The sequence below is a fragment of the Egretta garzetta genome, unplaced genomic scaffold (assembly GCF_000687185.1).
Source record: "Egretta garzetta isolate BGI_Z169 unplaced genomic scaffold, ASM68718v1 scaffold759, whole genome shotgun sequence".
Lineage (NCBI taxonomy): Eukaryota > Metazoa > Chordata > Aves > Pelecaniformes > Ardeidae > Egretta > Egretta garzetta.
In genome coordinates this window covers 265965-338053 of record NW_009260944.1, presented here as the reverse complement: position 1 = coordinate 338053, position 72089 = coordinate 265965, and the positions used below count along the sequence as shown (strand labels likewise).

Here is a 72089-nt window from a genome sequence, read left to right as displayed (position 1 = left end):
CCTTATGGTAGGCAGGAACAGGATTAGGCTGAGATGGCAGCACAAGAGGTGCTGAAGGAAGCACAGGAGAGCCATGCTGGGGGGGAAAAGGGTGGCAGACAAGCAGGGTGCAGCTGTGACAACGTCTTGGTGAAGTGGCAGGTTTGGTGGTAGCGTGGATGACAGGGCCACATGCAGGGGGAGCTGCTGGTGTCCTGCACTGGCACGTTGCTAGTTATGCAATGCAGGTGTTTGCTGGAAGGTGGGGTGGGTGCCCAAACCTGGGCTAGCAGGAGCAGCACTGCCCTGCTGCCTTCAGCAGAATCACCCTGGCCTTTGGCAGTGGAAAATTCTTCCCTGGATCCCTTGTACTGAAATCCAAGCTCTAATTTGGAGCCTGACCCGTCATACTCTGTTTTATTGTAACATTAAATAGCCTACTAAAAGAGCATAATCAATGGTAATTACTGAATTGCTTTACACACTCTGGCATAGAGGATACATTGCTGATCCAACATTATGTGCCCAGGTAATGCCAAAGGGTTAGCACATTAGCTTCTGTTATTGCATATTGTCAAGGTGGTGGTGGTTTTTTTTCTCCCTGTAATATGACTTCAGTCATTATAGCAAAGCAGCATTCTCAGAGACATGGAACAGAGCTTTTAAAGAAAAAGCCTGCTGTGTTATTCAGGACCAGATTAAGTCCAAGGTGCAGTATAAAAACCAGTGTAGGAAAAGACCCATAATTACAGTACAATGGGATGCAGCAGCTAGCACTGAGAGGAAAAAAGAGGGTGACAGGTTAATGGAATTACTGGCCTCAGATTGCAAAGAGGTTTCAAGAAAGGGTTTAAATCTTCTGCATCCTCATAATACTAATTTTAATCCCATTTTAGTCATTAGTCTGTGTGGCACCTATCTCAGGGATGTTCAGAGCAAGCGAGAGGAGGCAAGGAAAGGCCGCAGCAGCTGGAGATGCCATGGTCTGACTGTCTCAAACTGTTGCTGCAGTTCCCGAGACCTCCCATGGAACAGAGGCATGTTTCAGAAGCGATTGAAATATTTTGTATGGTTACTAAGGCAACATCCTAGCCAAATTTAGTTAGTGTCCAGGTCTTGCTGCTAATACATTAAACATTTTAGAGACCTGAAAAATGAAGAAAAAGAAAACCAAATTTTCTGTGTCTCCCCGTCTCTCAAGCTGTCCCTCTGTCCATGTCCAAACCTGGAAAATGGCGTTATGTGTCTGATATGGAGGGAGAACCTAGGCTGAATATGTGATCGGTGTCTTGTTTAGGAATTACAGCTAACACTTGTCCTTGACTGCAGAAGGAGCAAAGGTGGACCAGCCCCGAGCAGGACTGCTGATCCTTCCCTTGAACCAAAATACCATGGTCATCGCATGATCTGAACCACCACGTGACCTGCTTGGGCCAGTTGCTTCTACTGAGCAGTTCTTGGAAAACAGCCAGGTTCAGTTTCAAACCAGTTCAAGAAAGATGAGGAACTCCTAGAAAGAGTCCAGAGGAGAGCAGGAAGGATGATAAAGGGGCTGGATCATCTCCCTTATGAGGAAAGGCTGAGAGAGTTAGGCTTGTTCAGACTGAAGAACCGAAGACTGAGAGGGGACCTCATCAATACATAGAAATATCTTAAGGGTGGAAGTCACGAGGACGGAGCCAGACTCTTCTCGGTGGTGCCCAGCAACAGGACAAGGAGCAATCGGTACAAACTGAAACATAAGATGTTTCAGCTGAGTGTGAGGAAAAACTTCTTCACTTTGAGGGTGACAGAGCACTGGAACAGGCTACCCAGGGGGGTTGTGGAGTCTCCTTCTCTGGAGATATTCAAAGCCCACCTGGACAAAGTCCTGTGTCCCCTGCTCTGGGTGATCCTGCTTTAGCAGGAGGGTTGGACTAGATGATCTCCCAAGGTCCCTTCTAACCCCTGCCATTCTGTGATTCTGTGACTACGGGGGGCTTTCTGATCTGGAAAAGCCCGGGATGGGGAGATTATTTTGTTATCCCCAGAGTGAAATTACAACATAAATGAGGTCAGATGCCACTAACCAAAAACCTTTTTTTGTCACTTATCCGAATAAGGCACCTCGTTAGCATCATAAGAAAGCAGCGATAGGAAATGGAAAGAGAATAGAAAAGAAGGAAATCTGGCGAAGAGCCGGGATAGAGGCTGCATCCAGCACAGCCCCGTTGGTCCTTGGCCTTCGGCTCTTCGATGGCAGGCGCGCCTTTATTCGTCACACCCTGGGTCCAGCCACTTCCTGTGGCGGACGCGTGCCACAGCCGGTCCTCGCTGTCTTTTACAGAGCACAGTGCGGCGCATGCGCACGCGCTCCGCGCGCTTTGATGTTGGCGGGCTCTGTTCGCACGTGGAGTTGCTGCCGGGCGGGTCGTTGTTCACGCTGCCGGTGGCGGTAAATAGCGCACGCCTTGGTGGCCAGGCGGCCCTGCCTGGGTGCCCGGTAAGCAAAAGAGTGGTGGGCTGCTTCAGCGAGGCTGCGAGTTACTGTGCCTGCGGCGGTGTTGATCTCACCAGATAAGCACACAAACGAGCAAGCTTTGAGACAATTAGTGGGCTGTTCTGTCTCTCACAGGAGGGCAGGAGTTAACCTGCAGGGTTCCTGCAAGTTGGGGAGAACGCTAAGGAGAGCCTCCAGGTAAAGTGATTTCTGGAACAGATGGCAAATGTAGAGAAGTTGTCAGGGTCACCGAAAGAAACAGCGGCCTTGGGCTATGAGCCTTCCTCTGGATTAAATCCAAACAATTAACATGAAGATGATTGGAATGAAATCAAAGGGTTCCCTTCTCCCACAGAATGGGAGGCTGGGATGGGTGTCAGGGTCTGCTAGAGAGAGAACTCTAGTGAGAGAAGCTCACAACAGTAATAAATCCTGCACAAGGTTATTTACCATCCAGAGCCTGGGTCTGCCCCATCCAGCTCTGAGGTTTCAGCATGGTTACTGCCCCTCCTCAAAGGACGAAGGACCGTCACAGTAGCCTGGCACGTAAGGATACACAGTGCCATGGTGGAAGGGGCAGAATATAGTGAGTCAAACAAACTGTCCCCTCTGAGGGTAGCCATGGAGGCAGGAAGCTGTCCTTGAGAAGCTTTTGGAAAGTTGGTTTGCTGTTGATATTTTTTTGGGGAGGTGGAAATCAGTCAAAACTTGCTATGACATTGATGCACTCGTCTGTGTTACCAAGGATCCTGGTGTCTGATAGATTCCTGCACATCAGCCAAGCTGTGATCAACATCCAAAGGCAGAAGGAGGGTCACATCTTAAAAAATAAAATACACCTTCTGTTAAGAGAGCTGTTACATGCTGCCCCTCACCAATCTATCCACTGATCGCTACGTCTCAAGTTTCTCAAGTTTCCTCCCCCTGGTAATCCCAGCTCTCCTGCAGACTTTTGTTCCGCCAGTTCCGCACACTAAGCCAGGTGAAAACAATTAACAGTTTTCACCTTATTTTTTTGCTACCGCATGCTAAGCCAACTTTCTGCTAACTAGTTAAATTGCTGTAGGCTGCCATGGCAATGCTGCTCGAGGCCACGGTTCCACTGATATTTCTTTTGGCAACTGAGATAGCTGGGGTCCCTCTGCTTGAGCTCACCAGGCAGCGGGTGCACCGCTGTCCTCTGATGAAGAGGAAATGGGTTGGGAGGAAGCCACCTTTTCCCACATGTTGGACAGGAAATATTAACCCTTACTTAGTCATTTAGTGTAGTTTAGGTGATGTGCAGTAACTTGTTACCTGCAAGCCCACCATTTTTTTCCTAGACCTCCCAATAATAAATGCCAAATGAATTGTGGTGAAAAACAAAATAAAGGCTTTCTGTGATTTAGTAAAATCATCAATCCTGGGTATGTATTTCAGCACCAAAAAAAGAAAACATCCTGTTTGGATAACAATTGCTTTTCAAAAATCTGTGATCCACTCACTGCCTTGAGAGTGGAAAATACAGAGGAATCAAGCACAAGTAAATCCTTTCAAATGGATCGCATATCATAAAGAATTTGACTACCTGAGCTGGTCAAATAAGCCATTGATTTTATCTGTGCTCCCGACTAGAGTGATCCTAACTTCAATGTTACACATTGCAGTCAGGCTTGCAGAATCCAGTGGGTAAGTCAGTCTCCTTTGCAGAAGAAATGGGGCAGCTCTCTGGTGTCCATATGCTCCTGGTTCTCCTAGACACTCTTGTGGAGGTGCACCCGTACCTGTGTGTGCATACTCACACACATTTGTATGAGGGATGTGATTTTTCTTTTTTTTTGGTTGGCTGCATTGCCGAAGGGAAGGAGAAATACTCTGTGGGAAAATGTGTTTCTGTAAAGGAGGATTAATTAATGTTAGTAAGAAGGTTATATTATTTAGATCAAGGCAATTTGTGTTGTCTTAAGGAAAGTGAAAAGAAATATGCATCTTTTTAAAAACCAGAAAAATCCACCCCTAAATCCTCATCCTCTGACAGAAGACAGAATATTTTGCCTTATTAAATCCTGTTGAGTTTCAAAAACTAGTGTTTGGGAAATTCAACTTTGGGGAAGTGAGGTTCAAAAACCATTGCCAAAGTTTACTTTCTTCAGAGAAGAGCAGCGTGTAGATACAGCTTTACTTCAGAAGATTAATTAATTAATGACTTGAAACCTAGAGATGCGGATGATAATCTAGTATAAATGGGGTCCCCTTTGTAATGAGCATTAATTAGGCTATGACATTACAGGAATTATGTCAGTTTGTCCTAGACAGATTTAGGAACTGTATTGTCTTCTCACTGAGAAGGGGTGTGAGTCCTGCACAAACAGAGAAAAAAAGTGATCTGCCAGCACCTGAGAAGCCATGTGTCTGTAATTTACCCTCGCGCCACCTGAAGCTGCCTGCGGAGATCTGTCCCAGCCCAGGAGGGAGTAGCAGGGATGAGATCTGCATCACCAAGGAGGAAGCAATGTGGCCGCAGGTGCAGGGTAGACCTTCGAAGTCTTCACGACACTTTTCATCAACAACATAATTGCAACTCGTAGTGGCTGCTGTTTTGATTAAATCAGAGCAGCCTTCGGGGTCCTCTGACTCTGAGATCAGTCCTGCACGGCTTCACGGCACAGAGCTGCATGTCACCCACAGGCACCTGCTTTTTGTGGTGCCAGTGTTAGCTGCACCTTTGTATGAAACAAGAGAAAAAAAAAAAAAAAGAAAAAAACAAGCAACAAAAACACCCATCAAGGCAGACATAAGGTAAAAATCAAAACCTAACAAATTGATTAAGTGATATTGTGTGGCACAAGTCAAGCCTTCTGAATTTTTCTGAAAGAATGGATCTTTTAACATGAACTCTAGAATATAGGAGAGGTAAAAAAAAAACCCAAAACATTTATGTGATGTAGAAACTAACAGCCTGATGTGACTAAATGAACAGTCACCAGGACTTCAAGGTCAAGAGCATTTTACAGATCTGAACTTTTGCCTTGAGCAAAGAGTTGGCCTGGTTAAGTTATAAATATGCAGATAGATTGACTGGGTTACTCCCTCTGGCAGCAATAAGAGGTGGATATAGTTCTCCGTTCTACTCATTTGGGGAGTTATTAGCGACCTCTAAACTGTAGAATGTTCCTAAGCACCCAGTGAAGATAGTAAACAAAAAATTTAAATAAACTATTTGTCTTGGTGTTTACTCTGGGGGAAATCAGGAGATTCCCATGCAGGGAAATAATCTGGAAAAAAGAAGGTCTAAAATTGAAGTGTCAGTGGAAGAGAAAGTTATGTATACCTTAGCTCACTGAAGAAGTCAGGGCACGTATTTAAAAGGATGCCTTAGGCTGATAAAATATGCTTGGATTTTCACAATGTTCTGTGAAGGTAAAACAAAGTTACTGGGGTAAAAAAAAAAGGTGCAAATAATCATATATGGGTAAAGCATAAAGTCATTGTGAGATAAGATAGAAAATTCTTATAAACTAATACCTGGTTATTAAAAGTCATCATTTTACAATCACCACTGCTAAAAGTGGTCACAACACAATGCAGAAGAGTGAAAGATAGCATGGAACTGGAGCTGATCAAGATATTCATGAATGATCTGGGAAAAGCAGGGAGTAGTGAAGTGACAGAATTTGCATTAACACAAACGTATTTAGATTTGACAATCCTGAAGTTGATAGTGCAGATAAATATTTGCGGATGGATGAAACGGAGAGGCTGAGTAATAAAACAGTAAATGAAATTCAGTGTTGCTAGGTGCAAAGTAATGCACAACAAGAAAAATACGTCCAGCTATCTATACCGTATAGGGTTTAAATTAGTCATTGCAGATTTCCCTGAAAACACTACCCCTGTGCTTGGCAGGGGTCAAAAAGATCAGTCAGATCAAGGTACAGAAATGTCAGTCAAATCAGAAAACCAAAAACGTCTGTCAGAAATTGTGAGGAAAGTAATAAGACAAGGGCAAAAAACACCATTAATGCCATCTCCAGATGTGGGCTATGCCCATGTCTCCAATACGACTTGAGCATAGGGATGACAGGGTTGGGATATGTCGACAGGAACAGGATCGGTGTGTTCGAGTGCTGTGCTGGAACCAGAGACTTCCGTGGGACACAGCTGAAAGATGACCTCAGGAAGGACAGGAAAGAGGCATCAGCAAGGACAGTCCTCTCCCAAGACCTATTTGAGACCGTAGAGGACTGTGAATGCTATGAGATGCTTCTGGTCCTCACCACTCTCTGCTGACCCCTAATAGACGCAGAAGGCTGGGGCGCAGTCACCTTTGGTCCTGTACGGTGGGGAGGTTTGTTTCTTCCCATATTTCTAGCTGCTTTGCTTGCATAGCAGATTTCTGTTATTTAGCTTTGGTAAATTCTTGACTTTGTAATATTCAGATTACCCAGCCAGCTGCATTATAGACTATTAGGCCAAAGCTACTTCTCACTTGCTGTAGTTCTGCTATAATAAATATTCATAGCTTCATTACAGGCTATGGTTTCCCGACCTATGTACTAAAGGATTATTTGGGGGTTTTGCTTTAATGATGCACAAAAACTGTAATAGTCCTTTCAGAGCCTTATGCAACAATATGTTTTGCTTCTTCTAAAAGCTAAATAACTCTTGTTTTGAATGATTTAGTAGCAAACTCACTTAGTCGTTGTGCTGTGGTTCAATGGTCTGCAAAATTTTCTTTTTAGAAATACAAACCCATTATGTAAATACTAAAGAGCATCTTCAGGAAAAATAACTTCAATTTGTTTTTGTCCTTTTTTTTTTGTTTGTTTCAAACTTTGTAAGCTTGAGATCACTCACACAACCTTTTTTTCTTCAAATATGCAAAATAAAATTGCTTTCTGACTAAAAGCATCGATATAAGTTTTAGGCCAGAAGCAATGCTCCAACTGAGTTTTATGCCTCCTGAAAATTGAGGATAGATGAAGAGGGATTTGCAGAGCACATCCCTTAGAAAGGATGTTTATTTGGTTAGGAACTCTGTTTTCAAAACCTGGTCAGCCTCTATTATTTGGTTCCTCCATCTTCTTGCTCTTGAGTTTGCCAATTCTGAATGGCTCCTTTGCAGAGTGGAGTGGCAGAACAGCCCCAAAATCATAGAATCATAGAATGTTTTGGGTTGGAAGGGACCCTAGAGGTCATCTAGTCCAACCCTAATGCTGCCATCTGCAGAAGATAGGGGTCTAAACTTAGTATTTGTTCAAAGCTGTGGGAACAGGTTTTCCTATATGTCCAGCTTCTTCCACACAGACATCTTGATTCTCTCCAGGGGGTTTTTCTACTTGTGGAATACAGTTCTTGGTACACAATTTTTAATGCCAAAAAAAAAAAAATTATCATGTCAAGGATCCTCACAGTTAAAGGCTATAAATGCTTATTTTGAGTGTATTCTGAGACTTAATTCCGTCACTAGGAGGACTCTGCTTGGAGAAAGGTTTTGACCTTACAGACATGAACAGAGGAGGTATCTTCTAGCATGTACTAAGTCCAGGACTTGTATTTCCAGAAAACAAAGCCCTAAATGCCAACAAAACATTTTGTAAACAGTTGGGGTGAGATTGAGAAACTAACTGAACCTATTTGTCACACAGTGGTGTTTATTGAGCCATTAAGTCTATGTTATGAAAAGGCAGGTCATTAGCAGAGCGGGTGCCGTGCTGATAAAAAGAAAATGTGTGAGAGGTGGCAATGGCTGGGGAGGAAAGTCACATTTTCATTTATTTTTCCTTTTTTAAACAGCACAGAAATAAAGTGTTTAATTAATTGTTTGCTCTGCATTTAACAACTTTCCATTAGTTCATTTGCTTAAGTGCAGCAGCAATCAAGAACACATTAGCTAATGTCGCAGCTCAGCAAGGGAGGAGGCTGGAGGCAGGTGCTGGGGTCAGTGTGTGCAGAACCAAGGGACCATCAGTCTCCTCCTGCTTTAATTTGTCTGCAGGAGCTTCCCAGAGTCACAGCAGCACAGTTGGAGTCACCAGCCATTTCCAGCTGGAGCTTTGAGGGTTTTTATGAGGAGATCCATCTGGAAAAGGTCTGTAGTCAAAGAAGTGTATACTGATGACTGACACATTGCACTGCCCTTCTGTGAGCCTCTATTAATTCTGCTGTGTGCTTCATCCCCTGCCAAGAAGGATGGTAAAGAAATGATGGCACTGAGCAGGAGCCATGGAGACTTGAATTCAATTACTTCTCCTCCCCAAACTCCCTTGAACAAATCATTCATGGCAAGATTTGAAAAGGAAAATGAAGGTATCATTTCAAATTTTCAAAGGAAGTCTTAAAAGAAGTTGTTGAATTATTTTAGTTTGGTTTCCCTTGGACCAAGATTCACAGTCTCACACAGTTTTCAGATGAATAATATGAGACATTGAAACTCAACTCAGGTCTACCAGATGCATCGAAAACTAAGTTTACAAGAACTCTACAGGAAGAAACCTTTAGTAGGGGACTGGGAAACCTTATTTGTCAAGTGATTTTTCTCAGAGATTTTCTTTTTATTTATTTTGCTTTCATCAGAATATTGACGAAGATTTTGGATTTCTTGGACAACACCTATTCCAGATACATCTACCCCAGAGAGGCCAGCTGGGGAGACACTGACATCTGCCCAAGGCTTTTGTCCTGTCATCCAGACCATGAGCTATGGCGAAAATTCAAACTCCTGTTCAAGAGCAATGAGACGTGACTGAATAACAAGGAATTAATGTGTTACCACCCACCAGCCGAACAGCAGTAACCAGCCACATAGATACTTTTAGTTCATTGTGAATATAAGGTAAAGTGCCATGGCTTGAGCCACCTCAGTAGGGCTGTACATCACATTTGCTGTGTACTGGAAGTAGGCAACTAGTCAATGTAGTAACACTAGGATGAAGTTACCAGTGTGCATTTTCATCCAGCTCACTGTCATGGAGCTTCATGCCAAATAATACCAATTCATTCTGACATTTTATAGCTGTCCATTTACTGATTAATTTGTGCTCTTTTTTTGCATTAAAAGTAACCCAAAGCAGTATCCCAAGTCTGTGGCTGGGAATCCGTGGGAAGAGACCCAGGAAAAGAGTCCTAGACTAAACTATTGAGACACAGGAGCTGAATGATACAGCGCACTGCATTTCCATACATAAAACAGACCTCACAGGCAGAAATGCCTTTTTTTTTCCCTGTCCCTCCTGGGTAGTTGTTATATTTCTGTAAAAGCATGTTTAATCTTGGCCAATTAAACTTGCTAGCACTCAGCACTTAACAGGTCTTTTCTTTTTCTTTTTTTTTTTTTTTTTAAGAAGGGCATTTGTTGCTGATAATAGCCTTCTCAACCAAAGAAGCTCTTTTTGAATTAAAACAGATGATGGAAGGACTCATTAAGAACGACTATGATTTTGATTTTTGATTTTCAGATATTTTAACCTTAATTGATTTACTTCTATTCCCTGGTGTGTTTTAAATGAAGTTGCTATAAGTATCTGCTTTTTTCACCTGATCACAGTGGCAAGAACAAGGAACTCTACATGAAAAAAACAACATGAAACATAGCTGTCTGGTGATGCAGGAGAAAAAAAAGATTATATATATATATACACACACATATATATATATATCTATAGTATCTTCACAATACCCCTCCTTTTAAAGAATAGTGAAAGTCCAGGAACACTTATTGAATGCAAACCATGCAAAATGACCTCTTGCTCCTACAGGCTCAGCAGAGCTGGTGGGACATTTGCAATCACCTAGTCTGTTCCCTTACCTCACCTCAGGATTCTCTATTCCTGAAAAATAGGCTCTTGCCAGTTTTGGCAGGAGTACTGTCGGGTTAAACCTGTTTATTGCAGGTTGCTGTATACCCAGGGGCTGTAACAGAGGTCCTTAGAGGAAGCCTTTGTCAAAGCTTTGGCACACCAGGCTGCTGTTGTCATCTCTGGGGAAGAGGAAGGAGCACCTGGAGACACACTGATGGCCAGTTCACCACCTCAGTCCCACCCATTGCAGCTCCCGTCCCCACTCTGTCCCCTCATCCCCTTTCCCTTTCTGCAGCAGAAATGGTCTGGCCCTACTCATCTCCTGGATGATGATACTCAGCTTTGCCTGCATTTCAGAGAAGTGGCCTTGCCCAGAGTAGCTCCCTGCTCTTAGCAAAGAGCCGGATGGAAAAGTCTCATTAGCGGCAACGACCCCTCCGGGTTGCCTGATTGTCCCACTGCCTGGCTGAGCTCTCTCATGGCAAAGCAGGCGGGGCACCCGGGCTGCTATCCAGCTGCATACAAATCTACCATTTGAAAAATCTATTTGGGGAGCCAGAGCTCAAGATATAAGTCTTCTGCCCATTATTTATTTAAAAAAGGCCTTCTGGAATCTTTTAAAGCATATAAACACCTGCCATTCTCAAACTGAGAGATAAAAAAAGCACAGTTATTTATTAACTGTACCACTGCAGAGGTGAGTTTTGCAAAAGCCTGTAGACTGGGCAGTTGTGGTTTCAGAGGAAGAAAAAGCTATACAGAGCTTCACTGCTTAGTTGTATTGTTGATATGCTCCTGTGTCTGGAAGCTTGCATATTTTTTCTAGTTTGTCACAAAACCCCCTGCACCTGGCTATCATAAATGACTGGGAGAGGGGAGCCAGGGGTGTGGTCCTGTCCACAATGGTGCCAACAGGAGACTCCAATATAGGGTGCAACCACACACACAGACAGACGATGCTATCCCAACCTTTATTTAGCACGCCCATTAACATTCTTCTTATTTTTCCATTAATTATCCAAATCCCTTTTCAAACCCATGCCAACAATTAAAGTCACTGGCTAGGAAAAAATCGGAGCCAAAACTGCATACAGCAGGGCTGCCTAGTGTCATTTTCTTGTTTTAAGTTTTCCTTATTCCTTTGTTTGTTATAGATCAATAAAGTCATAAGATGAAATGCAGTAGAGCTATTCAAAAGCTGGTGGGAATCTGCTGGGAGGTGCAGGTTGTCATCCCTCCTTCCAGTGCTGCTGCTGGGAGAAAACCACAGCTTTCCCCAAAACGACACTGGTAAAACAGGGTCAATAAATGCTGTGCTTACCAGCCTGGAGGGAATCTCCTGCTCACTGGCCTATAATGCACATTAAAAGCTTTAACAGGTTTTGTGTAAAGCTTAGTCCTCAGGTAAAATGCGTGAGTTGGGCTCTGGTTTATCCTTTCACATGTGAGTTGGCATACGGTGGGTAAATAGCCAAAGAGGAGATATATCTCTGAAAGGACTGTACAGCCCCATTCCTGATTCAGTCCCGTGTTTAAATCACTGTGATCCCAGCTCAGGCATTCTGTGCTGCCTGGGAGTAACCAGGGGTTCATCAGATCGTCAGAAATTACCTTACTTGTCTCCCAGCTGGCAAGAACCTGTGTTTATGGCAACACTCAGGATAGCAAACTAACAACAAGGACAGCATTTTTACAGTGAAGTTTAGAGCCTCAGTCAAAAATAATGGACCATAATACGCCAAACTGCCCATTGGTTCAAACAGAGGGGTGGCAGTAAAAATGCTTCACTGTGTCCTGTGTACATCAGACCTATACGGTAATAACCCCGTAAAAAAAAAACATTTAATACTGAACATTCGTAAAGCAGTTGAATAAAGGCCTTATCCAGCGCCCGTGGAAGTCAGTGGAAAAACTCCCCGCAGTACCAGCGAGCTCTGAATCTTCAGCTCTGTCCCATGGTAGCACGAGGACAGCACATGGTCCTTGATCCCAGAGGCAGATGTGGTTTTCAGTAAGGGTAACAATCAGTTTTCTATTGCCTCAAAGGTGCTGGGCCATAAAAATAAACAGCTTGCACCAAAGCTGTAACGTGGCTTAAAGTGAAAGGACTCCTCTGTTTCTATTTTGGTACATGGGTGGGTTACCTACTGCTGAAGAGGAGGGTGTGAAAAATGAGGTCTCCCAGCTTCCTTCCCTAACCGTGCCTCAGTATCGTTTCACAGCTCAGAGGGCATCAGTTTTCCTTTTTGCTCCAGGTCATGCAAGGTTTAATGTTATGAGCCAGGCCTGGGACAGATGAAGTCAACAAATACACTGTTTTAATGGTGTCTCTCAGGGATTCCTTCTGAGACATCCTGTGTCTGCTCCCTATGGGAAATTCCTTACCTAGATTTTATTCTGCCAAAGCCTACGGTGAAGAACTAACTCTGCTGCAGTGCTTTCTGCTCTATCTCCTCGCTTTGTGTTACAAACTTAATAAACTTCCAAAGCTGGAGCATTTGTTCTCATCTTGCAGGGAACTGAGATAACTCTGAGTAACTGCTGTGTCATGACAACAGCAGCTGTATTCTTAATTAACACATAAGTGTCAGGGGCTTTGACCGAGCACACACACAGCATAATGCCTGAGATCTGTAGGTCTGATACAGCACATTGCTGCTTTTGGTAGTGAATGAGCTGCTTAATGTAGCACTCTGCAGCAGGTCCCAAGAAGTGCATCAGAAAATCTTTCCAGTGTAGCTATTGAAGACAGCATTGTGCACCTACAATCTCTCTCTTCAGCAAGAGCTGAACCTTTCATTTCATCCATCAGCAGAAGTGAGAAGCAAGTCACTTCACAGCACTGCAACTTTCTGCTCTTTAAGTAAAGCTTTGGAAGCTCCTGGGGGCAGGGATTGCCTTCAGAGCATGTGACCAGAGTTAGCCTTAGCTATCCAGACTTTCCAGTTGAGGACAGCAAAGAAATCCACAGTGGAGCCAATCATTTTCATAATGGAGTTCACAGAAGATGGCAGCCAGTCCAACCCATAATGAGGGGTTATTGCGATGTCCATCAGTATGGCAGTTGGCTCCTGAATGGGCTTCTGAACATTATTATAATATAGATCACTCATGGAAAGAGGAGGAATCCCACATGGGAGTGTTCAGGCTGTGGATCAAAGCAGAGGGCTGAATCAGCATAGATGGTCTTTGCCCACATTGCTCGTGTGACACTGCCTGCCCAGGTTGAGGAAAAATCTTGCCAGTGGTTTGACATGATCATCTGCTAGGTCTAGCTCTAAGTGACCTTCTAAGGACACTGGAAAACCCAGCATGTCCCATACTCCATTGGGCAGCTGCTGGCCCTACCCAAGCCTATGGTCAAAAGTTTTGCTACCCAAGCTGGTGGTGAGTCTCATCTTGAAGATGGTCCTCATGTGCCCTCAGTGGACAGACTAGGTAAGTGACAGTAACACAATGACGCTGGCTCCCAGTGCAGCATCAGAGGTTAGGGCTGGTCCAGTGACAATGAAGGACATGAATTACAGCCACCAAAAATGCTTATCATTACTCATTGAGTGGTGCACATAAGCTTTATTCAGTGTTTGCTGCCATTTTGTTGTACAAGCCAAATCCTCTTCTATGCCTTTCTGGTCTGGAGGGTGTAAACCTCACATGTAGCACAAGCTTCCTAATATTTGTGGTGTCATCTGAGGATGAATTGTGCAGGCTAACTGCAACGGTATTTTTATTGTTGTAGTGAGAACATTGCTTGGATGACATAATGCTGGTAAAGATGGTTAAATCTGCCTCCCTCAATCCTGCAAAAGCTATTTCTTTTTTCTTTATTTTTTATTTTTTTTTTTTATTATTTGGCTTTGAAACACCCAAATGAATTTTATTCAGTGCTTCATAGAGAACAGGAGCTCTCTAGGGAGGAAAACCCTAGCATGCTTGGTGTATATTTCAGACATAGATGGCAGCTTTATAGCAGAGAGTTTGTGTGTAAAAATATTGAAGAGACAATCAAAACATCCCATGAACTCAAACACACTTAAAGAAAACCAGATGAAAATCAAAGCAACAATTTCTTGGGAATGTGCAGGATACTAATCAATATTATAGATCAAAGAGCTAAGGGTATAGTCTCCCTGTGTTTGACAGAGTTTGCCTGCCAGACTTACAGGCCCTATTCATGGCAGCTGAGGGAGTACTCCAAAGAAATAGCAGCACAATTTTCAGAGTCCCCAATACTGACTTACGCCCATATATCGCAGCTATTGGGGGCTAAGCAGTGCCAAATTACTAAAATTTTCAGTTTCAGCCAGATTTATCCAATTCTAATACCAAGCAAATAATGAAGGCTAAAAATAGCCTGCAAAATCCCTGTGCCTGCAGAGATGTGTACCACGGGGGTGGCATGGGGTGCTACCAGAGTGCAGTGTTGGAGATGAAATCATGTTATGACACCCTGCACAGCGTGAGAAGGTGGAGCATGACACACAAGAACTGTTATCCTCCACAAGCACCACAATTTTCATGGAAACCTTTTTTTTTTATGGAAAAGGACAACACTGGCATTTGGGATATTTAGTTTTGTTTAAGTCAAAAAGCCAATTTTATATTTAAGCAAACACATTAATTTACTTCTGAAAGATTTTTGAATTGAATGTTTTCCCCATATGAGTCACCCCAGATGAAAGAATCAAAATGAGTCTCCCCTTTCCTAAGCCCGCACTCTTTGACTTTTAGTAAAGCTTTAAGTCTGAAAGCCAGAGAGCAGAGACCAGCTCAGTGCATGCTCATTCTGGGGCTCACCTAAAAAAAGCTTAGGGAGCTATTTAGAGAACACCAAGGGTTAGGAAATAGTAATTCACATGACAGGTTAGGGTAAGATAGGATAGCATCACCCTCTGCTAAACTAGGAGAGTGTCTTCAGATACCTGTTTTTGGACAGGATGGGGAGAGGCCTGCCATCTCTCTCTGCTAGGTTTCACTTTGTTAGAACTTCACCCTCTCCCAACATCTCTGTTTTTGTCTGTTTTCTGGGAAGGATAATTAGCCCTCAAATGATAACAACCCCATTACAGAAACAGCAAGACTTCTTAGGGGAGGCAAGAACAACTTGAGCCCTGCCAGGCAGGGAAGAGCAAATCTCAGGGTTTCTTTCCAGATTTCTCCCCTCACCCTGGGGCATCCTGCTGCTACCTGCAGCTTTATCCTCTGCCTTTCCCTCAAGAGGTTCAATTGCTTTCATCTTTGTGTTTATGGATCTTGCAATGACCTGTCACAACATGAGCTCCCAGCAGCAATAGGAAAGATGCCGATTTAGGCTGAGGGTGGCTGAAAACTCACTCCTTTTATTCTTCTTTCCAAATCCTATTGAAAAGAAGGACTAAGGAGGTTCAGGGGGGGAGGAAGACCTCCTGGTCCTTCCCAAAATCCAGCTGTTTGTAGGTGCCTACTGCAGAGCAGTTCATGTGTATTTTACCAAGCATCCCATGATTGCAAGTGCTTTATGGCTAATAAATGGAAGCAATACTGCTGTCCTTGACCAAATCTTATGATCAAATATCAGATAATTGTATGTAATTCCCTTGCAACTATGTATGCTTCAAATGCAGCTGTCCCCGAGGTTTGCAAGTCTAAAATCTGATTATGTTGATATGCTCCTATCACCCTTCAGTCATCCAGACTCTTAGTCCAATGTTCACAAAGCCATACCGAGATAAATAGAAATTTCTTTATGCCAGGTGGGGAGGGTGGCTGCAAAAATTACCCCAGGGTCCATGTCCTTCTGTTTGCACTCACACGGAACCAAAGCCCCTCTAGAGCTACCCAGGGGAGGTACAGAAATCCCTTCTTCTTCATTTATCTATACTGTAGATATATCTATACTCTAGATCTTGCAAATGAAACGTGCCTGAGCTTTTGGCATGTACTGCCCATTGGGCTGGGTCCATAGGCCATCAAACACTAAATTTAGGGTTGCAAAATGCTTAGAGTGCTTTGTGTCCAAGGCATGGTGCATATTTAGAACGGAGTTACCAGTGCTGCAGTGAGCACTTCATTCAAGAAAAAGGCAGGGATCGATTGCAATATTCCTCTAAGCAACATTGATCTAGGATGTATAAGAAAGCTTCTTGGCTCAAGGATTTAAAAATGCAGCAGCCTGCATGGACACAAACAAAATAACAGAAGGTGTCAGCGATGAGCTGTTAACATGAAGGGTGAAAACCCAGTTCTCCTAACCCCTAGAAGCTGGGCAGAAGGTGGGGAGGAAGGGATAATCTTGTCATATTTTCAGTGCACAAATCAGGTGAGATGTGCAAAATCTGGAAATGCATTAATAGAAACAATTATGATAAGAAATTGGTGTGAGAAAAAAAGTCACTGTGATAATTTCAAAGCATTAGTAGTGAGCTCAGTTTTATGTATTTCGCTAAAAAATAATTTCACATAGAACTTTGATGGAGTGGAAACTATAGCTTTTTGTCAGGCACATCAAAATAGTTCATGTCAACAATTTTTTTTTTTTTTTTTTTTAACTGAAAATGCTTTTCATAGAGGAGATTCATTTAGATGGACTCATTCCTGCCTATATTTTTGTTTCCAAAGAAGGCAGCATTTCTTTTGGAAGGGAAAAATGTTTGGTTAATAGAATTTCCATCTGCCTTTAAAACACCAAAAAGCTTAAGGAGATGATCATCACAGTGGTGGTGTTAGAGGTGAAATGCAAGAATGGAGGTAATGCACATGAAAAGGGTTATCCTGTCTGGCCCGTCGCAACTACTTATGCTGGGTCCCCTGAGAAGTGCTGTGAGTTAATCTTTGGAAAAATGTTGAAATGTCAGTAAAACCCCGCAGTACATGCCACATTCTGAGTTCCTGGGCTTCAGCTCTCTAGACTTTGCAGGACACACGTTCATTTCCATCAAACCACTTCTGAATTCTTCACTATTGTACCTTGAACTACTTGGCATGAAGAAACACTTCTAAAGAACAACGTGTGCAATATGCCTATTTACTTCCTGTCTACTCCAAAGATTACTGAAACTAATGGCAGGTTTTCTGTTGACTTCAGTGGGCTCTGGAGCTGGCCTGTAGAGTGGTGGCATACTTACAAACAGTGCTGTTAGAAAGCCTGGCAGAAGAAAAACAAATTTGCTAGAGGTATGCAAGATGGGAGGTAATTTCAATGTGAAACTGGGTTATGAGGCAGCAATAGAGAGGTCTTGCTGATTTATAAATTGTAAATCTATGTACTTTGCTGTGGGGACCCAGTCTTCTGCTGCCTATTAACTCACATCGTTCGATTTGCAAATAGGCAGGCAGACATGGAAGTTATTTTGGGCATGCTGCTATCCAATTTGCATAGCAAATAGAGCCTGAGATGTGCATGAAAAATTCCCTGGACAACTGTATTCAAGTTTTTTAAAAACTTTGGCTCTGCCTTGAGACATGCAGGTGGCTGAGTGTCATCTCAAGGAACAGATGAGATTTACAACATTCATTTTAGAGGTGTTTGCTCAGAAAACAATATCATAAGGTTGCTTTGGAGCTTACAAATCACTTCCTCACCTTAAAGAATTTATGACACAAAATGTGTGAGTTCAGTGCAAATTTGGGGAAGAACTTCATGTCCAACACTGTAGAAATTTTATTCCTCTTTCCACAGAGACTACACAGCCCTCTGCTTGCAAAGAATAATTTCCTTAGCATCCTAGACCATATTCTTCTGGCTTTACACTTTTCAGATGACCACACTATATGAATAAATGCAATCTGGAGGGAAGGACATACTTCCATAGAGGTGCTGTCATTTCCATAAGGACATTTTAAGAGATGTTCATCCAGGTTTCCCTTCACTCACTTAATTAGTGACTCCCTATCTCCCTGACAAGACCCCCTCATTACATTCTAATTGGCTAATTCCTTTGCCGTGGTTGCAGTTGGATGGAAGGTCCTAGATTTCCAGAGTGTGGACCACGTCTTGAGGGAGAGGAACCACCCTTTGATGCACTCTGAGCTGGGCTGCCTTCTCTCCTGCTGTCAATCCACTACTGTCCCTGTGACAACCCACATGGCTACTCAACTGGAAAAGAAACACTGGGAAAATATTTATTCTTTTGATGTCTTAAAGCAAAATTACCTACCTGAAAACAAGCAGAACAAGTCACCCTTTCAGAATGAATTCTCCTTGGAAGATCATAGGCCTCGTTTTGGTAACCTGTGCTATCTATGCTGATGTATGGCAAACTGCCGCTGGAAGAACTTCCAGCCTTCAGCCATGGGGAAGCCAAATGTTATTCCTGGAATCAAGCAGGCTATGGTAAAAATTCATGTGGTTCCTAGCAAATGGATCTTGCTTGCATATCAGAGAGACAGCACAAGTAGGATGTGCTGCAGATGAAAGAACTAGACTGCCAACAATGATTACAGAACTTGGAGAAAGATGAAACAAATTTCATAACCCTGTGTCACCTCTTCCAAATATTTCACTGGGATTATTCTCTTCATTCTTCAGCTGTGAAACGAGGCCCATACTGCTTCCTTTTAGTGATTCTACTACTTAGCACAGTATCTCACTGTCAGCAAATTTTCATTAAGACTGCCTAAATTTTCCTTTGCTCAGCTTGGTTTTAATAACCTTCTCTGTCAATTCCCTCTACAACAGTTAGGTCTGCACTTCCCAGTTTTTCTAATAGTTTCTTACAGATGCTTAGAATAATAATAATGCTCCTTTGAACATTTTTTTTCCCATTTAGATATATTTACTGCCTGGAAATCTTATCTAGAGAGAGTTTGAGGATGAGAGACGTGTGTCCAGAATTTCTAGCTGTTCCAGACATAGGCTTGTGCACAAATGGTCCAAACCAGCCCGTGTTTCACAATTCCCTACTGATTTTATCTATTTATAGACTAGAAATCTCATCTTGAAATTTGGGAGTCCCGTTCATCAGGCATAATCTTCCATATGGAGTCTGCCATTGCGCGGAACCTCCTACTTGAGTAAGCAGCAGAATTTCTCAGCTGTGGGGAGGACCTCAAGGGTAAGATTTAGAGGTCCTTAAGGCAGGGCTCTAGAAGAAGGAAACATGACCATTTACAGGGAGGAAAAGTGGATGCAAGTTACAGACCTAATTTGGAGGGGGGAACTGTGAAGTATAGTATCTAGGAGAGACTGAGGCAAGTACTATTCACATCAGCCTCTACATCTCTGCTTTTGGTGAAATCTGATCAATAGGACTATTTACTAATTCATCGCTTTCATCACCCTATTCGTCATTCTCATTTTCCTTCTCTATTGACTTGATTCAAGCAAACAGCAGCATCTAAAGCATGTGGGGAGAAATTACAGCATCCATCTTTAAAGTGACCTGTTTTTCTTTTTAAGCAACTTCTATGCCCTACCCAGGCTTTGGAGGTTCTCTGCTGGATAATGTAAAATGACACTAACTGGGCTATTTATATCACTGCAAAGTGACTACATGATGGGATAATTAGCAGTGCTATATCTGCTGGAGTGAGCGATAACACTGTAACACATTTTTTTGTTAAGCAACACAAACAACAGTGCCTGCAGGTTAAACAGTACCTGAGCAGCTGATAGGCCTCCTGCACTGTTATTTCCAGGAGGCAATAGCTACTGGCTTCATTCAGGCGTGAGGCACAGTTGTAATACTGGTTTTATTACCTCTTGCAGTACTTGCCCTCTATGCAGGTAAATGAATTTTGCAAGCAAGCTTGCTTTGGGCAAGTATAGGTATTCAAGACACTTTGCAAACAAGTAAGATTGTGTAGATTTGTAGATCTGCTAACTAAGACGTGACCCTTAGATAAAAAAGTCCAAGTGCTTGGCCAGTCAGTCTCACGCTGGTACTCCTGGATGGAGTCCAATAGCTTGTGCTGTGTTTTGGCTTACGTATTACTTCAGAAAACACAACCAGTCTTGATCTGAAGAAGTAAAAGTGTGAGTGTGATCCATTTAGCCCACATCTAGGTAGAAAGACTCTAGCTTTGCTGATGAGAGCTTTGGCTTCTTTTAAGTATTAGCACAGACACAGCTGCAGAGAACAAGAACCTGTTATGCTCAGTGAATTTCAATGGTTAATCACACTCATTAAAAAATGTTTAATATGAATTTGCTCAATTTCAGTTTCCATAAATTGTCTGTTATGCCTTTCTCTGCAAGATTAAAGGGCCATTTTGTATATGCTATTTTCTCCCCAGGAAGGTTACTAATGCACTAATCATGGCTGTCTCGAGTCTTCTTTGTGATAAGATCAAATTCACTCCCCGTAAATATTTTTCTCCATCCCTTGAGCTATGTTTGTGTCTCCTCCCTGCACACCCTGTAGTTTTTCAACATCCTCTTTAAAATGTCAACACCAGAACTGGACATGCCATCCCAGTATGCAGGAAACACGCCAGCATCAGGTGAGCAGTGCCAGACAGGGAACTCAAATCATCACAGTGCTTGCCTGCTGATACATCCAAGGAATGAGTTTTTCGCTGATTATATCACCCTTGCAAAGTATGTTGGGCTGTTTCTTTGTTATGAGCTATAAATATGACTCACTGGTTACTAGGGTTCAGTTCCTTACTTCTGATCTTTAGATCAGTAATACTGCATTTCACTTAGCTAAAATGGACCAAACTTTCAAAACAAAATCTGTAACTGCCTTTATTGACCTTAATTCATCATTTCACCCTTTCTGATGAGGGTCAATTCTATATTTTCCTCCAGCTCACCTATGGGATACCCCACAGGAAGGTGGACTAGGAACTCTACAGCTTAGGCTTGTAATTCCCTGGTTCTAATGAAGAGCTGTTTTGTGTTTCAGGAACAGACAAGAGAAGTCCTATTTAACCTTGGTAAAGAATAGCATTATGATTGGGAAAAAAAACCTGGAAAGTGACGTGTAGGTGAAACATTCTGGTAATGTTCCTGTGCTGCCAGCTAGTGTGAAATATGCCGCCTCCATGAGTAGAATTTATCCTGGCTCCAGTCTGAAGCTTCTTTGTGTTAGCAGAGATTCCTACCACCAATTTATCTGGACTCCATAAGCTAGTCCATCCAAGATAAGACAAACTTTGGACTCAAGTCTGTTAGGTATCCATCAGGACGTTGCCATGCATATTATCCTAGCTCAGTCCAATGAGTTCTGACACAACAGTTCATTATCTGAGGAGGAGAACAACTTTTCACAAAGTGGAAGCCAAACATCTATTTTTTTTAATATCAAGGCTACACATGAAGACAGTCCTGAAAACCCTCTAGTGCTCTATAATAACATGGTTAAAATGCTGTCTGTTACATAGAAGCCACAGACTGTAGAGTGTTATATTCTTGAATAAAGCTGCTGCCAGTGTCTTGCTGACCGTAGCATGCAGAGAATAGGTGTCGAGCTTTAAAAGAGTCATTTAACAGAATTTGAGAACAATAAGAAATATATCTAAAGAATACAGCTTTCTAGGTTATTTACTCTCACATTATTTGAAAGTGCTGCTGTTGTTTCCCTCATACAGGACAGGTCATGTTACTGTAGCTGTCTTAAGTAATGACTCAGAAGGTGGACAGGCCATCCAAGTGACATGAGGACCACCGAGGAAGTAAATGCAAATAACTATTGGTTATTTGTTCTGATGCAAAGACTATCAGGGCTGTGCTGAGAAACCATCAGGGGCAGGTTCAGAACAAAGAAAAGGAGGTTCTGCTTTATTAAATGCACTGTTGAGCTGCATAGCTTCTTGCTTCAGCATGTCTGAAACACAAAAAGAATTATGTGCATTCAAAACATTAACCTATAAGTTAATGGAAGAAAAATCCTTACAATCTGAGAACACAACGACCCTCCTCTGACATAGGAAGTCTCTAAATCATAAATGTTTGGAGTATATTCTAGAGATATTGCACCATAAGCTTCCTTTGTCCTTGTATTCTTCCCTTATGTATCTGCAATTCACAAAGAATTGGAGATGAGGTACAAGATTACACAGGACTTTCTTCTGACCCAGTAAAGCTCTTTTATGTTACGCTTACCTTCTTACAGAGCTACACACATTCCCTATGACACCAGTGTCAGTCTCTAACTGCTTCTGCAGTTTACTGGGATATCGGTAGGAGGAAGGTGAGAGAGATTTGTTGCCCTGAGTCAACTATAGGCAAAATAAGCTGAAAGAAAAGCTTTCTTTCAGAAAAGGGAGCCAGACTTAGTATTCACTGCTCTGGTAGCAAATAAGGGCTGGATGCAGTCAAGAGGTTGGTAGCAAGGTGGCAAGAGGAGAGCTGGGTAGAGGGGTGCTGCCCAGCAGTGTGCTCCCTTGTCCCTATGACAGAGCAGAGCATGCGAGCTGTGCTGGGCGTAGCTCGTGTCTCAGTGGGAATGGTGCAATTCTGAGATCTGACTGAGAACCCCACACCGCACTGGCTAAGGTGTGCAGGGAGAGAGAAGACGGGTGCCCCCCCTCAAAGTATCCTGCTTTGCCAGAAAATCAGCCTTACGTGGAAAAGCCATGTAGAATTATACAGAAATAGAGACCTGCTCTTCTAATTAGGACTATCCTGTTCTCCAAGAAGAGCTATTGTTAGGTGCTCTTCACCAAACATCACTGCATTTTCACACTGCATTTTTCCTCCCTCAACCTTTTCTCCATACTTCATCTTTGGCTACAAATGCATTCTGAAACCCAAACAAAAAGCACTCTATTTTGCACCCCTCTAGCCAAATCAGGGGACTGACTGAAAAACTTCCTTACAAAAGCTTTTCCCCAGCTGTGGCTATTTACTAAATAGGAAAGGATTAGCTTCTTAGTGGAAGCCAGCACAGAAAGTTAACTACACCTAGTTGCTGTGTTAGATTGCAAACCCTAGGTGACTGGTAGCATTCAGGATTCTTGGATAATAGCAGTATTTTGGCGAATGAAATCCATGTGTGCAGAGATTGAGTCAGTGTCAAGAAGCAAGGTATGCTGGGAGTTTAGAGTCATTGATAAAAATCTTCTGGTCGTTGAAGCCTAAAATAGCTTTGGTAGAATATAGGTTTAGGCTGAAATGAGTTTGAGGCACTTAATGGCGACGTTATTGTCAGTCTTAGTAGCAATGCATAAATAAAGTCTTTGTTATTGACCCTACTATGCAGTAAATATAGGCTTTCTGAGATACCTCAAATGCATAGGTCTACCTCTCAAAGACATCTCTGTTCAATTTTCTGCTAGGTCTAAAGGATCCGACTGTGTATCTCTATTTCTTACTATGAAGCAGTTACTGATAGGAAGGCTGCTTCTGAAGATAGGGTTCAACTCTGACTTAAAAACTCTAATCAAACCAGGGGTCTTCAGGCAGATTCTGTTCTCAGTTATCTCTGTGGAAATTGAGGAGCTTTATCAAAACCAGCTGATAGTATAAGAGCAGAGCGGTGGGCAGCATTTGCTCTATGTAACTTTGTCTTCTAAATAACCTTCCTGTACTGCTACTAAATCACCATATTCCTTTTCAAAGAGTATCTGAAATCACTTCCCTGCAGAACCGAAGGAACAGCAACAGTATTCTTCTGTTTTCTCTCTCACTCAGTCCTGCACTTAATTAAAAACAAATGGGAAAAATAACCTAAATATTAAAAAATGAATTAAATTAATATTGTGAATATTGAACTTTCACTCACAGTTCGCAGACTGAAAGGGTGGGAGAAGAAAGTTGTTATTCCTCTTGTTCTACACTTTAAATTTAAGGGTAATGTCTTTACTTCGCAAAATGCTTGGGTTATGGATGATGGTAGAACAAACTCGTATTTTTTTTCCCTAATATTCTTGTCTTTGCCTAACTCCAAATTTTGCCCTCCTTACCTGCCTGTGATAATTTCTGGCTGCCATATGAACAAGATTGCCCATTCTAACCATTGTAGATGCAACAGTCAATTCCCAGTTCTCTAGGAATACTGAGTCAGTGAACTGTATTGTATGTGGCTTTTTAACATTAGTAGGCAACTTAAATTTTGTTGGGCTTTTAACAGACATCTTTAAAAAATCAATAACTTTCCAGGAATTTTGACCCAAAGTAATTACACTTATTGAATCTATTTTTTTTTCTCCCCTGTTTCAATTTCTTGCCATTATCTTTAGCTTGTTGCTGTCTGCAGAAAACGTGAGCAAAACTCTGTCTTCTTAAGAGAGAATCTCCAGCTTATACCCAATGCAAGATCTTGTGCAAGAGGTGAAAATCAATTAAAAGTTATTTTTTTTAGTCCTCTAAGACATTATATAGTTGCAATATAGAACTTGCAAACTTTTCCCTTGATCTGAATATTCCTGTGAAGTAACTAAGTTTGGACAGGCCCGTAATAGTAAAACATTGTCAGTAAGTCTTCCTTTTCAAATGAGCATAAAACTTGTTTAAAGCACCTTCCATCTTTGAAAGCATTTTCTCCTTCATAAACCTTGAAGTGCTACAGCAAAGCTGGAGCTGTCTGCATACAGAAGCCTGCCTGTCATTTATGGAAAACTCAAATTTCATATATCAAGGGCTTGTGTGAAAATTGCTTTGAGTGTTAATTGCCCAAATGATTCAGCTTTATAAGAGCCTCTCTTATGTACTCAAGTATGTCTCATAGCATGCTGAGTGCCAAGCTCCAATAGAGAGCCAGCTGTGCTCTGCTCCCAGATGTTTGAAGAAGATAATTCTTGCCCATCATTTCAGTCCCCCTCCCAAAATCCTGAGAAATTTGTTTAATGAAGTCATTAATGCACAATAGCATATTTCTTCTTTTTTTTTTTTTTTTTTCTGTAAAAAGAATACTCTCCCTAGAATATATGCAAGTTTGCCTTGGCTTATAATTACAGTAGCACATTGTCAGATTAACTGTGCTGAGGAGATAAAACAAAAGCCATCAGTTCTGCAAAATTGAGACTCTTCCAATTTAGAAAGGATCAGATCCCTCTGCTGTCAAAGATGCTGTTTGTTTGCTGTGTTTGAGGTCATTTTAATTCTCCAATTTACCTGTTGCAACATACATTGCTGTTGAAAACCTAACAAAAAATATACTCGGTCTTAAGTCTTGGATTCAAGCCCTTTCACAACTATTCTTCACCCAGACCTCAATTGTCAACATGTTCATGTATTAGATCCTTGACCAATTTACATTGCTTAGCTTTTTTTAAGTTGAAGTAGCAACACTGAAGTCAAGGGATCTGTGTTAATTTATACCAGTTGCCTGTGGGCTGAGCTGAAACCCTGGATCCAAACGACAGAAAAACAGCCTTTTAGAGGGAGATCTTGCCTGGACTTTGCCTATCAGTGTGCAGGTGCAGAGAATGTCAAGGAGAGGTTTTCTGTGCGATATGGAGATAAAATATTTGTGAGATCCACAGCTTGATCTTCATAGTAAGTGACTACCATCAATTCCTACTCCTACCTGACTCAGCTGTCAGAAGAGATTTCTCTCAGACCGTGTTGTAACTGAGTTTGAACAACCACAGATAGGTGCTGGGTTAATTCAGCCTGTCTTTGTGGCCAGGCTGCTCTTGCATCACAAGTATACAGCTGTATTTGCACAGGGCAGGTGCTAGGCGATATGGATCCACTTTCCACAGTTCCCAAGGTACCACGGTAGAGCTCATCTGTCTTCCCAGGCCCACGTGTCTGTGTGTGCACCCACCAAGACAGCGCTTCTAGCCCACACATTGCTCTGGTTTTACAGCATCTGATCCAGCTGCTGTTGCGAGTTATGGACTCTGCCCAGCATCTGTAGCCCCTTTCAGCCGTTAAAGTTATTGCGAAGTCCATTTTTGCTGGTTCAATCAGAGGTGATAAGACCCTCTGGAAAGCATTTTGTCTGTAGCTGATAGCCCTCACAAGCTGGCGGCAGATGTTGATGTGGAGGTTATTGAGGTTGCACGCAGATCCAAGAAACACGAGGCAGCAGAGCTCCTTGTGGTAACAGCGGGATGAAGCAGCTGCTCTGAAACAGAGCCACAGCCACAAAAAGCTGTGCAAGTCTGGGGCGGCCAGAGCAACTCCAGACACTTCTCTTTATGAAGCTAAAAGCGAGCCGTTTGCTTGTATCAATATCAAATGATCCATCCGAAGTTAGGACATACACACCTGGGGATAGAAATCATTCGCTTATTTTGTTCCCACTGGTGTTAATGGGTACAGTGGTGCAAAGCTTAATGTTCTCTATACGGGCTTAGCAAAAGACCTTAAGAAGTAGGGTTTGTACGGCTATCTTGTCCTCTTAGCTGGAATATGAAATTCTGTAGTTTGCAAGGTCAGTTCAGCGAGGTGCTGTGCAGCCAGGGTATGTTGTTCGGAGTAAACGTGTGAGATGTGTTGCTGTTTCGCTCACCAACTGCAAGAACCCAGACAACACAGGCAGAAACATAGAGGCAGAGACTGGATGCCTCCCGAGGTATGGAGATCTTTTTATTTCTGCTTTTTTACATTCTGGTGTTGCCTGTTGGTAGAAATGATATTTGGAGTAGACTAGCTTAGCAGCCAGAGCAGCCACCGACATGGCACCTGAATGGGCATGTAAATATTCTGCATCCCAGCAGAACAGAAGGCTACGTATCTTTGGAGGGATTATTTTATTTTACTCCTATCATGAATTTTACCAGCTAAGCTATACTGCTGTTGAAAAAAAAAAAAAAACCAAAACATCCTGCTTTCCCAGTTCATTGCAGACTCAGTTGCCTTTTTGGCTGGGAATGCCCGCTTGGGCAAGTCACCCTGGATATCTCACCTCACAGACTGGCTGATTGCTTTTGTCTTTGATTTCTTTACAGACTTTCCCCATTCCAGTGTTGCTAACTGGAAGTAGATGGGAAATCACAATAATCCCAATTTGCCTGAAAGTCAGTAGATCTTACGGCCCCAATTGTTTACCAGCTGATACCTTCAGAAAGTTGTACACCTTGACAACATGCCTTATCTCCTGAGTCAACTGCTTTTAACTAATAGCGGATTTTTCATATGGGAAATACTTTCAATAGGAATGCTGGCTCCTTGTTACTCCAAAAGCCACTAGAAAAATAAGCCAGCACTTAACTACTTCATCGTTAATTTGCTGCAAATGGCTATTCCAAATACTCATTCCGTTCTTTATAATTCTCCGGAAATGCATAATTTTTTTTCTGATGGCCTATGCTAAGCAAATAAGCTGTAATGGGCAGATGTAATTGCTCTTCTGGGGAAGTAATTTTTCTGTTCTTTAACTCATAGAAGGCTTGTGGTGCCCCTATATTGTCTGTAAGATAGTGTACAGCCAAAGGGAGCCTCCTAAAAATTGTTTTCTAGCTGCAAGAGGACAAAATATTCACACCAATTTGTTGTTGGGGTAGAGAGAACCAAAATTTGTGTTTTATTGAGAAGGGATACTGGCTGAGTGTATATCACGATCTAGAGGAACAAGACGTGCAGGTAGTCATTTGTATTTTTTATAAGCTATCCCACTGCATGCTTGTACCAATACACCTCTTGTGTATTAAGTGTTCCTGACCAACCAAGGATGCAAGAGAGGCACAAGTCTCATTTGGAATCTTTTAATTGCTTGGCTAAATGCGGAGAAGCTTCTGCTTTCAGCTGTAACAGTCACAGTTTCAGTTCTCATTATGACCAATGGCTTTTAAGGTACCAGCATGTGTAACTGCAGAAGTCTTCACCTTTGGGGAGGAGAATAAAGCACCAAACTGGTTAGTGTTAGGAATCATTGAGCTTTACCTGAGATGCAGGAGATTTTTGGTTTACTTGCAGAATCCAAAGGGTTTTCTGGCTTTCTTCAGAACCAACTTTAGCTAGAAAACCAAAGTCAGCTTTGATGATGCCAACTAAAATGAAATGAATATTCCACAAAACTGCTACTAGCAACAGAACGTACTGTGGCCCAACTGCATCCATATGCAGCCTTGCACTGATAGATGATGATGTAATTTTCTCAGGCTTTCTAGAAAATATTGGCTGAGAGTTGACTGAAGTAATGCAGTCTCAAACTTGCACTCACAGCAACAAGGTGGAGAAGACAATGTTGGAAAATGTTGGAAGATTGTTACCAAATAAAAACCAAGGATATGTTCGTACAGTTACTCAGGGTAGTGACTACAGAGATCCATATGTTAAATACACAATTTTAAGAAACTGCATAGCATTTTCTTAGGGCTTTAATTTTCCATAAAAATACCAATAAAACAAAATGGAGCCCTTGGAAGGTGTGAACTCCTGCATGGACTCAGAGCTAGGCAATGAATGATTATATATATTTTCCCAGCTCCGTCTTAACCCAACACACATAGAGAGAGAGGGCAAGACCTGGGAAGACACTGCACAAGAAAAATGACTATTAGATAAAATGACACAAATATATTCCATGAATGCTACTGCAGAGGGAAGGTGAAACAAAACATTTACTCTGCCTTTGTACAATATTAACAAATTTTACTATACAGCACAGAACTCTTGGAAAATAAATAGTTTTAGTGAATAGTGACGTCTTATTCACCTGTTTGATTAAGAGCACTTTTCCATCATACTGATTATTTATTTACTCTGTTGCAGAAAGGAGACAATTATGAGGAGTTACGAGGTGATTTTTTTCAAAAACAAATCAACTTTGGCCAAGGAATTGGTTTTATAGAAAAGGTATTGTTTGGTCCATGTCAGAACAATATTCTGGTAATGCTTGCTTTCAAATATTCAATGTCCCCCTGCTTTGTGTAGGGAGGCTGACCTTCTTTGTGAATACGACCTTCATTTACTACTATGCCATTAGCTTCTTTACCAAAATGCCACTGTTTGGGGGGCTTTAACAAAACTGTTTTGTCAAGTTACAAGTTTTTTTGTGTGGAACAACCGCCACCTCCCAACCAAACCAACAATGATCCTCTCCCTCCCCTGAAGATTGGATCTATGAAAAGGTCAGCCAGAACTAGTAAGAAACTTCCTGATCCTGCAGCAGAAGAGGACTGGAGGGCTGGGGCAAAATGAAAATATTGGGACAGGCTTTCAAAATCCATGTAACTTAAAAGTCCAAGTGGGACAGTGCATAAGCTGACTTGGCAGGTCAGATAAGGTTTAAAGTAATCTGATCCTGAGATATTTGCTCTTCTCCTTGGGCCTGCAATGCATTTTTCATTGCAGCCAGCAAAGCTGCAAAGATGAGAGATCTGTTTAAACTTAAACACAGCTGCCAGATGTTTTTTGGGGGGCATAAGGGGAGAGAGGTATTGAATGTGGAGGCTGAGAAAAATAATTCTTTGGGGGCTGGGCAAAAGTCTCTATGACTAATTCTTGTGGTTTAACTTTTGGCAAGTGTTCAGCACCTTGCTGTTCAGAGGAATCAGCTTGTTCCTGATTCTGTGCTGTGCCTTTCATTTTTCATTCTGCTTTCTTATGTCCTGGTGTCAGAAGCATCATTCATGTCATGCAGGAAAGACTGAGAGAGTCCTGAGCTCCCTTCATGGAACAACGGTCTTTATCCCTTTACCAGAAGACTGAGAGATGTAATAATCTCTCTGGTTCTTCCACTTCTGTTCTGGGAGGTAAGTTGTGCTGCTGCTGAACAGAAGGGGATGGTGATATTTCAGCTCTATAGAAGAATTTCTGAGCACAAGGCTGTATTTATGCATAACATTACGGGAATATTAGAAAAGGTATGGAGAGCCCTGAGGGTCACACATGCATTCGTGAAACAAAAATTTATGAATGGAGAGGAAAGTAGAAATTGACAGTAAAGAACGGCAGAAAGTGTAATTTAATTGAAATACAATATAAAATCTTATTTGAGTTAAATATGACTTACAGTGGGCTTTATTAAAATGCTATTGATCACTCCATTAGGTGTTAGAATGAATAAAGATGATTGTTCCCAGTAACCAAGAATGTGGTTGCATTTTATCAGCATACCCATATGTCACATTGAGAAGGGCTTTCAAGTGAATCTGCTAGCAATCCCTCTGGGAGATTAAATACGTTCATTCCAAGATACTGAAAACTGAGTGACCACTTAGGTCTTCCTGGTCATTGGCCAAACATCAGAAATTAACAAACCTCTATATGTGCAGCCCTAGCAAGGCTGGCTGCAAAAGGTTTAGGTGTTACACCTTTTTTTTTTTTTTTTTTTTTTTTTTTGTTAAGCTGAAATAGAACTGTTAATCAAAATCTTTGCTGGGAGGCAAGTTCATTACTGCAAGGTCTGGACTCTTTTCTTTCTCAGTGCAGTCAGAATATCCTGTATGGAGGCTTTAGGTCCAGCACCAATGATACAAGAAGTGTGAAGCGAATCATATGTATGTGTATGATGTTGATAAGTGATGGCACATATTGCTGAAAGCTCTTATTTTCATGTACTTCCTTTTTTTTAGTATTTTTTTCCTTTTTTCCTGTCTGTTTCTGCTGTAAGCTTGTCAACTACTGTTCATCAGTAAAGGATGAATTTGGTCCCAACAGAATTTCATTATTTCTTGGCAAACAGCCTATGGCCAATCTCCATGGAATTACATGCCATGCATTGCCACTGGTAACAGTACAAGCCAGCACAGATTGGGGCTGCTGAAGCACCTCTGATAACAATGAATCCCATTGTCAGATGTGGTATGAAGTCAAGGTCAAATTTCCATAATGTGCTAGCTAATAATGGAGGATCCAGTGCCTAGACTTCAGTAGTCTTACCTCTGCTTGTCATCCCAGCAAAAACATTGCTAAAGATCCATTTGGCTATTGCTGGCTTCTTGACAGCCCTACACATCAAAGACCTATGGCACATGGAGGCCCATTGGAAGAGCTGTTCTTACCACAACTTCTTCACTTATCGATATTAAAACTTAGATGACCTACTGTCCTTCTGGTACCCTTCAGGCTTTCACCATTTTGAGGCATCATTTTGATCCAATAACATATCATGTAAAGACCTACTTTTTTTTTTTTTCCACTCATAGAAATGATCTTTGTAAAAAGAAGTGGTAGAGGCAAGATTACAATGTGTATTATAACTAGGCATAACCTCCGATTATTCTTTAACTAGGGATATATTGAGATAAAAGAGAAATTGTATGGAAAGCATGAGGAACAAAGCAGAAGTATTCACATTTGGTAGCAACTGGGTGGAAGGCAGGTGATCCATCAGTAAACACCCATTAGATGGTTATAAGCCTGCCCAGAATTTTTAAGAATACCGTGCGTTAGATAATGGACCAGTGTAGAGGTCTACACTGGCATCCACAGGGTAATGTTCCTTCAAAGAGAATTATTGTTTGATTTCTTATTTGAAGTTTGACTCCTCCTTAGATCTCTCAAAAGTTTCTCTTGCTTTTTTAATGCAAACACCAGCAGTACATCTTTTCGGGTTGCATGTTCTATAAAGAAAAATTCTAGCCTACTATTCATTTTTGATCTATGTTCTTATGAAAACAACATAATTGGCAATTCTCAAAGTTCATGGTATTTTAAAAGAGAACAAAAATATGAAAGCAGTCTCTTAAATGCTGAAAATGACAACTTTAATTATAAAGTTATTTGTTTCTTCATATTTTAGCTTTTTTTTTTTTTCCAATTCAAAATATAGTAGATTTACACTGGCAGTGTATTAATAGCTTTGGTAAATACAAACATTATAGTCAGCTTTAACATACAATCAGCAGTAAGCTTTGAATGCTCTGTATTCTCTATTCTTGTCACAGCAATGCTGCAATTCAAATAGACTTTAATACAACATATCAGATACTTTCCATCATACATACAGCTTGAAACATCAGAAAAATGGTGTGAAAACATGAGGTTATGCTGAAAGATCAGTCTGTATAAATATTTGTATTTTAATTTAGTGTGTTTCTTTCTGACATGGGTGGGAATACATTTTTTTTTGCAGAAAGGAGAAGTAACAGCGAAATTCTTGTCCCGCTGAATTCAGTGAGATTTTATCCCACCACACAGGGACCAGTCATGTAGAATAAGGATTCCTTATTTCGAGTCACTGACAATATCACCTTCGTGAACTGGAGAAGGACCTCTACTACTACAAATGCTTCATTTCTCTGTAATATGGTTGAAATTTTTACTCAACTTATACATTTTTCTTTGCTATCGTTAGCCTCCTTTATTAACTACCTGAATTTCCAGACATTAGATACGTGTCCATTGCTTGTTCAGGGGTTCTTTAGTTTTCTGTCTTATATGAACTGCTGCTGTGAAGCTTCTGCATCTTCTAAACATACAAAGCTTTCTTATGTGAAGAACTGAGAAATTTTAGAAAATGCAGTGAACAGCTCTTAATACATTTAATGTGAGGTCTCTTTTGGGGTGTATTTACCAGAATTTTTTGATTGGACTGGCACATGCAACGAATTCAAACACCTCATATAATTCAAATAATTTGTTGTCTGCAGTTATCTTCAGCAAATACACTTTGATTTCTCCAAATGGCAATATCTATTTTGTTTGATGAAAAACTGCTCTCCAGCTCTATTGGCATCTAATTACCTTCTCTCCCTCTGTATCTTTTTACTGATTTACATCTTAGCTCAGTGTTTCCTAGATTCTGTGAGGAACGTTTGCAGGCTGTAGCTAGTGGTGCCTAGCTACTTATCCTGCAGCTATAAATGTTTCAGCACCTTGTCTGCATTCCTTGCTGAAAGGGAACAGTCTTTTTTATTTTCCTGTCCTGGTGTTCCCCCAGTGATCCCTAGATTTGCTTTGAGAGAAAAATCGCTGTTGATATTCTGAGAGATCCTATGGTACTATTTTTAATAGCCCCCCAAAGTGAATTGGTCCTGTTGTTCTAAAAAGAAAAAAAAATATTCAAAATTATCTAGACTAGCGGCTGATTAAATACTCCTTGGGACTGCATTAATGTGCAATGGCACACAGGACCTCAGAAAAACCTGGAATGGTAGAGGCCAAGCCCCAGAAAAAAAATGCGTACCAAGTCCAGTAATGGGTGGCCAGATGCACATTTGGAACTGACTGCTTTGGACAGAATTACTCTGCTGAGCTGTAATGCTGCTACAGGGGCTGGCAATGGCAAACAGTCATTTTTGTGCAGGGAAAGACTGTACAGGTATCCTCCAAAAAATTAGAAGAAACTGAGTTCCAGTTGTTAAGGCAGAATGGTATAATGGTTGAATCTGTGAAGCCTGTTTTGAGAGTTTGACAAGAAGAGACGGTTTAAAAAGATTTGTTTCCTTTTGCAAACAATGATTTTTTTTTTTCAGGGAGAAAATTTGAAAGCTTTCTGGACCCACTCTTGAAGCTCACCAATATAATCAGAATCATTATGTTTAACTCTTGTCATTTCCATGTCTGCTTAAAAAATGCACTCCTACAGGATCATATTTATCCTCTCTTCCAACTCCAGCAAATATTGGTCATTTTGATGCACAGCTTTCCTGTACATCACTGAAAATGATTTATGCTTCTAAACATGGGCCAGTGGCTTTCTGTGCAAAGAGGCATTCAACAAGCTTTCCCAGGGCATTAATTCATCAGGACAAAACTGAGTTGCCTGAGGGATCGTCCTTCTGCTCCCTTGTTTAGCACTAAATTTAACTAACTAGAGAGTTTGCAATACTTTTTTTAGACTTGTTTTCTGTGAAAATGTGGCATATGTGATCACTCTGTAAATCAGTCTCAGCTCAGGTTGGTCAGGTTGGATCAAATTTGACACAGGATTGGAAGTCCAAAGCTAAAACCTTTGTGAAAATTAGTTCTTGGCTGGCAGAGAGGGACAGAGTATCTTCACTGATAGAAATAAATAAATACTTAAGTAAATGGCCAGTCCTTTGCCATAGGGTAGGCAGTAGGGATCCAGATGGGAGCCTGGGGGACTGCAAGCAGGAATTAGGCACCAGTGAGCTGCAGGACAACAGGCCACAGCAGCGGAGAGACCTGCGATAAAAGTATGGGGGGGGAAAAGAAACTGTTTCCTTAATTCTCCTATTCAGGAAGCAAATTGTAAAAATCATTTAATCATCAGTGATGAAAAGCTATGACTGCCAGACGAGACGTCTCAGTGTTGTACATAATGTTTGTTTTAGCACAGCATGTTGCTTGCAGAAGGATGTTTTGCTAATTAGTCCTAAAAGTTATAGGAAGTTTGTAATGCACTCTTTTTACAACTAAATTGAATGACTCAAGACAGTAGAGTTATTGTATGAGTAAAAAATAGCAGGATCAGGCTGTGAGAGCCTGCCAGTCATCAGATGTCATGAGCTTTCTTCATTACAAAGCAAAATTTGTCCTAAAAAAACCAACCAAACAGAAAATCTCCACAAACCATCTCTTCTCTCTGTTCAGTGTGCTTGAGTCATTTCTAAATACACAAAGCCCTGGAACCAAAAAGGACACTGTAAAAAAATAAACTAACTGAAAGCATAGCTCTTGCCAGAGTCACTGCTCTGCAAATATTCGAAGTGGCTCATTACCGATAGGGAAGCTGTTGCTGTACACTTCGACTGTCAGTTTAGATGAACAGGGAAAATGGGATAAAGAGATTTAATTAAGCTACTAAGAAGGGATATAGTGGATGACCAGTAGTGGCATTCAGTTCAGATTTAGGGGAAGCAATGACACAAAGTCTGGAGTTGACTGAACTGACAAGAGTTGTCTGAGCTCCACTGAACTCATGTTGTACCACCAGCAAGTCTGGCCTCTATAGTTCCAATGTGGACAGTTATTCTGTCTCAGTCCACCACATAATTAAAAAACTCACACACCCCCCAAAAGAGACACTAATTCAGGCTCTCCTGTGCATCAGATATGACACAGTTGTCTACTTATAATCATCAGGCTCAAGTTGCAAAAACCAGAATTTCATGACTGGGGAGGGAGACAGGAATTTTTTCCCCGTTTCCCTCACACCTTCCTCTAAAGTAGATTTTCTTTAACAGCCAAACTTACATTACATGGTTCTGAGTATATGAAAGGGGACAAGAGGCTGGTAGTCCTCTGTAGGTCCTGTTAGCACTGGAGGAAAGATTTTTGGTGTTCCCACACCTTGTGTGGGAGATGCAGCAGAGTTCAAGTCACCCCATTTGTTCTCTCTTCAGAGGAAATATTTACATTTTTATTGAACTGGAGTGTCAGGTGTCTTCAGTCTTACAGCTAAGATTAGTGAATTCTCCAACACTTGTCATAGAAAAATAAAACCAGATTCCTTTTTCAAAAGTGGTAAAAAGGTTAAAATAGCAAAATATCTTAGAAGGAAACAGGTGCATAATATCAAAATATTTGAGCCCTGCTAGTGCTGGCTTTTGTACATTTTATACTGCACTAACCACAGAATACAACGTGGTTTTGCAATGGTACATTACAAAAAATATCTTAAGCATTTAGTAAATTTGGCACAATTTTGATATTCTTTGGTTAAAATGCACACATACAGGGATTTAAGATTCAAAATCAAAGCTATCGGGATTCTAAGAATAATTCCATAACTCCGAGGAGTCCATCTCCTTCAGGTACTGTGAAAAGACTGATTGAAAAGACAAAAATATCCCATTTCTTCACTTGGGTCCTCAGAGTCTTTTCTTGTTCAGAGCTGTCTTGTCTTACAGCATTTTTGTGGCCAATGTCAATAATGAATACTGGAGTCCAGGAACTTTCCAAGCTTTGGTGCCAAGAAGTGAGCACAAGTGATCAGCAACAGTGTCTTGAAAGCAGAGTTGTAGATGACTTTATATGTATGTACACACATATATAGATCAAAACACAGGAAAAAACATATCGAGTTGAGCAGAGCTCATCAGTGTCTTATTTGTTATGGTGTATTTCTCCCCCTCTAATTTCAGTAGTCCCGGGTACCATCGCAGCTGGGGACGAGCAGGTGCAGAGAACAATTATCCTATTTCCAGAGTTAATCGTGGGCTTCAATTACGAAGCCAACTTACCATTACTGTCAATTCTTAGGCAAGGAATAAGATCTTTTCATGTGACCCACCGTGATTAATCTATTTATTTATTTATAATAAAGCATCGATGGTTGGTGTAATTCTCTTACCTAGCACAATGCAAAGGCTATACAGAAGCCATACAGAGGGAGACATCAATATAAGCCAGTGGGATGCAGATGAGCAAACTTCTTTACAGTGGCAGTCTTACGGTTGCATGTATAAAAGATTTATCAGTATCTGCACCAGAACTGAATTCCTCTCCCTGCAAAAATCCAAAATCCTGCTGGCAGGCATTCAAGAGAATTTTCCAATGCAAAATAAATAAATAAATACTCAGGCAAAAATATCTTACATGAAAAAAATCTAGCTGAGCTCCGTTGTTTCAAAAGGCCTGCTCAAACCAAGATGTTTTACCTTTTAATATCTATCTATTTATGCATGCATGCAGGGAACCTACTATCTAATTGGAATCATATTTGTAAGTCTACTGACTACTGTATACTACATTGTAAATTCCAACATTCTGCAGTTCTCCAACTGCCATGCAGAGCAAGTTAGAAATAAATCCTTCATTCTTACATTTTCCATGTTTTCCAACAGTTTTATTTCTTTGAACTGTTTTTGACTTTTATATATATAAAATTAAAAAAAAAAATCCCAATCTAAATCCCCAAACAAACAAAATGAACTCCCCTGTGCCAAAAAAATTACACATTTAAGGGGAGAGGGGAGATATCTGGGCTACAAAGCTACATCAGCTTTATCTAGTTTAATGTTTGTTCTGTGGCCATTTGAAATTCAATTTCAGTTAGTTCTGTATCATATCAGCATAGGATGCATCATTAACTCTGGGAGGATGTTTTCCATTGGCATCTGCTATTTTCACCAAATGTCAAGGCTTGGCATTTGCTATCTTTATCTGGTCTTGGTGTATCATTCATACTGAGACTTTGTTTCTTCTTATCTGATATTGATTTCAACTGTGACCAGCTGTGTTGCTAATAAAATCAACAGGCGAGTATCTGGCATTTAGCTCTTCACCAGTAGAGGAAAAGAAACAACCCAGTGACAAAAAAAGTAAAGAGATACTTTTCAATTAGGATGCTTGCCTGTACCCTGATATTATCCATCTCTTCGCGCTTCTGTTGATGTAGCGTTTCTGATTGATTCCCTTGGGGAAGTCTCCATGGAAATCCTTGCCTCTCAGATGAAATACTCCTTTTTGCTCTCATCCACTGCTTCCTGGAGAGCGGGGTCATTTTTTAAAGCAGCATCTGCGCTTTCAGCAAACTCAGTTCCTTTTGCCTCATTGGTGTGGTAGGTGCCCTTATGCCTGTACATGTACCGGACCATCACTACCAGCAGGCAGATGAGGACAAATACCACTGCAGCAATCACACCTAGAGGAAAGAGACCAGTTAAATTAAAACACCAGTTAAATGTATCGTCAGTAATAAAATACAAGCAGTACCTCACAGCCAGGCGTCACAACTTGAATGACTTCTTAGGGAAAAGTCCATGTATCATAAGATGTTCGCATGTTGCAGAGGCCAGGTCAGAACAGAGTCTGACACTGCAGAAACTACTCTTTAGCTTTCTTTCAAATCAACGGCTTGACTTTGTTGAACTCACTGGAGCTAAAAGTTCATTACAAAATGAGGAGAAATAAACATAAAGGAAAACCAACAGGTTTCTTTCATCCTTCTGGTAACATATACCCCGGGAAGTTTGCAGGCAACCTGACCCTGCCTTCGTGAGCATACTCAGTTTTGGAGTACAGGACACTGAGTATTTCTTCGGAGACATTCAACAAATAGCAGGAGCCATGTGAGTGCAGTATTGCTCTGTATTTGCAAGCTGCCATTTCATGCTGTGTTCTAATTAAGAAAGTCTGATGATAATAAATGTGAAAGTGACACCTGGGAGGAGGAAGGGAGTCTGGGTAGATCTTCTCTGTCTCTTGGACTAAGGCTAATTACTAGCAATGTGTTGACTGGACAAAAATTTCCGTAGGTAACCCAGATGTGCATAGGCCTAAATGGTGAATGGAAGCACTCCTAGTGAAGGAAAGTAAATCCAAGTTCTGGGGTGGCTGTGCAGAGAACACTGTGTGTCCTTACTTCTCAGAGCCCTTTCCTTTTTTTCCTTTTCTACCGCGAAAGGTAGGAGTCCATAAAAGAGAGGCACTTTTGACAAGTCAATTGCTAAAAAATTACAAGCTGTATCCCCTTACCTCCAGATGAAATTGTTCACTTAAGGATCCTGAAAATAAATGAAGTATTTTGGAGTTTATTCAACTTGTGTGATTTTTTTTTTTTTAACACTTTTTGGATACAACTGGGATGTGCTTATAAACTCTTTAGCTGTGATTCTGCACAAGTACATCATACCGAGCTGATTCTATATTTACATGACTCAAGGAGTAAACAAACATTAAGAAAATACAGAATAAAAAAGCACCAGAAGAGCACATTCCTAAGAAAATCCCATATGTGGAGTGTGAAGCTGTTGACTCATTGTAGGCATCTACAGTTCCGGAGGCTCCATCTAAGTTACTCCCCTTGGGCTTTCCCCTTGGGCTTTCCCCTATTGAGATTCAGCTGGACAGGGTCCTGGGCCATCTTGTCTAGACTGTGTTTTTGCCATGAAAGGCTGGACCAGATGATCCCTGAGGTTCCTTCTGACCTGGTTTTCTATGATTCCTCTGTCCTCAGTGGACGGCATGTACATGTATGATTCCCCTTCTAGAACTGAATTCCTACATTTGGTGAGATGAATCACTCCCTGGAAATGCCTGCTATTCTTCAGAGACAATGATGGGTATGTAGACAGTATCTCTCTTCTGTCCCCTGTGTTCAGGATATGTGGCAGGAGTGGGCATCTCCAAAGCTTTAGGTTTATCAGCATCAGTAAACTGAGTGGGGATACCCTATTGGTATGAGAACAGGGGAATGAACAGAACATTAGCAGAGTAAATAAAAATGATAACTCTGTCTTAAAAAATATGTCCACTATGTTATCCTGCAGATTTTATCGTGCCTGGTTCTGGAAAGTGAAGTTTTTGCTAGCAGAAATGAAATTGCTTATACAAAGAACTTTAGGTTTACAATAATATCATAGTTGCAGTGGGGGCTTCATCAATTTTTAGGACCTCACTGGTATCCCTTGACACAAGAGGCTTTAATAGGCTTTGGATGTAGCACAATATTAATAAGCCTAAGGGACTAAGTACAAATCAATTTACCTGCTACTTGTTCATAGAAAGCTGAAATTAAAGTTATGGGAGATGGGACCTGAGGGAAATATAGCAGAACCTCACCAATTTGCACTAATGATTGGTATACCCCCATGTGAATGACTGAAATTAGTGCGTTAGCATGGAAATGAACAAACACAATAAAAATAAAAAGACAGGTTCTTTCTGTGAACATAGCTTTGCTCATTTATTCTGACAACTGTATTTAGTTTAAATGCACGAGAGAGCTTTAACGGAACACCAGGAAATGCACTGCGGCATATTCTGTAAAAATAAAGGGTCAGGTGGTATGGGCTAGCATGGCTCAAATCAAAGGTTCTACACCAGTTTTCTATTAAATGACAATCTTGGCCCAGTGAATAATGAAGATCAGAGGTTGACTTTGCTGCTGGACTCTTCGGTATTTTGTCTTAAAATGAGGAAATGGATGGGGGTGATACTGCTCACTATATGGTTTATGCTCATTATCTCATCTCGTTATCTTGCCAATAGCCCCTCTGGGAGCAGATTTCCCACTGGCCTAATTAACTCTAATTGTGCCGCTCCCATTGTCTTGTCAGCAAAGTAGGGGTTTTGCAAAATGCAAAGCATCAACCAGCCTGCTGTTTTAATTCTAATGGTGCTGCTTAGTACAGCCTGCTACTTACCTCCAATAACAGCCACATCTGTTCCAGCTGTGGGGCTCTCGATGTCTCCATCTATAAATAGATTAGAACATACAAAAGTTAATTAAAGAAAAAAGAATTGGATCATATGTAACAGCAGTGACTGTACTGGTGGTGCTGTATTATTTTAACCTCTGAAACTCAGAATTTAAACAAGATCTCTTGTTAGCAAAAGACATTTATGAAACATCTCATTAGAATTAGCTGTACTGTAACAGTTTTCTGTCACCGTAACACTGGAAAATAAATAGCTAGCACATTATGCAAACTACCGTGGCCCTCAGGGAAACACCTACTGTTTATTATGAGCACTTACCTGTAACATCTTCCAGTGAATGATTAAATTAAGAGCGTTCAGGTACTGTGATTACTCTCAGAAAGGCAGTTTTGGGGAAAAATGTTGGTGTCTATTTATTTTCCCATTTATGGCTCTTCAGAGTATGGTCTGGATCTTGATTTAATGCAAATTAATTTGGCTCTCTTGTTTTCAATTAGTATTTATTTATCTGCAATATCCCGGTTTTTATCTTAGCATTTGTTTTCTTTTAAACCTGCATTTGGAATCAAGGCGAGCTTGCTATGTGTGTGGTATAAAACACAGTTGTCACTTAGAGTAATTCTGAATTCGGTGCTGATAAAGCAAATTACGTTCTTTACTGGATTATAATTTATAAAGAAGTATAACTTTGCAATTTAAAAGCAAAGGAGAAGTACCTGACCATGTCCTTTTAAGAAGTAAGAAATTGGTCTGAAAAGTTCTAACCTGCTGAAAGAGCAATTAGAATTTGATTACATTTTGATCTTAATTATAGCACTTACTAAAAATATCCCAAACAAATAATGAATAGCCAAAGTGTTTAAATGGGAGAGGAAAATAAAATCCTAAAAAACAGTGAGGATCTCCTCTCTGTATCTGTTACAGACCTTAAGTGAAAGTAAATTCATATAAACAAATGTTTCTTCACTAGCTTCTCTGTAGTTGATTAGGGTACATTTTTGATCTTGTTTTCTGCTCCTTATTTCATGCCATTGGTATCAGCCCACTTAGTCCTGAATTATGTGGGTATCTGAGAAAGCAACGAACCCCTTCAGTTTTTCCATGCTAGGTTTATGACAGGACACTCCTTTGTTTATGACTGTGCTATTTATACAATTCTAAACTATATTGGTTCTGAATAAGGCAAATAACTTTATGTGAGGCCTTTTTAAATTTCCCTTTGGCAAATACAGTGAATAGAAAAGTTATCTCGAAAAGGTAAAAATTCTAATTCCAAATCCTTCTATAAATTCAACAGTGGCAGTATGGCTGATACCTGGGTCTCCTTTTGCTAAATCTGTGATAGATGATACAAGGACAAGACACTTTCAGCAGCTTTCTCCTTACTCATGTCCAGTCTCTTATATCAAATTGCAATAGAGAGGAGAGCTGAGATTTAAAGGATCCCCCTCTTCCCAAACATGGGAGGTGCTTTTTCTGGAAAGTAGGAGTCCTTTCCTCTCACCCAGAGATCCTTCCCACATTTTCTTCCAGCTATACACTGATGGAAAGATTGAGCACGCTTGGTGTAATTTAAAAACTCTAATTATGTCTACGTCCATTCAAAACCCATGTGCCTCAGGAGAGATTAATTGCTTCAAGGTCAAACTGTTCTGTATTTCTTTATACACCAAACATATGCAGCATGCCAAAAAAGCAGGCTCCTCTACAGCAATCAAATACTTGAAGGTGTGAATTCTAAAGTGCTTCCCTAGCCACACAGCTTGCTTCCAAACATTAATTCCAGATCAAATCATTATCCCTTTAATTATAAAAAGGTATGTGAGTAACTCTCTTCTCTTTCCTGTCATTCCCAGGTGCCTCTCAGATTCAGATAACAAGCAGGTGCCTTATCTCTAGTACTTGCCACCAAAGTGCTTTTTGATAATGGATTACGGTATTGGCACTTTGCAAAAAAGTTTTCATTTCCATACTGTACTTTCTAAGTTTTCAGAAGAATGCTGGACCCATCTTGAGCTACCATGTAGCCAGCACTGATCTGTTAAGCTGACGATGCTTCAACAGCCCACTAATGCCGTGATGTGGTTTCCCTCACCACAGTTCCCATTTTACTGCAAGCACGAGAGTCTGAATTCTCTCGTGTGTGTCAACTTTCTACCACAGAACGTGCTTGCTCTCCTCTCAACTGGCCTTGTGCTGCATCATCCGAAGTGCCAGGACACTACAGCTACCACCAACAACCAGAAACTTCCAGGGTCTGCTCCCCAGAACAAGAGCAGTGGAGGGGAGAGAGGGACTTGCAATGCCAGTCTCAAAGTCCCTGAAATTTCACTTTGGCCAAAAATAGCTATGTGATTCATGGCAATATCACAATACTGCTAGGCAGGGGGGAAGGTATCAGTGTCATTCAAGATTCAAGCAGTGTAACCCTTCACGAAACATGACTGAGGAAAATGCAAGGCATGTGCTTATGAAATGAAGCCATCTTCCCAGAGCAGGGGTGAGAGAACAGCCATTCCAGATGGGAATCCATGCTTGGCCAGGAGCCTCAGCACGTTCTCTTCAACTTCATCTCAGTCTATGTGAGAAACACACCGCACTACTGAATCTTCACTTTCTGAGGCAGAAAATACATCCAACATATGGGAGGAATTTTTAGCTGAGCAATGTCTGTAGGCTTTGGCCTTCTTGTACCTTCTTTATTCCGCTCTTCTTCACGTGCAGAGCACTCAGAGGTCTGTGTTTCAGTTTCTTGTACCTGTTTCAGTTATTTTCCTTTGTTTCAAGGACACCTTTTGTGTTATCTGCTGCTAAACTGTCCTTGCAAAACTTCCTCTCACTGTTATACTGGCCCTTGTTCATAGCCACAATCTGGTCCCGAAAGTATTTAGGAAGTGTTGTTATTTAGTGCCATTGGTTACCATGACATGCAGAAATCAAAAGATTGTGGGACAACTTGTTTTTCATAAAATCTCTGGCCCTCAGAATGACTTGGCTAAATCAAGAACAGAACATACAAATCAAATTGCCTGTTGGTGGAAAGTACACTTCTAAAAGCCAGAATGAAGGGAAAGAAATGCCTTTGTGCTATGACCTGAAATTCATCAAATTTCAGTTCTGCCCATAAACTTACAGATAAGGAATTTTGCAATAGAACGACAATTGGTACCTGTCTCATTCTCATCAATCAAATCACGCTGAGAAGGCAGCTGCCTCTGAAAGCCCCAGGAATATTCCTGACTTAAATAGTGCAAGCAGATCTCTGGCTTTACGCTTCAAAGATGAAAAGCCAGTATAACTAGCTTTTATGTTAATGTAGCCAGTGGTGAGTTTTTCCTGATAAATTTGTCAGTAAATTTGTTAAACCATCTCCTTAAGGTGCAATTTTCCAATAAAACTTGACTTTTATTAATTTTGATAGTTTTTGTCTAGTTTAAACTGATCTCATTCCATTTTGGCTGAGGAGCACTTGTTTGAAGGAGGCTGGTCCAGCAGTGAAATGTTTGAGGTTCAGCACTCTCCTTGTTTTGCTATGCACTTCTCCTGGCAGTTGCAATGGTTTCTTTTGTTCTTTAAATTACAAATCTGAACCACTAAAAGCCAAAAGTCACTTTCTGCTCAAAAATTATGACACTGGCTTTAAAATAATTTAAAACTTTTTTTATTCACCCTTTCTTTCATACCTGATCTTCATTCAGGTCTTATTTTCCAACCCTTCTCTACAATACCAAAGATAAAATGCGCTTTGTAGATGAAAACTGAGGTTTTGCAATGATATTACGACACCAGGAAACAGGTCTTTAAGAACAATACAATGTATTATAAGAGTCCTGATAAAGATGCAAGGCTTATTAGTGAGCTACTTTAGAAGCATAACCATGTTAAGACGTCCAAACTGACAAGCCATTCAATTTTCATGATGATGGGAAGGGGCGTATTTGTTCCCCAAATACTTTCTCCCATCCAGCATAGAAAGCAAGATTTTAGATCCTGCTACTTGCAGAAAACAATACCTTAACATGCTTCTGTGGCTACTGTCAGTGACACATAGGATAAATTCGCAGAGGTTCATGCTTTCTAATTTTTCAGGCATCATTTTCACTTGCTAAAGGAGTTTCCAGAAAAAAATCCGGTACTTGCACCCTTAGTGGTTTTACAGTCGGCATTGTAGTTAGCAATTTAAGTACCTACATGTTTGCTCGTTACACATTTACACATGGAAAAGGCATGAAAGGAAAACTGTACCCACAAAGGGGTCCCCATTTGGCACATTTGATATGAATGCATGGGAATTGTCCTACAGGATAGATCTAATCTACTGGTGTGAAGTATCAAATCTCTGTAATCCACAAGGGCAATTTGATGGGATAACACAGACCTTACCCCAAACCCCTCGGTGTTTCTCTCATTTCCTAAGATAAAGCTCCAAACTAAAACTGGACAAGTACTTACAGCTACTTACTACCTTACAAAGCAGTGTTGAATATAGAAAGAAAAGCCTGAGGTTACAGCTCATGTTGTCACGATTTCCTTGCAGCTGGGGGTGATACAGCTGTTTTGGAGTGGGTGAGTCAAGCTGAGTGAGTGTACAGATATCTATGTGATAAGCAGCTTTTACAACACAGTTTTCAAAGCCACTTAACACCAGTCAGGCAGCACTGCTCCCACTCCTGCCTTTCAGGATTTTCCTACCCACAAGCTTGTGCTTTCCATTCTTAGCAACCTAAGCCATCCCTTATCATGATGCTCCATTACTGCCTGCTTGTGGTTACAATCTCAGATGAAGCCTTGGCTGCTGAATTACACTCAAGTAGGTCTCTAAGTGCCTTCTTGGGCAACCCGTTTTCTCTCCTGATGTGCCTGTTATTGCATAAGAAGTGCTTGAAATTCATTCAGTCCCTGTGAATGATGAGCTGAGCTCCTTAGGGCAGTCTTTTTCTTCTTAGGTCTTTCCTAGGTGTGCAGACTAGGAAACGCACTGCCAGATTTCATCTTTAATCAGCTCACCTAGCCACCTTATGAAAAACACGGCTGCTAGTGGGACATTTCCAGGTGAGGCAGAACCCAACCTTACCTTGGTATATCCATAGATGTGCCTTGCAGAACCACCCCTAATATTGATCATGTTGTGGCAGCAAGTGGTGTGTAAGCAGTCTGTAGGCTGAAATGTGTCTTTAGAATTCAACTATTAAATGTTTAATGGTTTTGTCTTAAATATTAGTACTATCTATCTGTGGACTTCCAGTAAACACGGGACACGTTCAAACTGAATAACATCCAGCTCATGATTCAGGCCAGATATAAATGTAATTCAGAGGATGATATTGCCTCTTTATTAATTGGTCTTTCATAGGCTCATACATTTGAAAGAGTGCTTTAAGTATAACTGGACACTAATGAAATACAATTTACTCAGTAATGCCTGCAAAAAAATCTAGTAAATTATTGTCTATTTTTTGTGTTGTATCAATTGACTTAACATACAGTACAAATTTTGCCTTATTTCAAAAAAGTTATGATTTTAAAGGAAGACTGCCTTTTTATGTAAAGAATTTAGGTGGAGTTTCAAAAACACTCATCTCTGATCTAATTGCTTCTCCTGAAGATGATAGTAAGGTATTTGATTGGGTTCAGTAAAACATTATAAACTTCTGAAAGTATTGAAGAATATAGAGTCCACCAGGAAGCTTCTGCAATTGTTAAAAACCTTTCTTATAATTTCTGAATTGTTTTATTTTTTAATATTATGTATATAAAAATGAATTTATTATAACAGTTCCTTTCCTGGGGGCTCTTTTTGTTCTTTGTGTGCTCTTCTGCAGTCATCATTCCTCTCAACTGTAAAAGCAAGTCTTAATGTGTCCCTATTGTCATCACTGATGCAAGGTTTTTCTTACTGCACGGTTAGTATGGAAGAACTAATGAAGTCTTAACGTCTCCATTGTTTATGCAACTGTGGTCTGTCCTCCTTGCCCTCTGGTTTATGTTTGTGCCTTGCCAACACATTGTATTCATGAGAAAATCATTAATCTATTAACCTTAGCATACCGATTTAATTTACAAGCTATAGTTAGAACTGGTTCACTGCAGCTGCATGTGTAAAAACGAGTTGAACTAACTTCTCAAAACTTCATGTTAAAAATATGTTAATTGCTCAAGCTGCTCTCTGGCCTGTGTTACGATATCAGATGCATCGCACTGAGGCCTTTCTGGATTACAAAAAAAATGTCATTATCTATTTTAATATTTGCCAGTAAGCATGCAGTGCCCTGCCAGAGCTGGCATCTCTTATCCCGAAGGGTCGTCAGCCTGAACCCATCAATTTGACACATTCTGCTGAAAAAGCCATCGCCAGCTCCCATTAGATAATGAAACACATCAAGGCTGTTCTTTCAAAATTAAGGAACAGTTTCTCATCTGTCAATCTGGACAAGAGACAGAATAATTTGGCTTCCATTTATATACTAAATTATTATAAGGACAATAATGGTGACATACAACAACAACAACCACATGATCTTTTGGGTAAGTAAATGGACTGTGCTCCAAATATAAGGTAAATCATGCAGATAAGAAATATATACAAAATTTAAATGCACTGGGCCCAATCCTCTTGCTATCCTACCTAGCAAGTACTTTGTCATTAATTCTGAGAAGACAAAATCCAGTCTCATTCAATTAAAATAAAGTTCTTTTCAAGGCTTTTCATACTTTATAATACAGTGAGGATAAATGGACATTATCAAAGTGGCTTAATTAGATTAGGATTGCCGTGATTGCCACATTAGCAGTTCACATTTGATTCTGGTATACAGTGTCAGTGAAATATTTTTGTACCATTCTAGAATGTTATAAAGTAAATAAGAGAAAATATGTTTTCCAATGTTTGAGGAAGTAATGGCTTCTTTCACACAGTTTCTCCTTCTTTTGTAAAGCTGAATTGCACTTGGGTCTAAGATGGAGAGACACACTAAAAGTTCTGTTGCCAAAAAATAATCCTATGATATCCCTTATGATAAGGAAAATGTTCATGAAATGTGGGAAATTATTTTATGTGAAAAATTGCAAGGATCTTTTAAAACTTAACAGCTATTCTATATTTTGAAATAAAAAAATTAAATAACAAATTAAAAAAAGAGAAGAAAATTGTGTTTTAAAGGGTTACATAATCTAAAAAACCCCACAGACTTTTTTAGTTAAATTCAAATTTTCTGTTTACCTCCCAAAAGGACCTACCCCCCCAAATTCCCCTTCAGTTTGGACCATATACTCTTATTTTTTTTTCCTCCCACTTACTAGAGACATACATTAAAGTACTTTAGCTCCTTAGCTCAGGGTAGCTGAATATCAACCACCAGTTCTGACGACAATTAAGCAAAGTGCATCCAGTAAGAGCATTAAAGTGGCCATCCCCCCCTTAGAAGTAGTATAGAAGTACTATATAAAGATGCTGTAGAAATCTTGTCTTTAGAGATGGGATGTGGGAAGCCACCAAAGTCCAGCCAGTGGTGGTCTTGCTGCTCATGTATAGTGGTTGGTATTTGCTGTGCTCCTATGGGAAAACTTCTTGCTATCACTGCAAAAAGTTCCTTAGTTTTCCATGGAAATATTTTAGTGTAACCAGGCCATCATTTCCATTTTTCCTCCAAAACCATCAGAGTCAGCTCACGCTCCAAATGTACAACATCTTGTGGGGGAAGATAAATTGTCCTGGTATTGCTTCATTAAAGAAGGAGTGACAAATGGGCTATGAATCAATACATAAGGTACAGTCCATGATCAGGATGTTTTCCTGTATGTGTCCCTCCATGTCCCCACTCCTCTCTCTTCATTGGAATAGTGCACTCCTTTAGAGGGCTTTTCAGTGGGGAAGGTTTTGAAAGAAACAGTAAATATGCAGTGAATCTGCTAAATAATTTCTGCCTGACTTTCCTCTAAAGTCGACAATTTCAAGCTCTAGTCATTTTTCGTGAATCAAAATGGGAACAAAACAGCCGTTTGCCTATTCGCCAAGATCGAAGCGGAATGGAAAGGAGTCACTGGCTCAATTGATTCACCATTGCAATTGTTGCAAATTACCACAGGGAATCAAAGGAGCTGACTATGGATATAGTGAAATCCCATCTGACAATCTGTAACAGGTACTTAACTTGTAATTCTTAAGAAGCACTGCATGAAAGAAGCGCACCTTGCTGTCCTAAACTTTGCGTGTTAGAAAAATAAGTATAAAAATTTGAGCCAGTGGAAAGTCAGAGGCCGAAAGGTCTTGGAGGACATGATAATTCCTCCCCAACCCTTTTCATAAATGGTTCTATAATGCAGTAGGACAATTTAGCTGCTAAACTGCTTGTAATTATTTACCAAGACGTGCTTTGAATTTGTACTTAACAGGTCTACCAGCCTCAGTCCGGACTCTCAGGCCTTTTGACCGTGTCATCAGAGGATAAGGTGATCTCTGTTGTTTCTAAATGTTGCTGTTCTTGATCTATGACCTTAATAACTTCTTAAGATTGGGTTTAGTTTACATTTGAAACATACCCTTTTTATGGATGTGGTGCTATTCAAGACAAACATTATTTAAAATTAGTCCCCCTAAGACAGACTGAACTGTTTATTAGTATTTGAAATATTTCCACTGAATACATTCGGCAGCATTTTTACACTGATTTTCTCTGTTCCTGCTGTGTGCCTGACTGTCCTTGTAACCTTTACAAGTTTTGACTCCATTATTCAACTCCAACTGTTTTTAAAGGAAGAGCAGGCAAAGATAAGCACTTTGCCTCAATTTTCATGAAAACTGTAGGCTGGAGAGAAAAGGTAGACTAGATCAGCCCAGCAGAGAAGGAAAGGCAGCAAGGACTCAGCAATTTTAAGCCACTCAGCAGCAGCCGGTTGGCTGGTCACCATGTGCTTTCCAGTCATCCTGCACTCATGCACCTAGATTCAGAGGAGCTGGAGCAAGGCACTTCCCCTCCCCATGGGGAGCTGCTGTGGGAGGGAGCCAGTGTATGCTGGGGGTGGGATTTAGGGGGCAGGGCCATAAATACAGGAGCAAGAGAGTTTCACTGGTTCTGTTGCTGTCAGAAAAGTTGTTTTAATGAACACTGGCACGCAAGGAAGGAAACATGGCCATTATTCCATTAAGGCTGATAAATGTCTTATTTCTTGTTCTGAGATGAAAATGCTTCACCTTGTACTTAAATTGCAGGTGATATGGTCAAATTACAGGTGATGTCATCTAGAAATTACCTGGAACCTGGCAAAAGCCTGTAGTTATGCACAAAGATATTATCCTGACAATTCAAAGAATGTAGTGCTGGGCTACTGTCCTTAGAAAAGTATAATCATTTTCCCAACATGGGCAGGTTTCTTCCTTTATGTCTCATTCCCACCACCAATATTTTGTAGCAAAGCAGCCCGACAGGTGACAGTTCTTGGAAACAGGAGCTCTCTGTGCTCCGTCCCCTAGCTTATTTGATATGAATTGTATTCAGCTACACCCAGCTCATACACCAGTGCTTGCCTAAGGCACTGTCTACTAAGCATTGCAAGTGGAAATGTCAGGATGTTTAGCATATGCTCTTTAGGGACACAGAGATCTTTCCTGGAGCACTGATGAGGTTAATGTTATTAATGGAGATATCTGTAGTGGAAACAATCTTTCAAATGCTTTAAATATTGAGCATATTACACAAAGAAAATAAAACATATTGAAACACCTTAGAAAATTGCAAGGCAAATAATAGCTCAGGGCAACAACATTTCTCATTTTCCAAGGATTCTGCAATGAATATGCAGATTTCCCTTGCATATCTGTTCCATTTAAAAAGACAAAGCCCAATTTATTATCTGAAAACCATTTACATATCAGTCCAAGATGTCTGAGTTGAGTTGAGCAATTTTAGCAAAACTTCTTCACCATCTATCATTCATCTGAGCAATTCTAGACAGATTGTGCAATAATTGTTAAAAAGAGGGAAAAAATAAAGAAAAAAGTCTTGCTTGTCTATTATTTTTGGACAGTTGTCTGGCATTGTTTGACAAATAGCATATTGAACACATTAGTAGGGCTGAGAATGAAAAAAACCTTCACTGAACCTATACTGAATGTTTTTCAGTGCAGGACTTGCTTGTATTGTTGTGAGATTCATTAACAACTCATTACTAATGTTCCTCTTTCCTAATGAAACCTGAGCAGTAAGTGCCATGTAGATGGAGAGCTAATAACCAGCCTGGCAAGCTAAGTTTGGCTATGGGAAAGGTATCTATGTGACCTAAACTCTCTCCGCAGGTATTGTAGAGAGGACACCAGCTGGCAGTTGGACTAGATGATAGTTGTAGGTCCATTCCAACTGGAAATATTCTATTCTATTCTATTCTATTCTATTCTATTCTATTCTATTCTATTCTATTCTATTCTATTCCATTCCATTCCATTCCATTCCATTCCATTCTGACGTGCCTTCTTGCAAGGAGATCCATTCCGCTCCAACAGAGGTGTGATGAATCCTTGGGGGACGGGGTGGGAATTTCTCTTCCCATCAGCCAAGCAGCAAATCTAGACAACTATCTGAGATTAGAAGCTTAGCTTTCTGCAGTCTATAATTAGGGAAAACAAACCCCAACCATTACTGTTAGCATTGCTCAACCATCCCTTTCCAAAGCCTGTGCTGAGGGCTTAGCCTTTCTATAATGTAGTCAGAGCCTTTTTTGCAGAGCTTTCAACATGCACTGGTCAGAAGGGCTAGATCTCTCCTACAGGTGCTTAAATAGTGTCTTGCACTCTGCTTTTGCCTGTTAAGTAGCAGTCATGTTTATGCAAGCAACCACACCGTGCCAAAATTTGGTGCTATTACATTCTTAACTAGAAAAGAACTCCACTTAGTTTAGTCTCCTAATGAGGAGTCCTTTTTGCGTTACTGCTCACTTGAATGGCTCTCTGTAGACAAGTGTTGACTTTCGTACAACTTGGAGAATGATAATAATTTCTGAGGCTTCTGCTTCTCTTTCAAATCTGGTTAAAACTGGTCAGTGGATCCAAAAGTTCTTGATGGGAAGTGACAGATGGATGAACAGATGATTAAGCAGACAGATAGACAGCAGGAACACATAAGACTCGTTTCATTAGGAAACTGGACTGAAAACATAAGTAGCAGTGGGTACTTGGATAATATTCATATCTTGGTCACCAATTTAAAAAATGTAATTTTTTTGCAACTATTTTTAAAGCTTGTAGACCATGTCCTTGGTGGTTTTAACAGCAAAGAAAAAACCAAAAGGACATTGCTGAGATTTTTTTCAGCTCTTTTTTTGGTCAGATTGCTGAATTTTTATAGTTTGGACTATATTTTAAAACTTTAAAGCCAGATTCAGCTTGGACAGCCCTGCAATTTCAATGGAGGATTAATGTGTGTCATTAAGCAAAGAAATATGGTCTAGTACTTTTCAATAGCAACAAATGCTTGCTATGGCACTTCTCTGATCAACATATTTTTGACTTACTGTAAAGCCTTTGGGCTGCTCTTTTCCGAACTGTATGAAATACACACGCAGGAAAGCTGAGAGTGAATTGTGATTTGAGCTGGCTGCCACATTCCAGCAGAAAAGGGCATTCTTGTTCCTAACCCTTTTCCTTTCAAGCTGATCCAGCAGAACACCAGCCCACCAAAAGGAAAGAGGTGGGGGGTATTTATTATTGGCAAACTGATCCAAGTCGCCATGTGGTCTGACTGTCAGTCGATCTGTTAACAGGAAGGGGTTTTGGGTGAAGTACATTATAAATCTGCACTCAGAAAAAAACAGGTCCCCCAAAAGAGAAGCATAAGGAGAAAAGCAGCTGCATAAAGCTGGAGATTTCCGTGCTAGATTGGTCTGAACCGAACGAAAACTCCAGATTTTCACAGCTGAATGTCTCCTTTGAAATACAGCAGCTCTAGAAGGCCATGGAAAAAGTTGGGCTCGGTATTCCCTGAGTAAGAATTTATTAGAATGTGTTAAGAAGCAAGGGCCCTCTCTCAGCTGTCAAAATAGGGACCCTAGGGCAGAGCTGTTACTCTGTACCTCCCTCCCTGCCTGGAGGGATGCTGCTCATCCATAGCTGAACCAGCAGCAATCACGCTCTGCAGCCGAGCAGCAGCAGCAGTCACTGCAGTCCCATTTACGCTTGTATCAAAGCAGGGCACTGTTCCAACACGCAAAGTGGAATACCAAGCGGTATACATACAAGGTGGGATTTGCAAAAGCTCTCTCTGTTAAACCGCTTCTGCTCCCTTTGAAGCTGGTGGCAGATCTCCCACGCATTCCAACCACTCAGCTGGGCCAATGGTGAAAGCTTTTAAAAACTGTATTTTATGAATATTAGAAACATGATAGAACCAAGGGTTTATCATCAGGGTCATCATATATAGCCTCTGTCCATCCTTTCTCTTTTCCAGCTTCCCAGTTTAATTCACCACTTGATGCTGCCTAACAGGCTGCAAAAATCTGCCTTCTCAAGCAGTCATGGGAAAGCCTGCAAATTTTTCAAAGCCCTTTCATAACATACCCAAACTATTTACCATTGCCTCCAGAGAAGTCTGCTTTGGAACAGTATCATAAGGTCAAGTTATCCCACTGAAACACCTATTAGTATAAAGAGAATGAAAAAAAAAAAGAAAAATGAACAAACCAACAGCGCTAGCACGCCCCTGGAAAATATGAAGTCATAAGTAGAGTTCAGCCAGAGCAGACTCCCATTAGACTTTGTTTAAGAGCCAAGTTCCACCCTGAGATATGTGTGAGCTGCAGTTTATTTCAGGAGGAGCTGCGCTGTACTTCATGTCGGGGCAAGGCTTGGACACAAGTATGTATCTGTTACAAGTCAGGGAGGAGTAAAGCCCACATCCCTTTTGTATTTTTTCATTCCATCTGCACAGATAGAATAGAAAACTGAATGTAGTAGATAAAACAGCCTACACTTTTACAGGGCCTGTCTGTCAAATTTTATTTTTTCATCCACAAGACCTGAATGTCTGCGTTTCTAAATTCATTAAGCTACTTTCATGAGACATGGTAGCCTCTCCCTGTGCCCCTGCCACCCCCATGAGAGTTAACCACACCTGCAGAAGCTCTAAGGCTTGTCTTTCTAGCTTCTTTGCTCTTGGGAGTCCCTTTAGGAGGCAGTCAGTGAGAAGTGTTCCCAAGGCCATGCGTACGCTTTATAAAGAAGCGACATACGTAGCAGTCTGGCTTTCCTGCCTTAAAGCCTTGCACTGAACATTTTTGTCTGACAAGTAGGAGCTCAGCTGAATGAGGAGGGAAGGAGTGGCAAAGACTTTCCCTATCCGTTTGCATTCCAAGATGGGGGCGAGGCATGACAGCACTCTGGGGCTGTGCTGAGTTGCATGGAAAGCTTCAGGCAACAGCCTTTATCATTGCTGGGGCTGGTTCCTGCTGCACAGCTGGCTGTTAGAGGGGACAAAAGGATAATGCCATGGTCACATGTATTTCTGCGTGGCTCCTGGAGGCACTGTGGTTACCTGGGGGAACAAGGCAGAGGGGTGCCTTGCTCCCTGACACAAGCTGTGCCTTCAGTAACGCTGAGCTCCCAAGGTTGAATTCCTTCAACTACAGGTTAAAAGGGCTCATTCACGAAGAGGGAAGAGGGGGAGGTAAGGCTCAGTCCTGCCAAGTGCTGAGGCTGGATGTGAACAGGAGGTTAAAGTATTTCATATGAGAAACTCTGGTAAATGCAAAAGCTTTTTACATCCCAAGACAACACTTTAAATGCTGAAATACTAACTCTGGCTCAAAGGTTTCCCATGCCTCAGACCTCAGATGGTTGCCTTCTGCTTTAACTCTCCATTAGGCATCTACTATTGGCTCTAGCGGGGAAGATGGACCATCAGCTCCATGCTCAGTACACGGGCAGAGCTGAAAAAGCTTTTAAGTCCTGGTTAGGCAAGAACACCCAGCACCATCAGGATCAAACCTATCTTGGCAATCACTTGTCATGGATGCTGTAGCAGCTGGGAACAGGTGGCAGTGTCCCTGGGAAAGTCTCTTTTTCTTAATTCTAGTGTGACCAAACTGCTGATGGGGGCCAAGGGAAACACAGGCAGCTCTGGTAATGCCACAACGTGGCTTCATTGTGCAGTGGCAGTGAAACAAAGGATGGATGGAAAAAATTGGTACCAAATCCCATAAGCTAGAAGATGGATTGGAAATATCCCAGGAAGGATGGGGAATGAGGAAGACAGGTATGTGTGCTTTGGGAGTCTGGAGAGACGATATGGCCCTCAGCTGACATGCCATGGCTTTGCACCTGTCAAGGGACTGATTTTACATTTCTTGCTACATCTCCCCTCACCCAGGATTATGTTCAGTGTGGGGGAGAAGTATCCTCTCAGGGATGTGGATGCTCACGCCCACAGAGAGCAAGCTGTTACTTTAACGTGCCAAACAGCGGCAAAGAAAATCAATTGCTAAGCTGGACACCCACATTTATCAGTAGCTCCCTGGCAGACTTCCCTTAGCCACCCACGAATCCTGGACCTCACTGTGTGCTGCAGGCTATAGGGCATGACCTGGAGTGGTTGATCCCTTAGGATTTGAGACCCTCTTCTCAGGTGTGAGCTGTGAAGGAAATCACTTAGGTGGAAAATGGCATGGGCTAGATGGGCCAGTTTCCAAGCCTATTTTCCTCATTCAATGAAGAAAATACATCCCTCTCCTCTGGAATGAATCACAGACACAATCTTTAATTACAGGACATGTGCTTCCCCCCTTCCCAATGACTGCTGCAATTTCATATCTGACAAAAATAGGCACCCAGACCTCCGAAGGGAGTATCTTGTACTTCCCCCTCTGGGAAATTGCAGCTGCCAGCCAGGGCTGGGCTGCACCACGTTTGAAAAAGAGGGAGATTTACTCAGTGGTTCAGTACTCAGGTCACTTAAAAACAGCACAGTGGAAGCAGCGATGTGGAAGTCATGCTCCCATTTGCTCTGCTGCTGGCCTCTGGAGAAAACAGGACACAGGATATGCTTCCTGCCCAGGGAAGGCTTGTAGCAGCCTGGGAGAGAAGGCATGACCTTCTCCTTAACGGAAATGCAAGTCATGGAGAGGAGTAGGAGGAAGAAGTCCAGGCTGCTTTTTATCTTAAAAACAGTGTCATGCAGTCATACCTCCTTTTGCTTCCCCATCCTGCCCCCACCCCACCTCCCCACACCCCCCCGGGGTTTTAATCTGATCCTTACATACTTAGCAATGACACATTTTAAACTGTTTCATCCATCTCTGGCAACCCGTTGTTGCTCTAGTCAGCCATGAACCTTTTGAGATAAGGCTGTTGAAATGAAAGGTTTCATTCATTGCAAGCAAAAGAAATCAGAGGAGGTACCCCAAGAGGAGAAGGGCTTGGCTCATGCTCTGTTTCCAGCTCACAAATGGTTTTGTTCCCAGGATGCAGAGATTAAGCATCTCACACACAACATGGGAAGAGGAAGAAGAGTCTTTGAGATTCACAGATTTTAATGGATTCCAGAAGGGGAAATCTTTTACTGAGGAGCAACAGCAAAGTTCAGAGAAATGCAGAAGCATTTATCTCCCCAGTCACATTCCTGCCTGTCAAAAACAGGAGGGGTGATTTCGTCCTCCTTGGTACAAGGATTCCCTTATGGATCATTAATTCACAGGGAGAATGAGCTCAGGAGCCACGGACACCTTTTCTTTGCCTTCAACAGTGGTTCCTACCAGAGCTCTAGTTACCACTGATAAATCACTTTGCCTTCATTAAAATCTGTGGCGATAGTAGATGAGGTTGCCGTGAGCTAAATCAAGGCATTTGAAGCAGAGTAATATTAAAAAGGGAAGGTCTGAAATCAGCAAATTCTGATCCAAAGTTCAGTGAAATCAATACCAGCAATCTTAAGTTCCAGGGTACAAGTATCTCAACACCACTGGCTTCAGCAATGCAATGATAACTTGCAGTGAGTAAGGCAGCTCCTGAGAAGCTCTGCAGAAACTTGAAGGAGACAGAAATTGTCAACTATTTGTTTACATGCCAGGACCTCCGGTGATGAAGCTGTGTGTTTTACAGCTAGAGCTGATCAGAAAACATGCACCAAAAGTTAGAAAGGGGGAAGATCTGATGGACACCTCTTGTTATTATGTTCTCATTTCTTTAGGGGTAAAAAAAAGAAAATTCGTCTCATTTTGTTTCACTTGGACTCTCTGAAACAACCTGAAAAATATTTCCACAATGCTTCAATTGCTAAGTGAGGAACATTAAAGACTGGTTATCTCTATTCACAATACGCAGGCATTTACAAAATGCCAGTAGTCTGCAGTGGATGGCATTTTATATTCTTTACCTTGGCAAAAAAATGTGCAGCAGAGGACTATACTTCTGGATTCAAAGCACTTCATGCCCAGATTTGCCAGTTTCCACGAAAGTCTGGTAAATCCACATCATTATTGCTGTAAATGACTTACAAGATCTGAACTGTGGCTGAAAGAGAAAATCCAAAGCTGTCTGGTGTCCTTGGGTTTTATGCTCTCCCGTGTCTATGAGTGTGCATGCAGCATCCCTTATTTTTACTGCTTGTCAGACATTGTGTCACAGAGTTAGGCTTTGACAAGTTGAAAAGTATGAAGTTTAGAACAATCATGTTTACATGTATTACTACCTGCTACTTCACTTCTTCCATGGTGCTTCAATGTTCAGGCATGTGGCTTTGAAACACACTACCGTTAATGCACTTAAAAACTCTGCTGGATTTCCAGCTTGCTTTGATCTCCACAGTCTAGAGACTATCTCAGAGAATACAAATGAATATGTTTAGGGAAAAAAACATTTCCAAGGAGAAAACCCTGAAGTCCTTCCAACTTGATATGCTTTGCCAGTTGATGTCATACATAAGGTTGTTTTTTTGCATTTTATTTTTATGCTTCAGGAGGCCTAGATCTCTGCTCAGGATGAGCAACTTGATGAGGTAACTCAGGAAGATGGATGTGGTCAGTGCCCCTTATCATGAGCGCTGAAGTGGCAAATAATTGTTTGGTGATTTTTGTTTAGAAGGGAGATGGAAGGAGAGATGATTTCTGTCCTGAGGAATTTACAGACTAAACAAAGCAAAAAGGATACATTTATGCAACAGAGAAGACTGTATTTTGTTAAGAAGGAATGGGAAGCATGTGAGAGGAAAGATAGTAAGAACTTGCTACTCATCATGAGTAGGAAGGGATGTTGACTGGAGAGCTGGAAAGAGAAAAAAGACTTAGCTAGCCCAGGCTATAAGCAAACCAGCTTCTTCCTGGGGCTGTACAACACCATCTTTTCCACGATGCATCACTGCCTTTGTTGTAATGGCTTGGGATGGAAGTAATCTCAAAGTCTACCCTGTACAGCAAATAAGTAGAAATGAGAGCTGGGCTTTTGGGTCAGGGTATGGGATGGTTAACTTGAGTAGAGGGAGCATAAACTGGGGAGGTAGGGTGAGGTGGGTGGGAAAGTAAGTATCATGGGAGAGATGTTTGGAGGGACCAGACTCATCCAGCTCTACAAAAAGTGAGACAGAAGGTGGTTTTGTCTTTTTTAAGGATAATTGAGGGTCTTGACACTAACCGTTGCTTGAGCAATAAATATGAAGGAGCAGACAACTCTCAGTGGGAGCTGGGAAATCACCAAAGGCAATCAACAAGGTTTTGCACAAGAAGGCTCTTCCCTGACATGGTGCTATTCTTCTTGGCCATGCTGATGTTAGCATTAACTTCACTCTGCTTCATGACTGAAGCAAGGATAGGAGGAGTAATGGGAAAAATGACAGGGTGTGCAGAGCGCTCTGAGTGGTTTTGTAAAAGAGAAAGAAAACCATTACTTCCCCTTTTCCCAAAGCAAAGGGGAAGCTGGAACGGAAGCATGGCTCTCAACGGCAGTTTTGTTTCCTCGTCTGCTCTGCTCAACAACTTATGCAGGGTTTTCTGTAGAGATGCAGCCAATCCAGTGTATATCTCCCTATTTCCACCAAGGGCTTAATTGCCATTAGTAACTGGTAAAATAGACATCTTTAAATCAAAAAAAATCCTGATGAGTTCAGTGAGAGGAAAACTGGATTTGTATGCAACAGACTCCGAAAATCAAACTGAAGTTAATTATGGAAGTTCAAGGGAGACAGACAATAATAAACTCTCCCAATCGTGGGATCCAGGATGTAAAAAGCATGTCCCAGGTTGTAAATAAAAATTCCTATGTGATGGCAGGAAAGATCTGGAGGGGGGAGGTGGTGTTTCATAGCAAGTTGTGAAATGAGAGAGCACAGAGAAACCAATGGAGAAGAGAAGAGAAGAGAAGAGGGAGGGAGATGGAAGAGTGGGTGACGCCTAAAGGAAACAAGGCCTCAGCCCAGAGGATGACAAGGGAATATTTATGTCTTCCTTGCCTGTGCTTTTCTTCCTTCCTACTGCCAGGGCTGTGGAAGGTCCTTGAAAGAAGGGAGAAAATGCTATTTAAGAACTGGGACCTATGTGTCTCTCTTACGTTGACAAATGAGCACTTACCTGTGGGCTGAGAAAAGGACAGGCAGGCAGAATTAGGAGTCGCAGAGGATACCTGAACTACATAACCTGGGAGGGCAGGTGTGAGAGACAGGTAATGATAGAGACGGGTCTGCTCTCTGAGAGCATCCTTGCCTCACAAATACATCAAGAATTTGATTTTCTACTCCCTGTATTGGACAGGACAGGGACTGTGCTCATGACACTTGAATGAACCATCACATCGTTAGAAGAACAACCTCTGCTAGCTCATGAGTGCTGGTTATTAAAGCTTCAGGAAATCAGAGACTCTACTGAAAATGTGATTTCATAATACATTGGTAAATTTCTAGCTCTAATAAATGCTAAAACCCCCTTGAAATTGGTATTCAGCAATATACACATACAGATCCCAGAAGAAAGAAATAAAATATATAAATCCAGAGTGTTATTTCAAAGATACCTCAGAATTTTTGAAAACATACACAGGTACCCTGAATTCTTGAATGACCACATTCCACAAGGGTCCACTAGAAATACTTTTTCTCTCTATTGATTAATATATGTAACTCTTTAATCACCTGTGGTTAAGTGATTTGCAGGCTATTTATTTTACCTAAGGATTATTTGGTTTAGCTAAAGTTGGTCATCAGGAGCTGCTTTTGTTGAAATATCCAATTAGCAGATGAGATGCATCTTGCTTTTGTCTTAGTAAGGATGCTTTTTCAAAGAAAACAAGCTTTTTTTTTCTTGTGTACAAAGAAAAAAATTGCCTGCACACAGGGACCAAGTCAACCTGCAGTAACAATTCTGTGAAAGCTAATACAGTGTAAATTCATTTTCCTGTAATTGTTTGAAGTGGGCACAGAATTACAGAATACAACTGAATTGATTCTTGAATAAGTATTCTGTTTCCAAATGAGGGTAGTTAGTCTTCAAAGAATAACTTTTATTTAAGCATGAATATGCTAAAATGATCAGTTTTTCTAGAAACCTTTCCTGAACATGCAACTACCAAATTCTCCCAACACAGATGAGCTACTCGAGGAACACAACTGTGACAAAATCTCCTGCGGGCTTGAGGTTTAAACTTGCACCATTCACTGCCTGAAGAATTGTGCAGGCTTAGCCTTTCCTAATCTGGGTTCTCCCCTTTTAAATAGCTTGATCCATATGGAACATCTACTTCCCCCTTCTTTCTGAAGTCATTATTATTGCTTTTCTCTGGATCTTTGCTTATGAGGACATGGGTCCTGTAATAGTCTCCAAGATGGATTCAAGCAAATACCGTGATGCCTAAATTCAAAACATGGAGTGATTCAGTGTCTGTACCATCACAAGCTGCTGGGCTCTGATTGCGTATACAGTCAGCAGAGAGACACCTGAATCTGGCGACTGCAAGGGATAGTTTGCATAAGGTGGCTGCGCTGATTTTTTATTATATCATATAAGAAACATATCTTGTAATATTTCCCAACTTCTTATATACAGCCCAAACCATCTTCTTGCTTGCTTTCCTGTTGCTGAGTTTATGCCTCTGTGAAGCCATCAAAAATCTAGTCTTTTTTTCTGCTACCTTTGAAGGTATCTCCCATATAAAAAGGGAAATGTGAGCTTGTGGGTATTGGTCTGTGAATAGAGATGTGGTCAGGGAAATAAAACTCTCCATACACAGAAGTCTGACTAGTGAAAAGCCATAGAAGTAGTGAAAAGGGTGGTGTGTATATATGTATGTCTGTGAGGTTGGTGAAACACTGGAACGGGCTGCCCAGAGAGGCAGTGGAGGCCCCATCCCTGGAAACATTCAAGACCAGGTTGGACGGGGCTCTGAGCAACCTGATCTCGTTAGCGGTGTCCCTGCTGACTGCAGGGGGGTTGGACTAGATGACCTCTAGGGGTCCCTTCCATCCCAAAACATTCTATGATTCTATGATATGCAGTATATCGTATGTACATAACTGTGTGTGTATATATGTACAAATATAAAGAATTCAGATCCAATGTCTAGCCTTGATGTTACTAAAATAGTCTCTGTTTGCAAATCTAAGCACTGACACGTATGTAAAGACTTGGTGTCTGGTTCTGCATTGTGTCACACATGCTCTTCATAATGTGGACTGCCTCGTAAAACTAGACATTTTAAACATGCAGTCCCCAGTAAAATAGGCATTCACGATAACATGGAGCTGTCTCAGGGTGTGTTCAAAAGCCCCCTGCAACTTACTGATAAAAAGCTTAACTCCATTTCAGGGCTTATCTGAAGAAAAAAGAGGTAGACCCTCATGAAATAACTGCTTTTTTTTTTTTTTTCTAAGATGAAAAAGAGAGTGAGAGGGAAGAAAAAAAATCACTTTAGAACTTCAATGCAGCAGAACAAGTTTAACCCGTTGAGATTTTAAGTGAAGTTTTCTGCTTCATCAGGAAGAACCCTGTGGTGAAACATATGTCAGAAGAGAAGACGATATGAGAAACTGGCCTCCTTTGCAGATGAGAAGATTAATTAAGAGGAAAATCACTTAGCCAGATGTCTCGGTGAAACTACACGTGCAAGGTACATCTGCAATAAGGGAGCATCATAGCACAGACAGTGTGTTCGATTTCCACGCTGACATTGGAGAGATAGGAATCTGGTGTGAATTAGATCATGCTGACTCTTGGAGAAACGGAGGAGCACAGACCTTATTTCAGCTACGAATTATGTGTTGCACGTCTGTTGTTATAATGTTGCCGTATCATTACTTGATGTAGTTGAGTTATGGGTTACAGATAAATTATCCGGAGAAGACAGACCTTTTCTTCATTTGTGTTCATAAATTGTTGGCAAACCAAACCTGATTTCTCCAAGTGCCACTTTTCTTCATTCGCTAAGTAGTTTTTCAGAATGCTTAGCAGCTGGTGAATTTTTCATCAGCTCATTACTGGGGTAACACTGTCAAATTCATTTGACTTAGGAACTTCAGTCTTTCAGAAATAAGTAAAACACAGTCTGCCTACTGTCCCAGGACTTGCCCAGCTAAGATGTTCATGTACCCTTGTCACTGCAGCATCTGGGTGTCCCCCAATTTTTCATGCATTTCCTATCACAACTTGGATTTGAGGCAAAAAAAAAAAGTGTAAACAACGATCCTACCAGTGCCAAATGCTGTGTTTAAAAGTTTTCTGATCTTTCTGTGGGAAGCAAATAGGCCAGTTGCTAAATGACTTCTGAGCTACCCTTTTTCTTAAGCATGTATTACAAAATTAGAGTGGGAAGCAAAGAGCTGTTGCCCCAGCGGATCTAGTGGAATCAATACTAATTCCTACCTCCTGGTTGCTATAAATGCCTTCCCATAGCCAAAAGCTGCCTCTCCAGCAGCGCCCCTGGCAAGCGGTCATTTCTCTCCTACCTGTAATCTGTCCTCTCTATGTAGCCTACCGTCCTTTTGAAGAAAGGGTGCCTGTACAGCACCTAGCACAATCAGACCCCTCTGCTGGCTTGAATTTCCCTATGCTATAGGAATACTAATCCCTCCCCAACAATAGAGACAGGCGCTCCACAGAGCAGACACACAAACAGACTTTCATTAGAGAATGCGGTCCCGAAAGCCTGTTTCACAAAAGGCTTTGCTGATCGGACTCAGTCATTTGAACAGTGATGGATACAGGGTATATTCTACAAGAGACTAGAAAGAAAGGTGCAACGGTATCAGCAATGAGATGCAGACACCGCACAATTCTGTAATACTAATGGGCTTAAGCACATAACCAGCCGTAACCTGAATCTTTAACATCTACTGTATAAATAATTGGCTTTTTTTTTTTTTTTTTTTGAAAAGCAGTGCCCAGAAATGCTGAGAACTGTGTATTTTAAAAAAAACAGACTCCTATTTGGGTGGACATCCCCCCATTCCCTCCAGCTTAGCAATTTGCCAACATTTCTGCTGTTAATTACTGAAATTTCAGGTGCATTCTGTGCCTTCCAGTTTGTGGACATTCACATCAACATCTCAGGCAGTGAGGGTGTCAGGGAGAGCCCTGGGGTATAAAGCCAAATTTTCCAATTCATATGCAGAATTGTGGGAGACAAATATACACACAGAGGCATTCAATTTACATAAGTGCTTGTGGGACACATTTTGAGATTTCTGTGCTAAAAATGAGAGGTTATTATAATCTATAGGTTTCCTTGCTTATAAATGCTCACAGGTTTACCAGTGTAGACCAAAATTTTCATAATCAATAGCCTCCATTTTTGTTTATTAGTTACTGTCACAGACAAGCGCTTCTGTTATTAAGGGCAATGAAATCAAATCTATTGCCGAGGCAGTGAATAACATGATTAAAAGTCTATGGCGATTGTTTGTGGCTTTGCACAGGCCCTGTGTGGAAGGTGAGTGGTATTGCTCCAGGAACATTTAAAGGACCAGTTTGCAGCCCCCAAACATATCTCATAATGAGTTAAAGATAGGGAAGGGCGGTTCTCAGAACCAGACTCGCCATTCACAGCTGTAAGTCACTTTACCTTTATCAGGGGCCGCCTTGGCCAACCTCTCAGCCTCTCTGGAGAGGACAGCCCCACACATACTGGTTTCTTTTTGCCAGAATTCCTCGCTGTCATTATGGCAGGTGGAAAAGCTGGGCACGATGGAGCCGAGACCTCCTGCTGGTGGGATGGGGCCTGCTCCCCCCTGAACAGGGCAGGGCTTGCACCTCAGCTACCGTTGAACTAGGGCTGGCAATGCAGACGGAAAGCATGCAGCTCACAAGGCTTGCTTTGCTTCACCCTGTTCCTGACCCTCTTCCTCTCTCTGCAGGTGAGGCATGGCCTGAGGTCCAGTCTTGCCTCCTGGTTTCCTTTTGGGCCAAATCTTGTCCGTACCACAGACCGCACTGCGTCCCTACCCACTCGGAAGGAAGACCTTATCTGCTGGTAGGTGATGAGGAAGAGAAGCCTCCACAAACTGCTCTCCTTAACCACTAATTCCTTAGACAGCTGGCATTTGGAGTATAACAGGCCCCAAATAAAACATTCCCAGCACGCTGAGTACAGATTCAATGCTGTAAGGCGCAGAGCACCTTCTCCAAGGGGATGAACACCTTTGATCCCCAAAGATGGCTTTGCACAGATCACTGCTTCCCCAGACTGAGCCTTTGACCCAATGACGTTTATTTGCGTGAGTCCTTCACCTCATCTGAGCTGTCCATTGCCTTGGAACTGGGTCACTGCAGTCTAAAAGGAAGAGAGCAAAAGCCGTAGTCTGAACAGAGTTTGCCAAACCTGTGGAATTCTGCAGATTTTGTAATAAATCAGGCAGCTACTCCCTGTACATCTGAGTGGAAGTGGGAGGAAGCAAATTTAAAACCGATGCATTTAAAAATCAGGAAGTTTATGTTCCTGCTATCAGGCTAGGTCTGTTTTATATCAGAAGAAGAGAAAGAAGAAAGAAACTGGAGATATATTCACAGCACAATATTGTATTGAATCCCAGTCAATGAAATTGAAGCCCAACTCCATTTTTGGCTTTGGTAGCAGCCTTCTTTACTTAGGTATTCCATTTTATTCCAGCCACACACAAATGTCCATTAACTATGAATGATGGAGTAAATATACACACGCTGCCTAACATCAGCAGGCTGCATTACTGGCTCGTCTGGCTCTCCAGCGAGTATACAGAGCCCACTCAGAGCGATGGGCTACCTGAGCTGGGCATGGGAAATGCCCGAGGTTAGATGGTGTGGCATCCCTCTATAGAAGCAGAATGCATTTGCAGGGTTCAGCGTTGCATATTTTAAATCTGAAACAGTAGTCTGCTCCCACCTGGATTGCCAGGATCATACTGTATTTATAGAATGAATAAAAATTCCTTATCAGCTGCGAGTGAATACAAGGAGATAAGCAAAGAACATGAGCAATTAGGTAACTTAACACTGTTCAGTTTACATCAGTAGGCAGCTGCTCTGTGGTCTCACCTGCAGGTACTCGGCAAAGAATTAATATGTTCAGTATAGTCAAAGGTTTTTGCTGATTCTTTATGCATTTTCACACCCATTTCAAAGATTTTCACTATTGTTATGAAGCAAATTTGTTTTCTCAATTACTCTGCCTCTCTGGCAAACATCTGCTGTCCATGCTGTGCACTGCCTATCAATACACTGATCTTTATATATCTTGTTTCTCACAAAAATTTCTGGAATTTTACTAACAAATAAGATCCTTTTTCCCAAGACCTACCCCTAAACCCCAAAGGATTATAAAACCAATGCACCAAACTTGTATTATACAGGAATATAGTACAATCAGACTTCCCTCTAATTTAATTTTGTTCTTAATCTGTAAATTTGATCCATGTAATTTTTTTTTAAAAAAAAAAAAAGTGAGACAGGCTGAAACAAAATACAGGAACGCCCTGTCTGAATCAGTAAGGGAAATTATGAGGGCAAATAAAGAATAGATAGTCACTATTTTTCAGTCAGAATACTTGTTCTAGATAGATTGCAAGCCATTTATTTTCACTGGCAGTCATATGATCTTAAAATGATTCAAACTGAGAATTCCTGCCTAGATTTTGGAAAAAACAAGAGAACCTGATGCATCAGCCTTTTTTCATTATGAACAGACAAAAGGCCCCACGGGGTACTAACTCCTCATCCAGATCCACCCCAGGGCCTTCTGTGGGGTCCTCTGATGACCTGGGTCTGTCTGAGAGGTGATTTCTAATGCATTCAGGACTGTACAGCTGGTCCTGGACTTGTCACCTGGCCAGGGCTGTTACTACAGAGACAAGATTGGGTCTGGACCCTTGTTGATTTTGCACAATGAGCAAAATGCACTTCAGTGAGTCACAGCCACCCTCCTGCACACCGCTGGAGAGCACCAATGGCAGTAATTTACTCAAGCTTTTCCAAATCCAAACTCTCAGAATCCTGACTTAGCTTGCGTGTTTCTTTCCTTACCAGTAATAGAAAACAAGCTGTAATATAAACAATAGAAAACAAGCTATCATATTCTAAACTGCTGAATAAAATAGAATACAATTTAATATAAAGCCAGCATCTAATGTTTCTTATTGGTTAGAATTTTCAGAAAGGACTAAAGGGTAGATAGAAATTGCTGGTCGGGATTCCAGAGATGCTGCTGGCAGTGTCATTTCTGCTGGCTCAGTCTACCTCATTCAGAGCTTGGGAAACATCATCAGTGTCAACATCCATACAGCCGAAATATTCTTACAGCAATCTCTGGATCAAACCCTGAATCGCAGACGGCTCCCAGCAATGCTGTCTGTACTTTCTGCCTTCATTACTGATACCACGGTATGATAAATAATTCTGCTATTGGCAGTTTGTTCATTAAAAGTAATATAAAACTACTGTCTTGAATTAAAGCAGGAAAGATTATACTAAAGCCATAAAAGAGGTATGGAGCTGCTATTGCAGCGCTGAATACTCAGTGTTTTCCCATTGACTTTTCTCAGTTTATCAAATCAGAATCCACCCCTTTTCCCTCCGCTTTCTTTTTAATACTCTCCTCAAATGAATGTTCCCATGCCGCAGCTAAGTCTCTGTGCTCCCTTGACTCTTTCCAAATTTACTGAAATATGCAGTTACGCCAGCAGAGGACTTGCCCTCCTGCACTCTCTCTTGCTGAGAAACTAATTTGCTTGTCCTTAAGCCCACGTTTCTAAATTTCCAGGAGCAGAAGTGCATTGTGGCTTTAAATATCGACTGCCAGTTTGTGGCTTGCGTCTCATGTTACACACAGCCAGCTTGGGACTCTAAACACAACTTGGGCAGCACCATTAATATCTTAGAAAAGCGTCAGTACACTTTCGAAATGCTCTATATTTTCATTCCTGAAGGCGGGGGGAGGGAAAAACATTCAAATGAAACTTTTCTAAGCCAGGGTTTAGGCGGAAATGTTACTAACTTTGCTCGGCTCGGTCCTGTTCAGGAGCCAGAGTTTGCAGAGCCCGTTTCAGTTCTTCACAGACAAACGCGCGCACACACAATCACAAAGAATAAAAAAGGAAAACAGTTTCATCACAACTTTTTTTCTTCAGGATTAGACTCGGGCATTCTTTTTTTTTTTTTTTTTTTTGGCATATGAAACACATTAGACAATCTTTTCCTTAAGCGACAGACTGATAAATCCACTCTTATTGTAAGGAGGAGGGGGGGATAAGGGTACTCACGTGGTTGAGATGTCGTATTGTTTTGGTAACTCATAATTTACGCCTTTGAAAATGCCTTATTTGTGTTGACAGTCTCTCTTCCCTGCTCAGAACCGACGGCGGGATTGAACAGAACAGCTGGAAGAGCCCAGGAAAATGCTCCTCTTGTTCAGGCTCTCCTTGCCTGGCTCCTGACCCCTTTACAACTGGAAAAGGAAACAGCACATGTGTCATTCTCTTTTGCCTGTGTAGCTCACATGAGCGGGGAGGGGCACCCATTTGCAGATAGCAGTAACTGTATTCAAGTTTTGCAAGTTGGATGTATTCCACCCCTTTGCTTTTACTAGCCAGCAACTGGTGGAAAGAAAACGCTCTTTTCATTCTTAGCCAAATCTAGACGCACCTATTAGATTCACTTCCCAAACCCCTATCCACTACTGTTGATATTATTTCTTTTAAGTGCAAAACTTGCTGCTGACTCCCTTCCCAAAATGTCTGTCATCAGTGGCTGAGACTGAACGTAGGGCTTTCAATTTTCGTTGCCCAGCAGCATCCTTAACACTCACAGTCTGACTGATTCTGTCCTTTTAACGGGTGAAAATTGAGAATGGCATTTACTGGGTCAGAGCAGCTACGTCAGCATATAGCATGAATCTACACTGTGCTCAGGACAGGGAGGCACCTCTGGCTGCGGCACAGGCTGAGGCACAGGTAACTCCGGTCCTGGCTCAGGCACAGACTCCTTTAGGCACCTTGGGCAAGGCATTTAATCTCTGCTTCAGTTTGCCATCTGTAGAATAAAGATGATACAACTGATTTCTTCCCAGTCTCGGTATTTTTATCTGCAGGCAGGCATTGTTTATAACTAGGATATATTTATTGGTCTGCATGGGTTAATTTACTCATACTCTGCAGCGGGTTTTTCAGCCTGGACTAGGCTACCAGCTCCCCTGTTTATATTGCTACCATTTAAAGCTATCTGTTTGGCTATCTGCATGCTACGCTGCAATCAGCGGTACATAGTTGTTGTAAGTGTGCATACACAGTCTGGGGCTGACATGGGCTAGGACTTCTAGGTCATACTAGAATACAAGTAATTTGTAACGCATATGTCTTAGGCACTGAGACGACTGGACAAAGTTTCCATTTTCCTGATCTCTGGGAGTCAGGATGAATTAACTGCCTGCCTGTGACAGCAAAAACACAGTAACCGTTGGAATGGAAGTGGAAAAAAACAGAGTCATGAAATTCAGGCTGAGACTCATCCTGTTTTGCAAAACTGTTCCAGGATATTTCTGTGAAATCATCTCAGTGACCTCCTACAAGAAATCAATGCTGCAAACTTGGTTCACAGTATTTATTTAACAGCTATAGGATGGAAAGAACAGTGACTTATTTACATGCCAACGACAAATAACAGCTTGTTTGTGAGCACGGATACAGTAAATGACTTCAGTCAGCATTTTGCACACTCTGGGCTTGTGGTAGAGAGCCCTGGAACATTTAGTGATAGAGCAAAGCAAGGCACAAAACAAAGAGGGAAAAATAATAGCAAAAACTCCTGATGTTGCTCCACTGGCTTCAACTCTATAGTGCAACATTGATTTACACCAGATAGCTTCTCTATGAAAATACTGGTGGGGATGTTATCTATTACTTCTTCTTCTATATTTGAAGCACAATGTGCACAGGTAAAATTGGGGCTTTCTGTCCTGGGGCATGAGAATTCTTGTCACGCAAAGTTATTACGTTTAAATCTTTCATCATCCTGATCCCTGAGAAATTTCAGATCTGCTGTTGGGAAAAGACTTCTCAGCCGCTGCAGCTGAACTGCAGGATGGAAGGTATAGATGCCTTCATTATGTTAGTGCCAGTGGCCTAGACCATTCCCAGGAGTTTTGTGGCGGACTACTCAAAATGGCATACATGCACCCAAGTGAGCCGCCCTAAGCTGAGCCATGGCAGCTCCTAGTCCTTAAACCCTTTGCATTTGTGCAACGCGTCCTGCATCTGTCATCATTGTGCTTATTGAGGCTACTCTCCTACCACCAAAATCACTGGGAGAGTTATACCCAAGTTTACATAAGAGGATCCTGGCAGAACCAAGCCCACGTGGGGAAGTCCCTTTTAACACCTTGATATCTTCACTTTTCTTTCACTTTTTCTTTCTTGTCTTACTGAATAGACTGAGATTCCCAGGAAATCAGACTGCCATTTCCCAAGGCTGTTGCTTGCCCTCAAGCAGGTCATTAAAGAGACCCTCCCTGACCTTTCCCACTCACCATTAATGGGAAATATGTGAGATTGAAAAGGCAAGTGAGCATGACAGCTCCATGCAGCCCAGCACGCTTCCGGAGGAGCCTGAGACTGGGGCGCAAAACAAAGAGCTGCCCAGTGCTCTCTGCCTGTCCCGACCCTCGGCTGGCTGCCCCTGGGGGACAGGAGGCACCAAAGGAACCCAGAGCAAAAGGTGGCAGTGGAGTGGTAGTGGGGAAAATATTAACAGTGGTAGTGGGGAGATTAATTGTTAATTTCCAGCTTGTCTGAACTCTCTCCTAAACTTTAAATACATTGCTTCTGGCAAAAAAGCCCCCCAAAAAGGAGAAAAGGCGAAGATAACAGAAGGGTAGCTGAAAGCATTTTTTAGCAACGGGCTGTGGCATTCATACAGGATCCACTGGATCTGTGGGATAACACTGGTATGCTGGGAAGTGTGTGTGTCAGCTGTGTGGCTTTCATCAGCCAATTACTTGCTGTTCTGGGGCCACCATGTTCCTATTAACCTACAGAAGCAGTATCAGATTCCTGTCCCAGTGAATACTTTTGTATCTCCAACCTTTGAAAGCTCAGAGCATTTTTCTGAGCAAGGAAACCAAAATTCCTTTTTTGTCTCGGTAGTGCTTTCAGATGTGACAGTCCTTTCAGGTCCAAGAGTGTTAGCTCAGAAGTGGGACCTCTTTTGCCTCTGATACTGCAACTTATCCTACTCCTCCTAAGCAGAGCTATGTAATGAATTCATAGTCAGGCCCACACGCTTGTTCTCTTTGATATTATCTTGCTCCAAGATAAATGATAGTTCACAGTCATTCAGGCTTGGCAAGCCAATGCTGCATACTGCAGCTGTTGTTGCCAACAGGAAGGGAGGGTTTAGGCTGCACTCAAAAGAAAATAAATAAATAAACCAAAGCAAAAAGTCTCTCTTCAGGAAGTTATGCCTGATGACAATAGGGCATTGGACTAGAAATCCCTGTCTTTGCATGGATTTTCATGAGAAAACATAATGCAAAATCTGTAATCTCAGCCTGTAAAAACTGTGGCAAGATTGAAAAAAGGCTGAGTGGAAAGCTCTCAGCATCATCCTTCGTTGTCCACCCTACATAGCCTCCCATCCTTGGAGAGGGTGTTTGGATCCACCGCCTGGACCTTTGAGGAGAGGATGTAGCAGCAGCTGAAGCGGTTCTTGCCTGGTTGTGAGTTCAAGATGGGCCTCCTGCCCGTACTGATGGCCACATTTGCATGAGTCAGTGGTGTGTCCCACCAGGCCACGTGCCATGGTCACCTGGTCAGCTGGCGTGAGAGGTTGTGTTGGCTTTCTTCTCTCCTCTGCTGGCTACACATTTCAAACTGTCATAAACATGCAAGGCTGGTGAGCTATGTGTGGTTGGGATGGATCCCAAACTTTGAAGACTGTCTGCGGGTCAAGGAGGGATATAGCTATGGTGCAGCAGAAGGTAGGCTGAATCCTGAAGGAGGGCTACTTCATAGGAGAGATGCTTCAGGAAAGCATTTGGCTCTGCACACCCTGTGAAATATTTTTTTCTACCGATTACCTTCTTCTCCATCTCTAGAAGGAACAATAGTCTATTTGTTACCTTTGCAGTAGGGTCTCCCCCCTGACTTCAGTCCTCTTGTTTGCTTCCTGTTTCCCATTTATTTTTGTGCTAAGAGGATGGGGGTTCCTGGCTATAGACTATCCATCCCCTGTGTGGGCCAGCTCACATCTGCAGAATGTCATGGAGAATGAAACCTTTGTAACCATGCAAAAGGGATCAAATTAGACTTGTCACCCAGGATGGACTACGAAGCTAGTATAACTCATCTTTTATGTGGTGTCTATGCTGCAGTGACTGTAAGTGCAACTATCTTGTGAAATCCTTGGGGCACAGAGCAGGAATTTTCTGTCTGCAGTCATAACAGTATTGTTACTGAACAAGTTCTTGACCCTTGCATAAGGCCAAAAAAGAAGGATTTACACTGGAGATAAGAGACCAACCCTCCTTCCTACTTCGTATCTCAGGCATACCTCTTTATTTTTACCACCCCTCTGACTTCTATTTGAACCTTTAGGATATATTCCTATCCCTGGAGCACAGCGTACCTCCTGCTTTGCCTTATCTCACAACTATTTGCAGTTAAAAGATATAGTGTACCTGTTTGTGTGTAAGGCATCCCCACTTAGGCTGTTAGTTTATTTGGGGCGAGTTCTTTTACATTTGTGTCTGTAAATGTGTTCTCGGGGGAACCTCCAATGTCACTACAGTATGAATCCTTCTCAAAACATACCATCACTCTGTGAAATAGAAATATATAGAGTTTCTACATCTTCTCTACAGCCTTGTGCTTGGCTTTCCATGAACTGTAGTTCATTTAATGGACACCATGGAGGGAAAATGGGTAAGGTCAAGAGCTCAGTGGACAAAGTGTTGCAGATTCTCTGTGACTAGCTATAATGTTGTCATGTCCAAAGATCAGACAGGATGCTTTAGAGACACTGATTCCTGCCTCCTCTCCAATCTAATACCCGATACAGCTGAAAAGTGTGTCATCTGCTCGTACTCTAGACCAGTCAACAGGATGTTGACATGCTGTTTGACAGTGCACGTTTTGGACAGTGGTAACATAAGCTGGGTAGATGTGGAGGGGGTGAATCATGCTATCAGTTCTTGCTGAGTTCAAGAAATCTGAGAGCAGGCTTTGGTACATGGATTTCTCATAACAAAAGAACTAAAAGATAAATAAAATAAAGTTAATCATGCTGAGCTTTAAAACAAAGAAAAGGGACGACTTGCTCACACAAAACAGAATTAAACACTGGAAGTCATCATTCCTAGGGGATCTGGTGCAGTTAGAGCTTCAGTTGAAAACCATCATTCTTGTTTACATAGTTGGAACTGTATTATCTGTAGCATAATTTCAATAAGTTGTTTTTTATTAGGTCATTGTAAAACTCCGAAGTGGCTTGAAAACAGAAAGTCGAGTCTTGATGCCTGTGGAGCCTGGCGTGTTTTGTTACCCAAATGTTAACTTATGCTTTCCCTGCTAGTTGAGTGCAGGTCAAAATCCTCTCAAAGGTTGCTTGTCCATCACCTGGACTGTCCTTGTGTAACATGAACTATGGGCTTGTCTCAGCCTGAGCTCCC

At 41.5% G+C, this 72089-nt stretch overlaps 1 protein-coding gene across 1 annotated transcript; it reads right to left on the bottom strand.

The window, feature by feature from the left end:
- Positions 1–36764: 36764 nt before the first annotated feature.
- Positions 36765–66906, bottom strand: GYPC (glycophorin C (Gerbich blood group)). Its single transcript, XM_009647153.2, has 3 exons — positions 66691–66906; positions 39994–40044; positions 36765–37490 (listed from the first exon to the last, which is right to left on the bottom strand). Exons 1-3 carry the CDS (start codon positions 66722–66724, stop codon positions 37294–37296), a joined length of 282 nt encoding a protein of 93 aa, XP_009645448.1. The 5' UTR covers positions 66725–66906; the 3' UTR covers positions 36765–37293.
- Positions 66907–72089: the final 5183 nt, after the last annotated feature.

Coding starts and splice junctions, on each gene's coding strand:
- GYPC (XM_009647153.2), bottom strand. CDS start 66,724: ATGAGTTACCAAAACAATACGACATCTCAACCAC. Junction 40,045..66,690: donor CAATACGACATCTCAACCAC/GTGAGTACCCTT, acceptor ATCTATTTATAG/ATGGAGACATCGAGAGCCCC. Junction 37,491..39,993: donor AGATGTGGCTGTTATTGGAG/GTAAGTAGCAGG, acceptor TCTTTCCTCTAG/GTGTGATTGCTGCAGTGGTA.